General features: G+C 41.6%; 1 protein-coding gene and 1 long non-coding RNA gene across 2 annotated transcripts; one reads left to right on the top strand and one right to left on the bottom strand.

Moving 5' to 3' along the window:
• Nucleotides 1-21,618: 21,618 nt before the first annotated feature.
• Nucleotides 21,619-48,165, top strand: LOC309634776 (formin-2-like; the record flags this gene model as incomplete). Its single annotated transcript, XM_082405185.1, has 4 exons — nt 21,619-26,495; nt 46,799-47,525; nt 47,817-47,878; nt 48,073-48,165. Exons 2-4 carry the CDS (start codon nt 46,811-46,813, stop codon nt 48,163-48,165), a joined length of 870 nt encoding a protein of 289 aa, XP_082261311.1. The 5' UTR covers nt 21,619-26,495; nt 46,799-46,810.
• Nucleotides 48,166-52,673: 4,508 nt separating this feature from the next.
• LOC309634780 lies at nt 52,674-53,309 on the bottom strand. Its single transcript, XR_014248427.1, has 2 exons — nt 53,011-53,309; nt 52,674-52,950 (listed from the first exon to the last, which is right to left on the bottom strand). It is a non-coding gene; the product is annotated as an uncharacterized lncRNA (long non-coding RNA).
• Between the last annotated feature and the right edge of the window lie 18,780 nt (nt 53,310-72,089).

Raw genomic sequence — 72,089 nt, 5'->3', positions numbered from 1 at the left:
ATGTTCAAAATTGGCCTGTCTGTGTGTGTGTGTGTATGTGTGTGATATTTTTGTCCTGTTTTGGCATCAGGGTGATGCTGGCCTTGAGGACTGAGTTTGGAAGCATTCCTTCCTCTTTAATTTTTTGGAGTAGTTTGAAAGGATAGGTGTTAACTCTTCTTTAAATGTTTTGTAGAATCTTCCTTTGAAGCCATCTGTTCTTTTGTTTGTTGGGAGGTTTTTGATTACTGATTCAAGTTCATTACTAGTAATTGGTCTATTCCTATTTTCTATTTCTTCCTGATTCAGTCTTGGGAAATTGTTTGTTTCTGGGAATTTATCCATTTATTCTAGGTTGCCCTTTTCTTTGGGCATATGATTGTAGTAGTCTATTATAATCCTTTGTATTCCTATAGTGCTATTTGTAACTTCTGTTTCATCTCTGATTTTATATTTGGGCCCTCTTTCTCTTTTGCTTGGGGAGTCTGGATAAAGTGTTACCAATATTGCTTATCTTTTCAAAGAAACACTTCTTAGTTTCATTGATCTTTTCTATTGCTTTTTTAAGTTTCTATTTCATTTATTTCTGCTCTGATCCTTATTATTTGTTTCCTTCTGCTATGTTTGGGTGTTGTTTGCTCTTCTTTTTCTAGTTCCTTTAGGTGTAAGGTTAGGTTGTTTATTTGTCATTTTCTTGTTCCCTGAGGTAGGATTGTATCGCTACAAGCTTCTCTCTTAGAACTGCTTTTGCTGCATCTCATAGATTTTGGGTCATTGTGTTTCTGTTTTCATTTGTCCCCAAGAATTTTAAATTTTCTTTTCAATATCTTCACTGACCCATTGGTTGTTTAGTGGCATATTATTTAACCTCTATGTATTTGTGGTTTTTTGCAGTTTTTTTCTTGTAATTTATTTCTAGTCTCATAGTGTTGTGGTTGGAATAGATGCTTGATATGATTTCAATTTTCTTAAATTTACTGAGATTTTTTTGTGGCCCAGCATGTGATCTATCCTGGAGAATGCTCCAGGTCCATTTGAAAGGAATGTGTATTCTGCTGCTTTTGGATGGAATGTGCTACACATACATATTATGTTCGTCTGATCTAACGTGTCATTTAAGAGCAGTGTTTCTATATTGATTTTCTGTCTGGATTACCAATTCACTGATGTAAGTAGGGTGTTAAAGCCCCTACTATCATTGTGTTACTGTGAATTTCTCCCTTAATGTCTGTTAATATTTGCTTTATGTACTTAGGTGTTCCTATGTTGGGTGCATATATATTTAGAATAGACTACCTTGTAAAATTGATCCCTTTATCATTATATAATTCTTTTCTTTGTCCTTCTTACAGTCTTTGTTTTGAAGTCTATTTTGTCTAAGCATTTCTGCCTCAGCTTTCTTTTCCTTTCCATTTCTTTGAATACCATTTTCAATCTCATCACTTTCAGTCTGTGTGTGTCTTTAGTACTGAAGTGAGTCTTTTATAGGCAGCATATATATGGGTCTTGTTTTTGCATCAATTTAGCCACTCTATGTGTTATGATCAGAGCACCTAGTTCATTAATAAAGTAATTATTGATATATACTTGTTGCCAATTTTTTAATGTTTTGGGGGATTTTGTAGTTTTTGTTTGTTTCATTCCTCCTCTTTTGTTATCTTCCTTTTTAACTTGATGACTATATTTACTATATATTTTCCTTCAGTGATGAGATTTTTCGTTTTGGAATTTTCACATTTCTAGTTGTGGTAATTTATTTTCTGCTCAGAGAAATCCCTTTAATATTTCTTGTAAAGCCAGTTTAGTCATGCTGAACTCTAACTTTTTGCTTGTCTGTAAAATTTTGATCTCTTCTTCAAATCTGATTGGTCATTTTTCCAGGTAGAATACTCTTGGTTATAGGTTTTTCCCTTTCATAATTTAAAATATATCATGCCACTCCCTATTCTCTGCAAAGTTTCTGCTGAAAAGTCATCTCATGGTCTAATGGGAGCTCCCTTGTACATAACTTGTTGCTTTTCCCTTGCTAATTTTAATACTCTCTCTTTATCTTTGCTGTAGATAGTTGCTCTGTAAATAGTTTAAATTTTGGTGTACCCATGGGAGAAGGTGAATTCAGGGTTGTCTTACTCCACTAATTTAGCTGGTTAGATTTTCAATTGCTATTGATGTTAGATATCAAATAGCATTTCTATTCAATTTATTAAATATTTAGTTTTGAGAGCCATTTGTTACTCAAGAGGAAGGTACAAAGCTTTGTTGAGGATTAGTTGACCATAGGTGTGTGGGTTTATTTCTGAGCTCCCTATTCTGTTCCATTGATCTATATGCCTGTTTTTGTGCCAATACCATGCTGTTTTGATTGCTGTAGATTTATAATATTGTCTGAAGTCTGGGAGGGTTCTGCCTCTAGCTTTGTTCTTGTTTTTCAGGATTGCTTTGGCAATTTTGGGCCTTTTGTAGTTCCATATAAAGTTTAGGATTATTTGCTCTAGTTCTTTGGAAAATGTCATGGGTAATTTGATAAGGATTGCATTAAATCTGCAGATTGCTTTGGGTAGTATGGCCATTTTAACAATATTAATTTTCCAATCCAAGAGCACAGAATAACTTTCCATTCTTTGAATCATCTTCAGTTTCCTTTATCTACATTTTACATTTCTCAGTGTATGTCTTTCACCTCCTTGGTTCAGTTTATTCCTTAGTTTTTGTTTTGTTTTGGTTTTTTTGATGTGATTTTTAAAGGGATTTATTTTTTTTACTTTCTCTTTCTGATATTTCATTGTTTGTGTAAAGAAATGCTATAGCTTTCTGTATATTGATTGTATATCCTGTCACCTTGCTGAATTCATTTATCAGTTCTAGTATTTTTTGTATGGAGTCTTCAAGGTTTTCTATATGTAGTATCATGTCATCTGCATATAATGACAACTTTACCTCTTCCTTTTCAATTTGAATACGTTTTATTTCTTTTTCTTGTCTGATTGCTGTGACTAGGACTTCCACTACAATGTTGAATAGAAGTGGTGAGAGTGGGCATCCTTGCCTTGTTCCAGATTTTAGCAGGAAGACTTACGGCCTTTCACTGTTGGCTGTGGATTTGTCATAAATGGCTTTTACTATGTTGAGATATGTTCCCTCTATACCCACTTTGGTAAGAAATTTTATCATGAATGGAAGTTGAATTGTATCAATATTTAAATTCTTTTGCTATTCAATTCCCTTTCAGAAAGTTTGCACAAATTCGCAGTCTCAAAAGTAGTATGTCAGTGCTTGTTTTCAACATAGTTAAGAAAACACCCATTTATATTATCATGAAACATTTTCAGAGACCTCGGATTGTCTTTAGATTTAGTCTTCTTGGTGTTACTCTAATTATTTATTTTTATTTTTCATTTTTATGTACTCAGTTGACCCTCAAATAATGTAGGAGATAATCTCGTTGTATTTTATAGTCGGCCCCATATCTGTGGTTCCTGTGCATCTACAGATTCAATCAGCCACAGACCATGGAGCATGGCAGTATTTATAACCCCGTGTAAGTGGACTCTCTCACTTTAAACCCACATTGTTCAAGGGTCAGTGTCCTCTTCCAGGGTTGTAATTTCTTATTTAATTATGAACCAGGGGTGTTTTGGGCAGTCACATTCATGTGTTCTGTCAAGAGCTGATTAAATGGCTACAGTATAATATTAACTGTGCCATGATTGTGACAAAAATATAAATTATCTGTGTGAAAATGATGCAATAGTTTAAAAAAGTCTACAGTATGTTATTATGAAATCATGTGCAGTATGATTACAGCTGTATAATATATTAAAGGAAGGATTAGAAAATATTATACCCAGTGGATGCTGTTGTGTATAGTATTGATTAGTTATTGTTTTTTATCTTTCCTATTTCAAAGCAACTCTATATAGTTGTGCTGCTGTTTTTTAATGATTAAATGATCAATGCAAACTAAAATATCGTGAGCCCAATGCAGTCTACTCTCAGTACATCTACCGTTTATCCTTCCAGTCATAAAAAGTTCAAGGGAGCGAAAGTAGATAAATAAATAGATTTTCCATCATTTCTGTAATATTAATAATGTGTTCATCACCACCTAGTTCCAAATAGTACTTACGATGATTAGTAAGAAAAGTAAAATACTGTAAAATAATAAAATTCAGCCATGAGTGCACCAAAAAAAAAAAAAAAAAGACAAAACTAAACTGCAGGGGGAACATAAATGGAGGTGGGAATGAGGCTAATCAGAAGCATACATTTTGGAACCGGAAAACACCTGGTATGCGGGTCATATGCCTATTTCAGATTTTCCAATAGCCAGAACAAAAAGCACATCACATCCGTGGGATTAACAGAGCACAAATAAACTCAATACCATCCAGGTATTTAATTCTTCAAATGAAGATGTAAAGTTCCAAGATGAGACCTTTGATCCTCAGAACCCTTCTCCGGAGAGTGCTGTGGAAGGGGATGGACACACCCTCCATGTACTCTCTGAGGGCCTGGCTGTCTTGTTCTTAGTGGTCACACCCTGGCTCAGCTCTGCTAGAGCAGTTCTTGAGGTCAGTGTGACCAGGTGTGGGGTGACAGCCGTCTGCTGGCCTGACACAGATTTTTCTCTGTACTCCAGGGATGGATAGCGTGCATGTAAAGAAAAGGTTGCATGCCGTACTTTGTGGCAATTTTTTACTTTTGTTACCCTCGGTCAAACAGTCGATGTTTGTTAGGAGAATGCACTTCCTGGGATGTCTGGAATACAGACTATATTTACCACTTAAATAGAGACCCTTTGGCCTTGAAAGACAGACACTGGAGCTGGGGCAGTGATGAGAGCTGAGGAGGTGAGGAGCCCAGACTAGGATTGTTCCCACAGGCAGGGCAGCCCATGTCCAGGAGTGTCGATGGGAAGGGCAGCCATGCCTGTCAGGGAGTAATTTAGATCCTCCCTCAGGCACAGACTGAAGGGGATGAAATCTCCTGTATACTGCACCATCAACAGAAACGTTACCAAGCATTGTCTTAAGGTGACAACCAAACCCTCATCTTGACTACAGCAGTTTCAACAAAGCACTCTTAGAATGCCTCACTTCAGTTGTTACAATTTTCTAGTGGGCCCTCTAAAATAAACTATTTGTGAATTACAGCTCTGAGTTATTAGGGTGGTTATTATTTATAGTCCAGTTAAAAGATGGGGAAGTATCTGCTAAAAGAAACTGTTTTCTTTTTTGAGATTTCTAGCTTGTGGCCTATTTATGCCACTTTCAGATTGTGATTTTAAATCTTCTGATCTGCCTAAGGTTGAAAGCTTGTATCTGTTTTCTTTAATAGGAAAAAATGATCCATTTCAACAAAAATCAAAACAGACCTTAAGAATTTAAGGCAGTGGAGTAGTGCCGGGGAGAAGTGTTCCTGTTTTAACTCATATAAAACTATGGTGTAATTTGTTAAAAGACAACTTTTTTTTTTTTGACAACTTTTATTGGTATTGACCTTTGTAGTTCCTTAATACTCATTGTGTGTCTGTTACGTATACAGAATAAAACTGGGGGAAAACAAGGGGTATAGGATGTGGTTGGTGACTGGTGGCAGGAAGCTTGCACGTCTTACTTGGGAAAATAATAAATACATTTCAGAAATGTTAAACAGAAATACAACAGGGAAAAAGACATACATGGGTGGTTGAGGAAATGCGACAGGGCAGTTTTTAATTGAATTCAAAACTTAGTGACAATCAGCACAAATGTCAAGGGAACTATGCCTGCTACAGTTTGCTCACCTAGCTTCTCAAAATAAAGCGAATATTTAGTGCTGGTTCTGTGGAGGTGTTCTGTACATATGATGACAATATTTAATTCCCCTAAAAAGGAGTTTTCAAAATAAAGGAAATGTGTGATTATTCTAATCAAACATAGATTAAATAAATCAAAACAAGTAGTAGTCGTGGTGGTTATACTTGAATCACAGTATGTAGTTTTCATAGCTCTTTCCACATAGTGTTTGCCCCGCCTCACTCCAGTCCTGTGAAAAACACAAGAGAAGCCAGTTTTCCTGAATTACCGGTGAGAACACTGAGGCCTCATAAAGTTATGAGATTTGTCTGCGGTAGAGCACTGATTATATCCTAGGAGTTTTGTCTGCTCTATATTTTTCTTTATATGGTATAGTTGTGAATAGGTTTAGATATAATGGATCACTTGATACATTTGTTTTCCATTTGAGGCACAAAAAGTACCCCTCTGGTACCTTGTTAATAAGCAAATGAAGAACACATTAATAGTAGGGGATGTTAACACCCCACTTTCAACAACGGACAGATCATTCAAAATGAAAATAAATAAGGAAACACAAACTTTAAATGATACATTAAACAAGATAGAATTAATTGATATCTATAGGACATTCCATCTAAAAACAACAGAATACACTTTCTTCTCAAGTGCTCATGGAACATTCTCCAGGATATATCATATCCTGGGTCACAAATCAAGCCTTGATAAATTTAAGAAAATTGAAATCATATCAAGTATCTTTTCTGACCACAATGCTATGAGACTAGAAATCAATTACAGGAAAAAATCAGTAAAAACACAAATACATGGAGGCTAAACAATACACTATTTAAATAAAGGAAATGCGTGATCACTGAAGAAATCAAAGAGGAAATCAAAAAATATCTAGAAACAAATGACAATGAAAACATGATGACCCAAAACCTCTGGGATGCAGCAAAAGCAGTTCTAAGAGGGAAGTTTACAGCAATACAACCTTACCTCAAGAAACAAGAAACATCTCAAATAAACAACCTAAGCTTACACCTAAAGTAATTAGAGAAAGAAGAAAAAAACAAACAAACCCAAAGTTAGCCAAAGGAAAGATCATAAAGATCAGATCAGAAATAAATGAAAAAGAAATGAGGGAACTGATAGCAAAGATCAATACAACTAAAAGCTGGTTCTTTGAGAAGATAAACAAAATCGATAAACCATTAGCCAAACTCATCAAGAAAAAAAGGGAGAAGACTCAAATCAATAGAATCAGAAATGAAAAGGAGAAGTAACAACTGATATTGCAGAAATACAAAGGATCATGAGGGATTACTACAAGCAACTATATGCCAATAAAATGGACAACCTGGAAGAAATGGACAAATTCTTAGAAAGGAACAATGTTCTGAGACTGAACCAGGAAGAAATAGAAAATATAAACAGACCAATCACAAGCACTGAAGTTGAAACTGTGATTAAAAATCTTCCAACAAAAAGCCCAGGACCAGAGGGCTTCACAGGTGAATTCTATCAAACATTTAGAGAAGAGCTAACACCTATCCTTCTCAAACTCTTCCAAAATATTGCAGAGGGAGGAACACTCCCCAACTCATTCTATGAGGCCACCATCATCCTGATACCAAAACCAGACAAAGATGTCACAAAGAAAGAAAACAACAGGCCAATATCACTGGTGGACATAGATGCAAAAATCCTCAACAAAATACTAGCAAACAGAATCCAACAGCACGTTAAAAGGATCATACACCATGTTCAAGTGGGGCTTATCCCAGGAAAGCAAGGATTCTTCAATACACACAAATCAATCAATGTGATACACCATATTAACAAATTGAAGAATAAAAATCATATGATCATCTCAATAGATGCAGGAAAAGCTTTTGACAAAATTCAACACCCATTTATGATAAAACCCTCCAGAAAATAGACATAGAAGGAACTTATCTCAACATAATAAAGTCCATATATGGCAAACCCACAGCCATATTGTTCTCAATGGTGAAAAACTGAAACCATTTCCACTAAGATCAGGAACAAGACAAGGTTGCCCACTCTCACCACTATTATTCAACATAGTTTTGGAAGTTTTAGCCACAGCAATCAGAGAAGAAAAAGATATAAAAGGAAACCAAATTGGAAAAGAAGTAAAGCTGTCACTCTTTGCAGATGATATAATATTATACATAGAGAATTCTAAAGATGCTACCAGAAAACTACTAGAGCTAATCAATTTATTTGGTAAAGCAGCAGGATACAAAATTAATGCACAAAAATCTCTTGCATTCCTATACACAAATGATGAAAATTCTGAAAGAGAAATTATGGAAACACTCCCATTGACCACTGCAACAAAAAGAATAAAATACCTAGGAATAAACCTACCTAAGGAGACAAAAGACCTGTATGCAGAAAACTATAAGACACTGATGAAAGAAAGATGATACAAACAGTTGGAGAGATATACCAAGTTCTTGGATTGGAAGAATCAACATTGTGAAAATGACTATACTACCCAAAGTAATCTACAGATTCAATTCAATCCCTATCGAACTACCAATGGCATTTTTCACAGAAGTAGAACAAAAAATTTCACCATTTGTATGGAAACACAAAAGACCCTGAATAGCCAAAGCAATCTTGAGAAAGAAAAACGGAGCTGGAGGAATCAGGCTCCCTGACTTCAGACTATACTACAAAGCTACAGTAATCAAGACAGTATGGTCCTGGCACAAAAACAGAAATATAGATCAATGGAACAGGACAGAAAGCCCAGAGGTAAACCCACGCACATATGGTCACCTTATTTTTGATAAAAGAAGCAAAAATATACAGTGGAGAAAAGACAGCCTTTTCAATAAGTGGTGCTGGGAAAACTGGACAGCTACACATGAAAGAATGAAATTAGAACACTCCCTAACACCATGCACAAAAATACACTCAAAATGAATTAAACACCTAAATATAAGGCCAGACAGGATAAAACTCTAGAGCAAAACATAGGCAGAACACTCTATTACATAAATCACAGCAAGATCCTTTTTGACCCACCTCCTAGAGAAATGGAAATAAAAACAAAAATAACAAATGAGACCTAATGAAGTTTAAAAGCTTTTGCAGAGCAAAGAAACCGTAAACAAGACAAAAAGACAACCCTTGGAATGGGAAAAAATATTTGCAAATGAAGCAACTTACCAACGTTTAATCTTCAAAATTTACAAGCAGCACATCAGCTCAATATCAAAAAACAAGCAACCCAATCCAAAAATGGGCAGAAGACCTAAATAGACATTTGTCCAAAGAAGATATACAGATTGCCAACAAACACATGAAAGGATGCTCAACATCAGTAATCATTAGAGAAATGCTAATCAGAACTACAATGGGGTATCACCTCACACCAGTCAGAATGGCCATCATCAAAAAGTCTACAAGCAATAAATGCTGGAGAGGGTGTGGAGAAAAGGGAACCCTCTTGCACTGTTGGTACGAATGTAAATTGATACAGCCACTATGGAGAACGGTATGGAGGTTCCTTAAAAAACTAAGAAGAACTATCATATGACCCAGTAATCCCACTACTGGACATATACCCCGAGAAAACCATAATTCAAAGAGTCATGTACCACAATGTTCATTGCAGCATTATTTACAATAGGCAGGCCATGGAAGCAACCTAAGTGTCCATCAACAGATGAATGGGTAAAGAAGATGTGGCACATATATACAATGGAATATTACTTAGCCATAAAGAGAAACGAAATTGAGTTATTTGTAGTGAGGTGGATGGACCTAGAGTGTGTCATACAGAGTGAAGTAAGTCAGGAGGAGAAAAACAAATTCCAATATATATGCTAACACATATATATGGAATCTAAAAATTAAAAAAAATGGTTATGAAGAACCTTGGGGCAGGACGGGAATAAAGATTCAGACCTACTAGAGAATGGACTTGATGACACTGGGAGGGGGATGGGTAAGCTGGGACGAAGTGAGAGAGTGGCATGGACTTATATATATTACCAAATTAAAATATATATCTTGTGGGAAGCAGCCACATAGCACAGGCAGATCAGCTCCGTGCTTTGTGAGCACATAGAGGGGTGGGATCGGGAGGGTGGGAGAGAGACGCAAGAGGGAAGAGATATGGGGACATATGTATAGCTGATTCACTTTGTTATAAAGCAAAAACTAACACACCATTGTAAAGCAATTATACTGCAATAAAGATGTTAAAAAAAAAAGCAAGTGTAGAAAATGAGATTCCCCAGCTCCAGCTGCTGTTCATGTTGACAAACCAACTCTTTTGTTTTTTCTTTTTATGTGACAAATGCGTCAGTTCAGTAGATATTAAGTGGCTTTTATGGAGTCTTAACATTGTGAAGTGCTCAGGGAGATTTACAGGACTTGTGTACACACCTCATATCCTGAAGGAGTTCAGGCAGTTGAGGGGTGACAAGCTACACTCAGGACCATGTTCAGCCACTGATTTGGATCACGTGCTGGTAGCTGTCAACATGAGGGGTGGCCAGCCTGTTGGCACTGTGACTTTGGAGTGGGGAGGGGACACCCCAGCTAGACTTAATCATCGGTTAGATTCCATGGGTGGGGAGGTGAAGTGGGGCCTTCTAGTGGAGTGGAGCTTGATTTAGGAAACTCGGGGAGATGAATCTGGGGGGGTGAATGGGAGGAATATAGAAAAACTTAAGCGACAGTTCAAAGAGTTGACATCTGATTCTGTAGATGTTAAAGAGCCATGAAAAAGCTTTGTGGTTGCTTTTCTGCTCATGGAGCCACACGGTGAAGGAGAGGTTTTGTCATCACAGGGCTGTAACGTATTCCAGTCCTGGGGTGGGGCTGATAGACTGCAGGACTGGCCAGGCTGTTCTGGCTTTTGCAGAGTGCTTGTACCAAACTTCGTTTTTCAGTGAGTGATGAAATCCTGAGTGCAACCATTTGTCCCCCTAGCTGCTGGTGCTGCCTCTTTTATATGGAGCAGATGAAGTCCGAGGCTGAATGGGTTTACTATTAGGATGATGACGCTAAGTCAGAGTTCCCCTTTTAGGGAACATACATCTCACTCCCCTGGCAGCGAGTGCTTGACTGCTCCTTACGTGGAAGGTTCAGGTGATGTGCACATGAGGACGGCAGGATTCTGTGCTGAGTGGTTGCTGACAGCCTAGGAGTTGCTTCCTAGACCAGCACTGGATGCAGCACCATCAGGGCATTGAGCGTTGACATCGCCACTTGCTCACGTCTTACCTTGTTCTTTTAAGAATGAGGATATTCTCTGATGTTTTTGCTTGTTCACATTCATTGAATTCCTTTACTTTTATCAACGAGAGCTCATTTCTAATATCATGCCAATTAAACCACTCATTTTGCCAATGAAAAGCTACTTTTTTTTTTACTGAAGTAGATTTGATTTACAATGTTGTGCCACTCTGCTGTACAGCAAAGTGTGTCAGTTATACACATAGAGACTTTTTTTTTAATATTATTTTCCATTATGGTTTATAACAGGATATTCAATATAGTTCCCTGTGCTATACAGTAAGACCTTGTTGTTTATCCATTCTAAGTGTAATAGTTTGCATCTACCAACCCTAAACTCCCAATCCATCCCTCCCCCACTCCCCTCCCCCTTGGCAACCACAAGTCTGTTCTCTATGTCTATGAGTCTGCTTCTGTTTCATAGATAAGTTCATTTGTGTCATATTTTAGATTTTACATATAAGTGATATCATATGATATTTGTCTTTCTCTTTCTGACTTACTTCACTTAGTATGATAATCTCTAGGTCCGTCCATGTTGCTGCAAATGGCATTATTTCATTCCTTTTTATGGTTGAGTAATAGTCCATTGTATATATGTACCACATCTTCTTTATCCATTTATCTGTTGATGGATATTTAGGTTGATCCCATGTTTTGGCTATTGTCAACAGTGCTGGAAAAGCTACTTTTAATATTCAGCAGCACAAATAGCAAAGCCGCTGGTGTCAATCAAGGTATGAATACTTGGGGGCTTCCCTGGTGGCGCAGTAGTTGAGAATTCGCCTGCTAATGCAGGGGACACGGGTTTGCGCCCTGATCTGGGAAGATCCCACATGCCACGGAGCAATTAGGCCCGTGAGTCACAACTACTGAGCCTGCGTGTCTGGAGCCTGTGCTCCGCAACAAGAGGGGTCACGACAGTGAGAGGCCCACGCACCGCCATGAAGAGTGGCCCCCGCTTGCTGCAACTAGAGAAAGTCCTAGCACAGAAACGAAGACCCAACATAGCAATCAATCAATTAAAAAAAAAAAAAAGGTATGAATACTTGAAAGATGTGACTGACTGAAATGCTGGCCAGGTCTGCATTGGGACACTTCCAATTCAATACCACTGACCCAGGAATCTGAGTTCTCAGTTAGGGCCAGTGACTGTCCCTAAAGGTGAAGCTTAAACTAACTGATCTATACATTGTATTTTACTGTTGACACTGAAGAATATTTTATGAAGTTCTTAAATTAACTTGTTAAACAAATTACGGAACTATCAGGGCCTCTCCATCGGTTCAGTCAAGTTCACAATCTCAGCATGGTGGTTACAGCATGTTTTTCTGTTATTCTCTCTACTTTACTTTTTATGTTGGTCAAAAGGTTTAGGGAAATACACCTGTAAGGAGGGAAGACGTCACGAAGAGAACCCAGGGCTTGTGTACATTGAGCACCTGCATCCTGAAGCAACTGCTAACCTGCAGTCCTAGCGGGCAGTTTCCCAAGTTGTTCACAGGCCTCAGTGTGGCCTGCTTTGTGAGGTTCCCTCTTGGCTTCCTGGCACGAGGTGTAGTTACAAGCCTGCTTCTCATTCTGTCTGGATTCTGTTGGTCTGCAGCTTGGAAGAGCTTTCTCTGCCAGATCCCTGCACAGTTCTTTTTTTCTTGGCAGGTTCATTTATTTTATTTTCATAGTTTGTCTCCCAAACAGTCCTCAACCTGGACGCACGATAATCAGTTTCCTGGGCTTTCTGCTGTTGAAGGCGAGGAAGCTTTTATTATCCTGGGTGCCAAGCGCTGCCTGTCCTCTGACTTTGCCACAAGTGTTTAAACAGATTTCAAAGGGACAGCATATTCCAGTGCATTGAAGATGCCTCATCAGGGGGCTCTGTGACTGAGTGGATTTTCTGAACTTGTAATTACCTGCAGGCCCACATGGTCTCCTACCCCCAAAGAAAGAGACTTACATCTTACCATGGAATAGAAGTTGAAACACGTATGGTTATGAAAATGAAAAGACTGTGTGAAGGAATGTTTATGTGATGAATCTACATTGACTAGTATAAAATGCTGTTTAATGTTTTATGCATATTTGCTTGTACATATATGCACACCACATGTATGTTTATGATAGAAATGATGTTGCAAATATCAATCAAGAAGACTCCAGTTTTTTCATGATTGAATTTAAATAGCTTACTTTTTTTTTTTTTTTTTTGGAAATATAGCAAGATCAACTTTACACCTGGGCTGCAGTTAGTCAACCCACACACTCACTGGATTATATAGAAGGTCAGTTCCCCAGGAGAGTCCCAGCTGCTTGGCCACCATCTAAACCTCCTGATGAAGAACACAGGCCCAAGGATACGGACACAGGTAGGCCCCTGGGAAGAGTGAATATTCTGAAAGTAACATCGAATACCTCTGAAACACCTACTGCATATTGAGTCTGGGTTTCTCTTCCAAGTATTTCTTAGATTATAATCTGCATATAACTCAGGCTAAATCACTGTGAAGCTTGTTAAATTGAAAATTCTTATGCCACATCTTCAAGGCTGCTGAGTTCTGGGGAAGAGGGCACTGGGTTGTCCAGTTACTACAGTGTATATGAAGTCCGAGAACCACTGCTTCAGGGTCCAGCTGTGGCCACCACCCGGGCGGAAGCTGCACACCTTGCATGGGCTGAGAGCTCATAAGAAATTTCTGCCTACTGGCTTCAAGGGTGGCAGCCACCATACCTCTTTCCCCTGTCTCTTCCCTCACTGCTTTCTTTGAAATTTTCTTCGTTTTTTCCTTTGCCTTCAGAGATAACTGACAGAGGCAAAATAGAGATACACGTTTTACTAAATTAAAATTTTAAGTAATTAAAAAATTATTCAGTGTTCAGATGTAATATTTTTCTAAAAAATATTTCTTTTTCGTTGCTTTTTCTCTTTGTCCTTGTGTCATACTAAAGTATTTTGTGTTATTTTTGAAGTATTTTGAAGGTAACATGAGATTAATGTCACCTTTATATGGAGCCTGAAACTAGGAAAGCACTTTATATTTACTGTATTGAATTAAGAATCCTATTTCTGTAAAAACATTTTTATGGAATTTGGTTTATTACTTGCTTCTTTTTTCATTTCAGCATAATAAATTCCCAGCTTCTTCTTGGTGGATTGATTAGGAATATTGACATGTGATCCATAAGTGAAGAGTAAATAGAAGGGCATTATTACAATTCAGAAATGTCTCCCTCACCCCATTTTCATAAATGGTAGCATGGGTGTTATGAATTTGATATTTCCCACCCCCCATTGGCTTATTGAAAGAAAGATGCTGGGTAGAAGCCTAATTGGGACTTGTAGTGAAGAGTTTAGCTTAAAAGCAGGGAGCTTGGGCTCTGCCACACTTCAGCTTTGTGACCTTGGGCAAGGTTCCTAACTGCTGTACTTGGTTTCTTCCCCTGTACAGTGTAGTGAGGTTAACACCTACCACACAGGGATACTTTAAGAACTGTCTGAGTGTGTTAAAGTGTAGACTGGCATTCAGAATGCACTCATTATCTAACTCATGAGTTTCCTTTAAAGCCAACAATGACCCACACTGTCAGGGACTTTATTCTAGGCTCCTGCCCAAAGGTCTGCAGAGGGGCCTAGTGCTTATAACCTCTGTTTTTCTCCCAGTCCTGGAGCGATGCATTTACCTGTTTCTTCTCTGCACTGAGGCACTGAATGGGGGCTCACACCCAACCCTGCATGTCCCTCTTTTACTGTCCAATGCTTTTGAAACACTGCTTAGTATTTACTTGGTGGACTATACTCTCTGAAATGAACCACATACAAGAGATACAATGTAGGACACGTGTTCTGTGTAGGGCTCTGAGTTTCCTGTGTTGCAGAGAACAGTTGATCAAGGGCCAAGGTAGACATTCAGAGATGAGGGGGTGCTGACATAATAACACCTGAAAAAAAAAACACATAAAATCATATTTAGTTTTAAAAGGAAAAGCATATAACTAAAAGTATTGATCCCATTAAATACACTATTTTATTGTTTACATTAAAAATTACTTACTGGTTAAGCAATCCCACTACTGGGTATAAACCCTGAGAAAACCATAATTCAAAGAGATCTGTACCACAATGTTTATTGCAGCTCTATTTACAACAGCCAGGACATGGAAGCAACCTAAGTGTCCATTGACAGATGAATGGATAAAGAAGATGTGGCACATATATACAATGGAATATTACTCAGCCATAAAAAGAAACAAAATTGAGTTATTTGTAGTGAGGTGGATGGACCTAGAGTCTGTCATACAGAGTGAAGTAAGTCAGAAAGAGAAAAACAAATACCATATGCTAACACATATATATGAAATCTAAAAAAAAAAAAAAAAAAAAAAAACAGGTTCTGAAGAACCTAAGGGCAGGACAGGAATAAAGATGTAGATGTAGAGCATGGACTTGAGGACACGGAGAGGGGGAAGGGTAAGCTGAGACAAAGTGAGAGAGTGGCATGGACACATATACATCAGCAAATGTAGAATAGATAGCTAGTGGGAAGCAGTCACATAGCACAGGGAGATCAGCTCGGTGCTTTGTGTCCACCTAGAGGGATGGGATAGGGAGGGTGGGAGGGAGACGCAAGTGGGAGGAGATATGGGGATATATGTTTATCTATAGCTGATTCACTTTGTTATACAGCAGAAACTAACACCATTGTAAAGCAATTATACTCCAATAAAGATGTTTTTTTAAAAAAGAAATAAACCCTAGCAAAAAAAAAATTATGTACTGGTTAGGAAATAGCTAGGAGTAGATATAGTAGAATCGATCAATTTCAGTAAGTTATTTTTTTTAAATTTAATTTTATTTTTTTATACAGCAGGTTCTTATTAGTTATCCATTTTACACATATCAGTGTATACATGTCAATCCCAACCTCCCACTTCATCACACTACCTCCACCCCGCCACTTTCCCCCCTTGGTGTCCATATGCTTGTTCTCTACATCTGTGTCTCCATTTCTGCCCTGCAAACCAGTTCATCTGTACCATTTTTCTATGTTCCACATATATGTGTTAATATACAATATTTGTTTTTCTCCTTCTGACTTACTTCAGTCTGTATGACAGTCTCTAGATCCATCCATGTCTCTAAAAGTGACCCAATTTCATTCCTTTTTATGGCTGAGTAATATTCCATTGTATATATGTGCCACATCTTCTTTATCCATTCATCTGTAAGTGGACACTTAGGTTGCTTCCATGTCCTGGCTATTGTAAATAGTGCTGCAGTGAACATTGTGGTACATGACTCTTTTTGAATTATGGTTTTCTCAGGGTATATGCCCAGTAGTGGAATGCTGGGTCGTATGGTAGTTCTATTTTTAACTTTTTAAGGAACCTCCATACTGTTCTCCATAGTGGCTGTATCAATTTACATTCCCACCAAGAGTGCAAGAGGGTTCCCTTTTCTCCACACCCTCTCCAGCATTTATTGTTTGTAGATTTTCTGATGATGCCCATTCTAACTGGTGTGAGGTGATACCTCATTGTAGTTTTGAATTGCATTTCTCTAATAATTAGTGATGTTGAGAAGCTTTTCATGTGCTTCTTGGCCATTTGTATGTCTTCTTTGGAGAAATGTCTATTTAGGTCTTCTGCCCATTTTTGGATTGGGTTGTTTTTTTTTTTAATATTGAGCTGCATGTGCTATTTATATATTTTGGAGATTAATCCTTTGTTCGATGATTCATTTGCAAATATTATCTCCCATTCTGAGGGTTACCTTTTCGTCTTGTTTATGGTTTCCTTTGTTGTGCAAAAGCTTTGAAGTTTCATTAGGTCCCATTTGTTTACTTTTCTTTTTATTTCTATTACTTTAGGAGGTGGATCAAAAAAGATCTTGCTGTGATTTATGTCAAAGAGTGTTCTTCCTATGCTTTCCTCTAAGAGTTTTATAGTGTCCAGTCTTAGATTTAGGTCTCTAAACCATTTTGAGTTTATTTTTGTGTATGGTGTTAGGGAGTGTTCTAATTTCAGTCTTTTTTTTTTTTAACATCTTTATTGGAGTATAATTGCTTTACAATGGTGTGTTAGTTTCTGTTTATAACAAAGTGAATCAGTTATACATATACATATGTTCCCATATCTCTTCCCTCTTGCATCTACCTCCCTCCCACCCTCCTTATCGCACCCCTCTAGGTGCTCACAAAGCACAGAGCTGATCTCCCTGTGCTATGCGGTTTCTTCCCACTAGCTATCTATTTTACGTTTGGTAGTGTATATATGTCCATGCCACTCTCTCACTTTGTCACATCTTACCCTTCCTGCTCCCTATATCCTCAAGTCCATTCTCTAGTAGGTCTGTGTCTTTATTCCCGTCTTGCCACTAGGTTCTTCATGACCCCTTTTATTTTTCCTTAGATTCCATATATATGTGTTAGCATACTGTATTTGTTTTTCTTTCTCTGACTTACTTCACTCTGTATGACAGACTCTAACTCCATCCACCTCACTGCAAATAACTCCATTTCGTTTCTTTTTATGGCTGAGTAATATTCCATTGTATATATGTGCCACACCTTCTTTATCCATTCATCTGATGATGGACACTTAGGTTGCTTCCATGTCCTGGCTATTGTAAATAGAGCTGCAATGAACATTTTGGTACATGACTCTTTTTGAACTATGGTTTTCTCAGGGTATACGCCCGGTAGTGGGATTGCTGGGTCATATGGTAGTTCTATTTTTAGTTTTTAAAGGAACCTCCATAGTTTTCTCCATAGTGGCTGTATCAATTTACATCCCTACCAACAGTGCAAGAGTGTTCCCTTTCCTCCACACCCTCTCCAGCATTTATTGTTTCTAGATTTTTTGATGATGGCCATTCTGACTGGTGTGAGATGATATCTCATTGTAGTTTTGTTTTGCATTTCTCTAACGATTAATGATGTTGAGCATTCTTTCATGTGTTTGTTGGCAATCTGTATATCTTCTTTAGAGAAATGTCTATTTAGGTCTTCTGCCCATTTTTGGATTGGGTTGTTTGTTTTTTAGTTATTGAGCTGAATGAGCTGCTTGTAAATTTTGGAGATTAATCCTTTGTCAGTTCCTTCATTTGCAAATATTTTCTCCTATTCTGAGTGTTGTCTTTTGTTCTTGTTTATGGTTTCCTTTGCTGTGCAAAAGCTTTTAAGTTTCATTAGGTCCCATTTGTTTATTTTTGTTTTTACTTCCATTTCTTTAGGGGCTGGGTCAAAAAGGATCTTGCTGTGATTTATGTCATAGAGTGTTCTGCCTATGTTTTCCTCTAAGAGTTTGACAGTGTTTGGCCTTACATTTAAGTCTTTAATCCATTTTGAGTTTATTTTTGTGTATGGTGTTGGGGAGTGTTCTAATTTCATACTTTTACATGTACCTGTCCAGTTTTCCCAGCACCACTTATTGAAGAGGCTGTCTTTTCTCCACTGTATATGCTTGCCTCCTTTATCAAAGATAAGGTGACCATATGTGCTTTGGTTTATCTCTGGGCTTTCTATCTTGTTACATTGATCTATATTTCTGTTTTTGTGCCAGTACCATATTGTCTTGATTACTGTAGCTTTGTAGTATAGTCTGAAGTCAGGGAGACTGATTCCTCCAGCTCCATTTCTTTCCCTCAAGACTGCTTTGGCTATTCGGGGTCTTTTGTGTCTCCATACATATTTTAATATTTTTTTGTTCTAGTTCCATAAAAAATGCCATTGGTAATTTGATAGGGATTGCATTGAATCTGTAGATTGCTTTGGGTAGTATAGTCATTTTCACAATGTTGATTCTTCCAATCCAAGAACATGGTATATCTCTCCACCTGTTTGTACCATCTTTAATTACTTTCATCAGTGTCTTATAGTTTTCTGCATACAGGTCTTTTGTCTCCTTAGGTAGGTTTGTTCCGAGGTATTTTATTCTTTTTGTTGCAATGGTAAATGGGAGTGTTTCCTTAATTTCTCTTTCAAATATTTCATCATTACTGTATAGGAATGCAAAAGACTTCTGTGCATTAATCTTGTATCCTGATACTTTACCAAATTCATTGATTAGATTTAGTAGTTTTCTGCTGGCATCTTTAGGATTCTCTACGTATAGTATCATGTAATCTGAAAATAGTGACAGTTTTACTTCTTTTCCAATTTGTATTCCTTTTATTTCTTTTTCTTCTCTGATTGCTGTGTCTAGGACTTCCAAAACTATGTTGAATAATAGTGGTGAGAGTGGACATCCTTTTCTTGTTCTTGATCTTATAGGATATGCTTTCAATTTTTCACCATTGAGAATGATGTTTTCTGTAGGTTTGTCGTATATGGCCTTTATTATGTTGAGGTAGGTTCCCTCTATGTCCACTTTCTGCAGAGTTTTTATCATAAATTGGTGTTGAATTTTCTCAAAAGCTTTTTCTGAATCTACTGAGATTATCATATGTTTTTTATCTTTCAATTTGTTAATATGGTGTATCATATTGATTGATTTGCACATATTGAAGAATCTTTGTATCCCTGTGATAAATCCCACTTGATCTTGGTGTATCGTCCTTTTAATGTGCTGTTGGATTCTGTTTGCTAGTATTTTGTTGAGGATTTTTGCATCTATATTCATCAGTGATATTGGTGTGTAATTTTCTTTTTTTGTAGTGTCTTTGTCTGGTTTTGGTATCAGGGTGATGGTGGCCTCATAGAACGAGTTTGGGTGTGTTCCTTCCTCTGCAATTTTTTGGAAGAGTTTGAGAAGGATTGGTGTTAGCTCTTCTCTAAATGTTTGATAGAATTCACCTGTGTAGCCATCTGGTCCTGGACTTTTGTTTGTTGGAAGATTTTTATTCACAGTTTCAATTTCATTACTTGTGATTGGTCTGTTCATATTTTCTGATTCTTCCTGGTTCAGTCTTGGAAGGTTATACCTTTCTAAGAATTTGTCCATTTCTTCCAGGTTGTCTATTTTATTGGCATAGAGTTGCTTGTAGTAGTCTCTTAGGATACTTTGTATTTCTGCGGTGTCTGTTGTAACTTCTACTTTTTCATTTCTAATTTTATTGGTTTGAGTCCTCGCCCTCTTTTTCTTGATGAGTCTGGCTAATGGTTTATCAATTTTGTTTATCTTCTCATAGGACCAGCTTTTAGTTTTATTGATCTTTGCTATTGTTTTCTTTGTTTTTATTTCATTTATTTCTGCTCTGATCTTTATGATTTCTTTCCTTCTGCTAACTTTGGGTTTTGTTTGTTCTTATTTCTCTAGTTCCTTTAGGTGTAAGGTTACATTGTTTATTTGAGATTTTTCTTGTTTCTTGAGGTAGGCTTGTATAGCTACAAACTTCCCTCTTATAACTGCTTTTGCTGTATCCCATAGGTTTTGGATCGTCGTGTTTTCATGGTCACTTGTCCCTGGGTATTTTTTCATTTCCTCTGTGATTTCTTCAGTGATCTCTTGGTTATTTAGTAACATATTGTTTAGCTTCCATGTTTCTGATTTTTACTTTTTTCCCCTGTAATTGATTTCTATTCTCATAGCGTTGTGGTCAGAAAAGATGCTTGATGTGATTTCAATTTTCTTAAATTTACTGAGGCTTGATTTGTGACCCAAGATGAGATCTATCCTGGAAAATGTTCCATGTGCACTTGGGAAGAAATTGTAATCTGCTGTTTTTGGATGGAATGTCCTGTAAAAATCAATTAAATCTATCTGGTATATTTTGTCATTAAAGTTTCTATTTCCTTATTTATTTTCATTTTGGATGATCTGTCCATTGGTGTAAGTGAGGTGTTAAAGTCCCCCACTATTATTGTGTTACTTTTGACTTCCCCGTTTATAGCTGTTAGCAGTTGCCTTATGTATTGAGGTGCTCCTATGTTGGGTGCATATATATTTATAATTTTTATATCTTCTTCTTGGATTGATCCCTTGATCATTATGTAGTGTCCTTCCTTGTCTCTTGTAACATTCTTTATTTTAAAGTCTATTTTATCTGATATGAGTATTGCTACTCTAGCTTTCCTTTGATTTCCATTTGCATGTAATGTCTTTTTCCATCCCCACACTTTCAGTCTGTATGTGTCCCTAGGTCTGAAGTGGGTCTCTTGTAGACAGCATATATATGGGTCTTGTTTTTGTATCCATTCAGCAAGCCTGTGTCTTTTGATTGGAGCATTTAATCCATTCACGTTTAAGGTTATTATTGATATGTATGTTCCTATGACCATTTTCTTAATTATTTTGGGTTTGTTTTTGTAGTTCATTTTCTTCTCTTGTGTTTCCCACTTAGAGAAGTTCCTTTAGCATTTGTTGTAGAGCTGGTTTGGTGGTGCGGAATTCTCTTAGCTTTTGCTTGTCTTTAAAGCTTTTGATTTCTCCATCGAATCTGAAAGAGATCCTTGCTGGGTAGAGTAATCTTGGTTGTCGGTTCTTCCTTTTCATCACTTTAAGTATATCATGCCACTCGCTTCTGGCTTGTAGAGTTTCTGCTGAGAAATCAGCTGTTAACCTTGTGGGAGTTCCCTTGTATGTTATTTGTCATTTTTCCCTTGCTGCTTTCAATAATTTTTCTTTGTCTTTAATTTTTGTCAATTTGATTATGATGTGTCTCGGCGTGTTTCTCCTTGGGTTTGCCCTGTATGGGACTCTCTGCACTTCCTGCACTTGGTGGCTATTTCCTTTCCCTTATTAGGGAATTTTCGACTATAATCTCTTCAAATATTTTCTCCGGTGCTTTCTCTCTCTCTTCTCCTCCTGGGACCCCTATCATGCGAATGTTGTTGCGTTTAATGTTGTCCCAGAGGTCTCTTAGGCTGTCTTCATTTCTTTTCACTCTGTTTTCTTTAGTCTGTTGCACATCAGTGAATTCCACCATTCTGTCTTCCAGGTCACTTATCCGTTCTTCTGCCTCAGTTATTCTGCTATTGATTCCTTCTATGTAGTTTTTATTTCAGTTATTGTATTGTTCATCTCTGTTTGTTTGTTTTTTAATTCTTCTAGGTCTTTGTTAAACATTTCTTGCATCTTCTTGATCCTTGCCTCCATTTTTTTCTGAGGTCCTGGATCACCTTCACTATCATTATTCTGAATTCTTTTACTGGACGTTTGCCTATCTCCACTTCATTTAGTTGTTTTTCTGGGGTTTTATCTTGTTCCTTCATCTGATACATAGCCCTCTGCCTTTTCACCTTGTCTATCTTTCTTTGAATGTGGTTTTTGTTCTACAGGCTGCAGGATTGTAGTTCTTCTTGCTTATGCTGTCTGCCCTCTTGTGGATGAGGTTATCTAAGAGGTCTGTGCAAGTTTCCTGATGGGAGGGACTGGCGTCCTGAATTCTTTACATTCTTTGCTCTTTATTCTGCTCTTCTGTAGTTATTTCCACTATTTTATCTTCCAGGTCACTTATCCGTTCTTCTGCCTCAGTTATTCTGTTATTGATTTGTTCTAGAGAATTTTAAATTTCATTTATTATGTTGTTCATCATTGTTTGGTCTTTAGTTTTTCTAGGTTTTGTTAAACGTTTCTTGTATTTTCTCCATTCTATTTTAAAGATTTTGGATCATCTTTACTATCATTACTCTGAATTATTTTTCAGGTAGACTGCCTATTTCCTCCTCATTTTTTTGGTCTGGTGGATTTTTCCCTTGCTCCTTCATCTGCTGTGTGTTTCTCTGCCTTCTCATTTTGCTTAACTTACTGTGTTTGGGGTCTCCTTTTTGCAGGCTGCAGGTTCGTAGTTCCTGTTGTTTTTGGTATCTGTCCCCAGTGGCTAAGTGTGGTTCAGTGGGTTTTGCAGGCTTCCTGGTGGAGGGCATGGTGACTATGTTCTCATGGATGAGGCTGGATCTTGTCTTGCTGGTGGACAGGTCCACATCTGGTGGTGTGTTTTGGGGTGTCTATGACCTTATTATGATTTTAGGCAGCCTTTCTGCTATTGGGTGGGGTTGTGTTCCTGTCTTGCCAGTTGTCTGGCATAGGGTGTCCAGCACTGTAGCTTGCTTATCATTAAGTGGAGCTGGGTCTTGGTGTTGAGATGGAGGTCTCTGGGAGATTTTCACCGTTTGATATTATGTGCAGCTGGGAAGTCTCTGGTGAACCAATATCCTGAACTCAGCTCTCCCACCTCAGAGGCACAGGCCTGATACCTGGCTGGAGCACCAAGACCCTGTCATCTACATGGCTCAGAATAAAAGGGAGAAAAAAAAAGGAAGGAAAGAAAAATAAAATTAAATTAAAGTTATTAAAAGAAAAATAAAAAATAATTATTAAGAATTAAAAAATAAAAAGTAATAAAAAAAAGAAAGAGGCAAAGAAAGAAGAGAGCAACCATACCAAAAAACAAATCCACCTATGATAACAAGTGCTAAAACTATACTAAAAAAAAAAAAAGGACAGAAAGAACCCTAGGACAAATGGTAAAAGCCAAGCTATACTGACAAAATCACACACAGAAGCACAGACATACACACTCACAAAAAGAGAAAAAGGAAAAATACATATATATATTGTTGCTTCCCAAATCCACTGCCTAATTTAGGATGATTTGTTGTCTATTCAGGTATTCTACAGATGCAGGGTTCAAGTTGATTGTGGAGATTTAATCCGCTGCTCCTGAGGCTGCTGGGAGAAATTTCCCTTTCTCTTCTTTGTTTGCACAGCTCCTGTGTTCATCTTTGGATTTGGCCCCGTCTCTGCATGCAGGTCACCTGAGGGTGTCTGTTCTTCGTTCAGACAGGACGGGGTTAAAGTAACAGCTGATTAGGGGGCTTTGGCTCATTCAGGCCAGGGGGAGGGATGGGTATGGAATGTAGGGTGAGCCTGCGGTGGCAGAGGCCAGCATGACATTGCAACAGCCTGAGGTGCACTGTGTTTTTTCCCGGGGAAGTTGTCCCTGGATCACGGGACCCTGGCAGTGGCGGGCTGCACAGGCTCCCAGGAGGGGAGGTGTGGATAGTGACCTGTGCTTTCACACAGGCTTCTTGGTGGCTGTAGCAGCAGCCTTAGCATCTCATGGGGTCTGCACTGATACCGCAGCTTGCTCCCGTCTCTGGAGCTCGTTTAGGTGGTTCTCTGTATCCCCTCTCCTCGCACACTGTGAAACGAAGAGACAAGAAAAAGTCTCTTGCCTGTTCGGCAGTTCCAGACTTTTTCCCAGACTCCCTCCTGGTTAGCTGTGGTGCACTAGCCCCCTTCAGGCTGTTCACACAGCCAACCCCAGTCCTCTCCCTGAGATCTGACCTCCGAAGCCCGAGCCTTAGCTCGCAGCCCCCACCCTTCCCGGCAGGTGAGCAGACAATCCTCTCGGGCTGGTGAGTGCTGGTCGGCACCCATCCTCTGTGCAGGAATCTCTCCGCTTTGCCCTCTGCACCCCTGTTGCTGCACTCTCCTCTGTGACTCTGAAGCTTCCACCCACCCACCCCCCACCTCCGCCAGTGAAGGGGCTTCCTAGTGTGTGGAAACTTTTCCTCCTTCACAGCTCCCTCCCAGAGGTACAGGTCCCATCCCTATTATTTTGTCTCTGTTTTTTCTTTTTTCTTTTGCCCTACCCTGGTACGTGGGGAGTTTCTTGTCTTTTGGGAAGTCTGAGGTCTTCTTCCAGCATTCAGTAGGTGTTTTGTAGGAGTTGTTCCACAGGTAAATGTATATCTGATGTATTTGTGGGGAGGAAGGTGATCTCCATGTCTTACTCCTCCACCATCTTGAAGGTCTCCACTGTCTTTGCTTTGATGTTAAAGCTCTTTCTTCAAAACTGGCCAACTCTGGTGTTGAGTTCAGAGTAGAAATTTGTCAGGGTAAGAGACAAATGTTTTGATTAACTTAGTGAAATGCAGTATTTGGGAAAATGCCTGCAGTGTTAATATTCTGTTGCCACAGTGACACGTGTTGGTGAGTGATTACGTCATGCTGTTCTCAGTGATTTTGTTCTGAAAGATGCTCTCTGAGCTCAGGTGCAGGCCTAATGACTGCCCAGCGCCCACTTTCCTGGGGTTGCTGCTTCGCTTCCATGGTTTCTTCATTCTTTGATCTCTCCTTTCATCCCCTCCCACAACTACTCAACACATATTTTTAACATCTGTGGTGCGCCAGGCCCTGTTGTGGGTGCTGGGGACTCATTAAGGAAGAATCTACAAACTCTCTCTCTTCACAGCGTTTGACTTAGTCGAGGTGAGAGTGAGGTCAGCAAACAAGTGAGTTCTGCAGCATTTCCTTAGAGGATCCACACTGTGGAGAGAGAGAGGGAACGGGGGGCTCCCAGGAGTGGGTGGGGGCGAGGGCAGACATTCTCCCCCTGACTCCGTGGGAGATCCTGTGGCTGGAGCGGGACTGGCGTGTTACAGGGTGGCAGGAAGGCCAGTGTGGCCAGAGCCCTGTGAGCGGGTGTGGAGCCAGAGAGGTAGGGGTATGGGCAGGTGGAAGGAGGTCCGTGGGCCTAGGTGGAGACGACGCTTTAATCCAAGTGAAATGAGAACTTTCTATGTAGTTTAGCAATATGTTGTACGATTTAAACCACGAATGCCTTTTACTTTTTCTATGCATTGTCACATACATGAACTAAAATGCTGCTGAACTGGGAAGGTCTGAAGTATTCCCCAGAGCGACAGCTGTGTGCTGTCAGTTGTCTGGTCTGCATGCCAGTTGAAGGCAGGGAGCAGAGTGAAGGTCAGGAGACAGATTCGTCTTTGTATCGCCACCAGCCGCTGTGTCAGGGCCTCGGTTCCTCACCGCAGATGCCCAGGATGGGCAAGGGTAGTCGTTCTCAGACTCCCATCCACAGAGTGCTGGGGGTTCCTGGAGGTTCTCTTAGGTTTTTATGTAACTCCCGTGCAAGCTTCACTTAGAAGAAAGTATCCCCTACCTTAAAAAACAAAAGAAAACATGGCCTTGGTTATCCCTTAGGTTTTCCAGCATGAAGAATTTTCAGTCCTGTAGGTTCTCAAATGACAATTACTCATTGCCTCTTGGTGAGCACTCATTACCTCTCACTGAAAGTGGAAGGTCAGTTGTCAATAGTCAGGTAAGGCATCCAAGATCCCACCCTTCCAGACTGGGGAGTTGGCTTCTGTCACTGTACAGACTTAAGTGAATAATATGAACTGTGAATGTCTTGGCAGATACTTCCTGGAAAAAAGTAGAAACTAGCTATTGAGACAAATTATCATGACTGATGTGTAAAGAAGGGGGTAGAGCTAATTTAAAAAATGCCTAATGACATGAGTGTGTCATTTTGTGTGTTACATGTACTCAAAAGCAATCATGTCCTCATAACACGGAGGTATAACTGAAAGGTAGCCTGGGTGTTTGTGTGCTTATTACGGCTGAAGGTATATTATAGTTAGTTTCATTTTGCAATCGAAGAAATGGGAAAATTTTCTCTTTAACATATTGCCTGTCTTCTTCCTTTTCAGCCCAGAGTCTCAATCTGCTGTTTTAGAAACTCTGAAAAAATGTTCAGATACTGCTCAGCAGGTAAGAAGATTTAATTTGGATATCAGATCCCTTTCTCTCTTATTTGCCTCTGCTTTATCTTTCCATCTGCCCAGCCAGCTAGGCGGCCGTGTTTCTCAGCTTGCAGGGGACTCCAGTCAGGTGGGAGGGGGTTTTCTTCCATTCAGACTTTGTGAAGGAAATCAGCCTGGAAGTGGCACTGGGCACAAACTCCTCAGCATCCATATTGTTCCATGTCCTGCTGGAGAGCTGGGCCCACAAGTGCTGGCTTCAGCAGGAAACAGCAGCCACTGTTGCACAGAATGGACCTGGTTGCACTAATAATCACGTGGATATGATTTTTTTAAAGATGTGCCAGGGCTTTTCTAAAACCAAATAATATTCTTAAGTTGCTTTGGTGGGTGAAACATTAGTTAGCGTGTGTTTAATTTCAGCAGAAACTTTCTTATTCTGTTACTAAAGAAGCCACATTAAAGCCTTTGTTTCTTGCACCAAAATGCACTTCCTACAAAAATAGGAAACACTTATATGGAATAGTAATTGTGGTTAGCAATTGCTCTTTGGGGTATAAAACCATTTTTTAAATTTATTTATACATTCCTCAACTCTACCTTTGAAAATACCTTAGTGTTAGAAATTACCACCAAGAAGCGTGTTTTCTGGAGTGGGGTCTGAGTAGAAAATGAGATGGCTGCTTCCTCGGTTCCAGGCCCCCGTCAGTTTCTGGTCAGTTTGTGACAACATACTCAGGCTATCTGGGACACAGTGTTCTTCTCTGAAAAATCAAAGAATATGATGATTTTTGAGAACTTTTCAAAGTATAAAATGACTTCCCTTTTCAAAATAAGCAGCCCTGCATCATGCATGAAAGTTTGCTTCTCTTGGAGGATAAATAAGGAAATAAATTGGTTGAGAACTTCATTTTATAGATTATCTGGTGCTTTTCAGAAATATAGCTAGACTGGCCACTTTCATAAGAGTAAAGTTACTCTTAAGGATAATGTCATAAAACAGGTTTTCCCAGCTTCTTCTTTTTTTGTTGATTTTTTTTGTTTGTTTTTTTTTTTGTTTGTTTTTTGTTTTGTTTTTTAGAGCAGAGACTTCCGTCAGGCTGGGGCACTTGCAGAGCCCTGGTGGACTTAGCTGGTAGTTCATTAACTGTGTCATGATTAGCCAGTAGTGAATACAATGAAGAAAAATAAAAAGAGGTTAAGAGAAATAATTAAGAAAAATAGTGCCCTCAGAATATCTTCTCATTATTTTTGCAACACATTTTTTGGCATGACTAAGTTGTGATATGGGATAATATGTTAGATTTTTCTAGTTCATATTTCCAGGGCGTATATTACTGAATTCTCTGTTATATTGATAACGCCAAAGAAAACCTGGACAAAAAGTATTCTATACTATCAACAGTGACCAAACACCAGCAATATTGCTCTGTGTATTAAGATTCCAGCTGGAATAATTCAAAGTAGATATTCATGTGTGTAAAATTATAATGATTTTCTATGTTTCTTGAGCTCTGAACCAATAATAAGTGGAAAATCTGATGAACTGGGTAATTTTAAAACACCTGAGATTACAGCTTGGAAACTCAAGGGGGAAATAGATTGATTTAAATTTCACACCTTCTCATTTCCTTGTTGCCAGTGAAGTGTCTAGAAGCTAGAAAATATAATAAATTAATTGGGTGGTAACATTATTGGGAAGCAGTTGAAGCCGAGCACTCAGTAATGACATCATGTACTCTTGGAATCAGTGACTCTTTATCAATCATAAGTTTACTTAGGGACTGGTTCGTTTCTGAGATGATGTGTGTCTCTTTCATAAGAGCCTAAAGTAACCACCATAAAAGGGATTCAGGAAACTAGAATTAATTACCTATGTACTGTGCACCTGTTCTTTTACTGCATTATCTTATGCGATTCTTATAATAACCCTTTAAAGTAACTATTATAATTCATATTTAACTGATAAGAAAATGATGTTTATAGGAGTTAACTTGCTTCAGGTCAAAAATTGATAAAGGGTAAGAGCCATGGTATGAACATAGGTCTGTTTGACTTTATACTTCTTGTTATCTCCACTATGACAAAAATTAGACTTTTGCACGTGTAATCACCCTGCGGCTATTTAATACCACCTCATGCCAAAATCATCAAATAGATGAGGTGAGAAGTTTATTTTAAGTTATTCTACTGTATTTATACCATTTATAAGAGACTGATGTCAAGATATGTTTTAGAGGCATAGATTGAAGCTGATTAAATCACAGACACATGTTTAACTTTGTGTTAAATTGTGTCGATTTTACTAAATTTAGCGCTTCACTACTCTTTAAAAAAAAGTACAGTTCTGTTTTTCAGAGTGCCTTGCTTCTTTTTTTTTATTAAACATCTTTATTGGAGTATAATTGCTTTACAATGGTGTGTTACTTTCTGCTTTATAACAAAGTGAATCAGTTATACATATACATATGTTCCCATATCACTTGCTTCTTGCATCTCCCACCCTCCCACCATCCCTATCCCATCCCTGAAGGTGGTCACAAAGCACTGCGCTGATCTCCCTGTGCTATGCGGCTGCTTCCCACTAGCTATCTATTTTATGTTTGGTAGTGTATGTATGTCCATGCCACTCTCTCACTTTGTCACAGCTTAGCCTTCCTCTCCCCATATCCTCAAGTCCATTCTCTAGTAAGTCTGTGTCTTTATTCCCGTCTTGCCCCTAGGTTATTCATGACCTTTTTTTTTTTTTTTATATTCCATATATATGTGTTAGCATACGGTATTTGTTTTTCTCTTTCTGACTTACTTCACTCTGTATGACAGACTCTAGGCCAATCGACCTCAATACAAATAATTTAATTTCGTTTCTTTTTATGGCTGAGTAATATTCCATTGTATATACGTGCCACACCTTCTTTATCCATTCATCTGATGATGGACACAGGTTGCAACCATGTCCTGGCTATTGTAAATAGAGCTTCAATGAACATTTTGGTACATGACTCTTTTTGAATTATGGTTTTCTCAGGGTATATGCCCAGTAGTGGGATTGCTGGGTCATATGGTAGTTCTATTTTTAGTTTTTTAAGGAACCTCCATAGTTTTCTCCATAGTGGCTGTATCAATTTACATTCCCACCAACAGTGCAAGAGCCTTCCCTTTTCTCCACACCCTCTCCAGCTTTCATTGTTTGTAGATTATTTGATGGTGGCCATTCTGACTGGTGTGAGACGATATCTCATTGTAGTTTTGATTTGTATTTCTCTAATGATTAATGATGCTGAGCATTCTTTCATGTGTTTGTTGGCAATCTGTATATCTTCTTTGGAGAAATGTCCATTTAGGTCTTCTGCCCATTTTTGGATTGGGTTGTTTGTTTTTTTGTTATTGAGCTGATTGAGCTGCTTGTAAATTTTGGAGATTAATCCTTTGTTAGTTGCTTCATTTGCAAATATTTTCTCCCATTCTGAGGGTTGTCTTTTGTTCTTGTTTATGGTTTCCTTTGCTGTGCAAAGGATTTTAAGTTTCATTAGGTCCCATTTGTTTATTTTTGTTTTTATTTCCAGTTCTCTAGGAACTGGGTCAAAAAGGATCTTGCTGTGATTTATATCATAGAGTGTTCTGCCTATGTTTTCCTCTAAGAGTTTGATAGTGTCTGGCCTTACATTTAAGTCTTTAATCCATTTTGAGTTTATTTTTGTGTTTGGTGTTAGGGAGTGTTTTAATTTCATACTTTTACATGTACCTGTCCACTTTTCCCAGCACCACTTATTGAAGAGGTTTTCTTTTCTCCACTGTATATTCTTGCCTCCTTTATCAAAGATAAGGTGACCATATATATGTGGGTTTATCTCTGAGCTTTCTATCCTGTTCCATTGATCTATATTTTTGTTTTTGTGCCAGTACCATACTGTCTTGATTACTGTAGCTTTGTAGTATAGTCTGAAGTCAGGGCGCCTGATTCCTCCAGCTCCGTTTTTCTTTCTCAAGATTGCTTTGGCTATTCAGAGTCTTTTGTGTTTCCATACAAATAGTGAAATTTTTTCTTCTAGTTCTGTGAAAAATGCCATTGGTAGTTTGATAGGGATTGCATTGACTCTGTAGATTGCTTTGGGTAGTATAGTCATTTTCACAATGTTGATTCTTCCCATCTAAGAACATCATATATCTCTCCATCTATTTGTATCATCTTTAATTTCTTTCATCAGTGTCTTATAATTTTCGGCATGCAGGACTTTGGTCTCCTTAGGTAGGTTTATTCCTAGATATTTTATTCTTTTTGTTGCAATGGAAAATGGGAGTGTTTTCTTAATTTCACTTTCAGATTTTTCATCATTAGTGTATAAGAATGCTAGAGATTTCTGTGCCTTAATTTTGTATCCTGCTACTTTACCAAATTCATTGATTAGCTCTAGTAGTGTTCTGGTAGCATCTTTAGGATTCTCTGTGAATGTCATGTCATATGCAATTCTCATGTCATCTGCAAGCAGTGACAGTTTTACTTCTTATTTTCCGATTTGGATTCCTTTTATTTCTTTTTCTTCTCTGATTGCTGTGGCTAAAACTTCCAAAACTACGGTGAATAATAGTGGTGAGAGTGGACAACCTTGTCTTCTTCCTGAACTTAGTGTAAATGGTTTCAGTTTTTCACCATTGAGGACGATGTTGGCTGTGGGTTTGTCATATATGGCCTTTACTGTGTTGAGGAAACTTCCCTCTATGCCTACTTTCTGCAGGGTTTTTATCATAAATGGATGTTGAATTTTGTTGAAAGCTTTCTCTGCATCGATTGAAATGATCATATGGTTTTTCTCCTTAATTTGTTAATATGGTGTATCACATTTGTTGATTTGCGTATATTGAAGAATCCTTGCATTCCTGGAATAAACCCCACTTGATCATGGTGTATGATCCTTTTAATGTGCTGTCAGATTCTGATTCTTGGTATTTTGTTGAGGATTTTTGCATCTATGTTCATCAGTGATATTGGCCTGTAGTTTTCTTTCTTTGTGACATCTTTGTCTGGTTTTGGTATCAGGGTGATGGTGGCTTTGTAGAATGAGTTTGGGAGTGTTCCTCCCTCTGCTATATTTTGGAAGAGTTTGAGAAGTATAGGTGTTAGCACATCTCTAAATGTTTGATAGAATTTGCCTGTGAAACCATCTGGTCCTGGGCTTTTTTGTTTGTTGGAAGATTTTTAATCACAGTTTCAATTTCAGTGCTTGTGATTGGTCTGTTCATATTTTCTATTTCTTCCTGGTTCAGTCTAGGAAAGTTGTGCATTTCTAAGAATTTGTCCATTTCTTCCAGGTTGTCCATTTTATTGGCATAGAGTTGCTTGTAATAATCTCTCATGATCCTTTGTATTTCTGCAGTGTCAATTGTTCTCCTTTTTCATTTCTAATTCTATTGATTTGAGTCTTTTCCCTTTTTTTCTTGATGAGTCTGGCTAATGGTTTATCAATTTTGTTTATCTTCGCAAAGAACCAGGTTTTAATTTTATTGATCTTTGCTATCATTTCCCTCATTTCTTTTTCATTTATTTCTGATCTGATCTTTTTGATTTATTTCCTTCTACTAACTTTGGCGTTTCTTTGTTCTTCTTTCTCTAATTGCTTTAGGTGTAAGGTTAGGTTGTTTATTTGAGATGTTTCTTATTTCTTAAGGTAGGATTGTATTGTTATAAACTTCCCTCTTAGAACTGCTTTTGCTGCATCCCACACCTTTTGGGTCTTCGTGTTTTCATTGTCATTTGTTTCTAAGTATTTTTTTATTTCCTCTTTGATATCTTCAGTGATCTCTTGGTTATTAAGTAGTGTATTGTTTAGTGTCTGTATGCTTGTATTTTTTACAGGTTTTTTCCTGTAATTGATATCTAGTTTCATAGCGTTGTGGTCAGAAAGGATACTTGATACAATTTCAATTTTCTTAAATTTACGAAAGCTTGATTTGTGACCCAAGATAAAATCTATTCTGGAGAATGTTCAATGAGCATGTGAGAAGAATATGTATTCTGTTGTTTTTGGATGGAATGTCCTATAAATATCAATTAAGTCCATCTATTTTAATGTAACGTTTAAAGCTTGTGTTTCCTTATTTATTTTCATTTTGGATGATCTGTCCATTGGTGAAAGTAGGGTGTTAAAGTCCCCTACAATGATTGTGATACTGTCCATTTCCCCTTTTATGGCTGTTAGTATTTGCCTTATGTATTGAGGTGCTCCTATATTGGGTGCATAAATATTTACAATTGTTATACCTTCTTCTGGGATCAATCCCTTGATCATTATATAGTATCCTTCTTTGTCTCTTGTAATAGTCTTTATTTTAAAGTCTATTTTGTCTGATATGAGAATTGCTACTCCAGCTTTCTTTTGATTTCCATTTGCATGGAATATCTTTTTCCATCCCCTCACTTTCAGTCTGTATGTGTCCCTAGGTCTGAAGTGGGTCTCTTGTAGACAGCATATATACAGGTCTTGTTTTTGTATCCATTCAGCCAGTCTATATCTTTTGGTTGGAGCATTTAATCCATTTACATTTAGGTGATTATCGATATGTATGTTCCTATTCCCATTTTCTTAAATGTTTTGGGTTTGTTATTTTAGGTCTTTTCCTTCTCTTGTGTTTCCTGCCTAGAGAAGTTCCTTGAGCATTTGTTGTAAAGCTGGTTTGGTGGTGCTGAATTTTCTTAGCTCTTGCTTGTCAGTAAAGGTTCTAATTTCTCCATCAAATCTGAATGAGATCCTTGCTGGGTAGAGTAATCTTGGTTGTAGGTTTTTCTCCTTCATCACTTTAAATATGTCCTGCCACTCCCTTCTGGCTTGCAGAGTTTCTGCTGAAAGATCAGCTGTTAACCTTATGGGGATTCCCTTGTGTGTTATTTGTGGTTTTTCCCTTGCTGCTTTTAATATTTTTTCTTTGTATTTAATTTTTGATAGTTTGATTAATATGTGTCTTGACGTGTTGCTCCTTGGATTAATCCTGTATGGGACTCTCTGTGCTTCTTGGACTTCATTGACTATTTCCTCTCCCATATTAGGGACGTTTTCAACTGTAATCTCTTCAAGTATTTTCTCAGTCCCTTTCTTTTTGTCTTTTTCTTCTGGGATTCCTATAATTCAAATGTTGGTGCATTTAATGTTGTCCCAGAGGTCTCTGAGACTGTTCTCAGTTCTTTTCATTCTTTTTTCTTGATTCTGCTCTGCAGTAGTTTCTTCCACTATTTTATCTTCCAGGTCACCTATCCGTTCTTCTGCCTCAGTTATTCTGCTATTGATCCCTTGTAGAGAATTTCTAATTTCATTTATTGTGTTGTTCATCACTGTTTGTTTGCTCTTTAGTTCTTCTAGGTCCTTGTTATACATTTCTTGTATTTTCTCTATTCTATTTCCAAGATTTTGGATCAGCTTTACTATCATTATTCTGAATTCTTTTTCAGGTAGACTGCCTATTTCCTCTTCATTTGTTAGGTCTGGTGGGTTTTTACCTTTCTCCTTCATCTGCTGTGTGTTTTTCTGTCTTCTCATTTTGCTTAACTTACTGTGTTTGGGGTCTCCTTTTTGCAGGCTGCAGGTTCGTAGTTCCCTTTGTTTTTGGTGTCTGTCCCAAGTGGCTAAGGTTGGTTCAGTAGGTTGTGTAGGCTTCCTGGTGGAGGGGACTAATGCCTGTGTTCTGCTGGATGAGGCTGGATCTTGTCTTTCTGGTGCATAGGTCCACATCTGGTGGTGTGTTCTGGGGTGCCTGTGGCCTTATTATGATTTTAGGCTGCCTCTCTGCTAATGGATGGGGTTATGTTCCTGTCTTGCTAGTTGTTTGGCATAGGGTGTCCAGCACTGTAGCTTGCTGGTCATTGAGTGAAGCTGGGTCTTGTTGTTGAGATATAGATCTCTGGGAGATTTTCATCATTTGATATTATGTGGAGCTGGGAGGTCTCTTGTGGACCAGTTGGCTCTCCCACCTCAGAGACACGGCCCTGACGCCTGGCTTGAGCACCAAGAGCCTTTCATCCACATGGCTCAGCATAAAAGGGAGAAAAAATAGAAAGAATGAAAGAAATAAGATAAAATAAAACAGAAAAATAAAGTAAAATAAAATAGAATAAATTTATTAAAATAAAAAGTAAAAAAATAATTATTAAGAAAAAAAAATTTTTAAGTAAAAAAAAAAAAAACAAAACAAAAAACGGACGGATAGAACCCTAAGACAAATGGTAAAAGCAAAACTATACAGACAAAATCACACACAGAAGCACGCACATACACACTCACAAATAGAGAAAAAGGGAAAAAAATATATATCTTTGCTCCCAAAGTCCACCTCCTCAATTTGGGATGATTCGTTGTTTATTCTGGTATTCCACAGATGCAGGGTACATCAAGTTGACTGTGGAGATTTAATCTGCTGCTCCTGAGGCTGCTGCGAGAAATTTCCCTTTCTCTTCTTTGTTCACACAGCTCCTGGGATTCAGCTTTGGATTTGGACCCGCCTCTGTGTGTAGGTGACCTGAGGGCGTCTCTTTGCTCAGACAGGACAGGGTTAAAGGAGCAGCTGATTCCGGGGCTCTGGCTCACTCAGGCCGGGGGAAGGGAGGGGCACAGATTTGGGGTGAGTCTGTGGCAGCAGAGACCAGTGTGACATTGCACCAGCCTGAGGTGCACGGTGCGTTCTCCTGGGGAAGTTGTCCCTGGATCACGGGACCCTGGCAGTGGCGGGCTGCACAGGCTCCCAGGAGGGGCGGTGTGGAGAGTGACCTGTGCTCGTACACAAGCTTCTTGGTGGTGGCAGCAGCGGCCTTAGCGTCTCATGCTCGTCTCTGGGGTCCGCACTGATTGCTGTGGCTCGCGCCTGTCTCTGGAGCTCATTTAGGCGGTGCTCTGAATCCCCTCTCCTCACGCACCCCGAAACAATGGTCTCTTGCCTCTTCAGCAGCTCCAGACCTTTTCCTGGACTCCCTCCTGGCTAGCCGTGGTGCGCTAGCCCCTTCAGGCTGTGTTCACGCAGCCACCCCCAGTCCTCTCCCTGGGATCCGACCGAAGCCCGAGCCTCAGCTCCCAGCCCCCACCCGCCCCGGCAGGTGAGCAGACAAGCCTCTCGGGCTGGTGAGTGCTGCTTGGCACTGATCCCCTGTGCAGGAACCTCTCCACTTTGTCCTCCGCACCCCTGTGGCTGCACTCTCCTCCATGGGTACAAAGCTCCCCCCCTCCGCCACCCACAGCCTCCGCCCGTGAAGGGACTTCCTAGTGTGTGGACACCTTTCCTCCTTCACAGCTCCCTCCCACTGGTGCAGGTCCCATCCTTATTCTTTTGTCTCTGTTTTTTCTTTTTTCTTTTGCCCTACCCAGGTACGTGTGGAGTTTCTTGCCTTTTGTGAGGTCTGAGGTCTTCTGCCAGTGTTCAGTGGGTGTTCTATAGGAGCTGTTCCACATGTAGATGTATTTCTGATGTATCTGTGGGGAGGAAGGTGATCTCCACGTCTTACTCTTCCGCCATCTTGAAGCTCCTCTGAATGCCTTGCTTCTTAGTTACTAGACAGCAGTCTCTCTGTCTGTAAGCTGCCCCTGCAGAGGAAGTGGGGGGGCTTCCGGGGGGTTTGCTGTGTGACTGATGAACGTGAGGCACCCAGAGGGTGGGGCCCTCCGCAGAGGTGAAGCACATCCTGCACTCTCTGTTTTCTTTAGGTACGCGTCCAGGCACCTGTTCTCTCCATCCGAGCACGCTGGAATTTATGGAATTGGTTTTGTCTTTTGTTCTCTCCCTGTAGTGAATAATTCTGAGAGCTCCATATCCCTAGACAAAACACATGATTCCTAAAGCCTTTTCTCAGCTGGGAGGAGTGGAAGGTGCGGAGATACTCTTCGCCTGTGGAGTGAGACACTTGGCCGCCCCCGAGCACTGTCACCCATGGTCCCGTGGGATCAGGAAGTTGTAAAACAAAACTGCTTTCTTTAGATCTCACTTACTGATTAATTTCAAATAATATGCTCTAAAATCTGCTCTATCTAAAGAGTTATTTCATAAAACGGAAACAGGACTGTCTCAAGTCTGTTTTTTATTCTTTGGCATTTGAAATACTATTTAAACTGTAAATCCTTTTGCATTCTACAATATATAAATAGCCAAATATCAATTACATTCTCTAGAAACGTTTACTTCTACGTTAAAGATTAATATATGGTAGCTAAACTGGTTACCACCCAGTTTTTAACTTATTTTAAAATTATATAAATTATTTTAAATTAATAATAATTAATAATTTTGAAATTGTATATAAAATGTGTGCTTCGAAGTATTTTCCTAAAGCTCTCAACACCCTTCTGATGTAAATGTACTAGTTGAAAGGTAAATAGAATAGAGTTTGATCTTTGAAAACTCTAGCTTTGGGTAGGAATTGGTACATCAAGCAATTGAAAGTTGGGTCTTCCTACACATTCCGGTATGGATTAATTGAGAACAGCCACGTCTATTACAGAGTGTTGGATAATGAAAAGAAATTAATCAAGATCAACACTCTCTTACCACATATGTTGTATGCAAATAAATTCTCAAATGTCAGAAAAAAGTGTATGATTTTAGGTAAGTGGCAAAATCTTATCTCAGTCCAGTTTTAACCTCCTTCGAAATTGGCTTAAAACTCTTCCCCCAGGATCCTGCTCTGATCAGTCCTCCTGGGTCCTCTCAATGCCTAATAGGGTTACAAACTTAATTGAGGAATTGAGTATTCTTTTCTATTGGTCCTCCTTTCAGAGTATCTTTTCTAGTGCTCTTTATACAATGGCCACTCACTACAATTTATTGTTAGTTTCAGAAACATGTTTATTTAGGAGCGAATGAAAGGAATGCGTATAAACGAAGTGGGGTGGCCTGGTTGACGGCACTTGAGGGTTACTCACCTGTGTCTTGGCAGAGGCAAGTTCAGAGAGTAAAACAGAATTGGTCAGATCAAAAGAGAGTTGTGAGGAACATAGTTCTGAAGGAATAGTGATGGAGACACAGAAACAAACCACTCGAATTGCATGAGAATGTATTAGACATATCAAAGGTTGGGGTAAACGTATGTTTCTTCTGAACTCTAAGACAAAATGTGATATGAATTCACATGTGAATTATAAACCCAGCACACAACAATTTCCAAGGTGAGTAAACAACTAAATTACAGACCAGAGTAAGAAAAAGAGGGATTAAAGGGTAGGGAAAAGACTTGATTGCAGTCCAAAATTACAGGTTAGTCTTCCTTGAAGTTTGCCTCAGACTGTGAACGTTCTTAGGTACCACGACAAACACTTTGGCACAGTGACGGAGGAGTAGTCGGGAAGCGGGGAGACACAATGAAACCCCCATGGAGGCACCGACTTGGGAAATGGTGACATTTTTGGAAGGTGTTCACCGTGATGCATTACGGGGAAGACAGGGTTTTTCTGAAAAATACATTCTCATTTTATGGAAACTCCACCTAGCTCAGAGGAAAAATATTAGACATTTTAATTTTAGAAGTAAAGAAAAAAGAGAAATTGGTTTGTCAGTTTTAAGAGTGAAAACCAGCAGGCATCTGGAAAGCAGTTACAATTTGAGGTGAGAATGTCAGAAAAGCATTAGAGGTCACACATTGTTTTTGCTTTTCTCTGGGGCAGTAGGACTTGCAGGTGAAATGAAGTTGTGTCTTTGTTCTACTGAGCTTTAACGGGTGTAAAATCCCTTTGTGCTGGGCAACATTGTTGATGACCTGTGGAGAAGGGCAAACAGTTCAAGCAGCTGCTTTAAAGCAGCGGTACCCAACCTTTTTGGTACCAGGGACCGGTTTCGTGGAAGACAAATTTTCCATGGACGGGGTCGGGGGTTTAGGCAGTAATGTGAGTGATGGGGAGCGATGGGGAGAGGAAGATGAAGCTTCGCTCGCTCGCCCACCACTCACCCCCTGCTGTGCGACCCGGTTCCTAACAGGCCGCAGACTGGTACTGGTCTGCAGCCTGGGGGTTGGGGACTCCTGCTCTAAAGGGATAGCTGAGCTGATAAAAGTTCATAGCTTATAAAGGATGCTTCTTGGACATGTGCTGACATGCCGTGTGCAAGGTATTTGTGGTAGGTATTGAAGGAAATACAAAGAATTGTACGGTCTGGGGCTCTTCTGTATACATGAAATGATCTGCAAGCTGTAATGTAATTCGGCCAAGGTATTTAGTGTATGTTGTATTACAGAATTTAAAAAATGGGAACATTGTTGAGAACTTGTAATTAAGGACAGCTTCTTAGGAAAGGGGAAACTTAGAGCAAGTCCTCAAAGTGATCATTTTTGGACAGAAGAGGGGAGGAGAGAGAGCATTTCAGATGGAGGAGAGATTGAAGATCCAGATGTAGAAATGAGCATGCATCGCGGTGGGAGGACATAGCAAATGTGGGAGTCCTGGTGACGTGAGGGGCCGCACCCCCCCATCCCTCCAGGCTCGCTGCAGCCCTGTTGGGTCCCTGCAGTGGTCTCCCAGCAGGTCTGGTCACTCCAGTCTCAGTCCCTTCTAATCTGCCCTCCACAGCCTTCCAGAGCTGTCCTTCTAGGAGCCAAATGTACTCATGCCTGCTCTCTGCTCATGGTGTTTGAGAGAAGAGTCAGACCCCCGGGTGACATGCAAGGCTTTCCCTTGCCATCCTCTGCCTTTAGCCTCATCACCCACTATTTCCTACGTGTTTGGCTTCTTACAGCCTTAAAATGACACCCTTGTTTTCTAGGCGTTAGCATCCTTCATAACTGTCTTTGGTATCTTTTCCTTCTCACTCCTACTGCCACCTTTTAATTCACTGAATTCCTATTTCTTAATCTAAACTCATGTCAAACTTCACTCCCTCTTCAGCACGTCCCCAGAGAGGCCTCCATCTAGAGACCCCTTTTGATGCCTCTGCTCTGGGACCCTATACTTACCTTGCTTTTCCATAATTGTTGTGTTACGCATGTCTCATAGACAGTTGACCTCCTTAAAGCTAAGACTCTCCTTATTCTACTTGTCCCTCCAATATCTAACATAGCACCTGACATTTTTGGGCAGATCAGAAAATGTTTGATGAGTGAAGAAATATATGGGGACCACACTGTCTATAGCAGAGGTGCTCGTTGGGGAGTCATAGAAATCCTTCTTCTGTTCACCCCATAGTGACTGAGGATTGGGCTTTGGACCAGTTTTCCTGGGCACAAATCCCAGTTACCCCACTGTTACCTGAGGAACCTCAGCAACGTATTCTATTCTCCGTGCCTTAATTTCCTCTTCTACAAAATGGGGATAATGATAACTCTGGTCTCATAGGGTTTTGTGAGATTTAAATGCACTAATTTTTATAAAGTGCTTAGAAGAGCTCCTGGCCCATAGTAGGGCACTTCAAATGTTAGCTGTTGCCTTGTCATTATTATCATATGTCTGGACAATACTCTGGCTTCCAAAGTTGCTGTCTTGATGTAGTGTTGATCCTCATTATTTATAGATTCTGTATTTGCAAACCTGACAACCAGCTAGAATTTATTTACAGCTCCCAGATCACTGCTTGCAGGGCTTTCCCTTCATTTGCAGACACGTGCATACACCCCTGAGCCACTCCACCAGACTTGCTGTGAGCTCTGTTCTTTAGAAGTTTAATGACCTTAGAGGCTAGTTGTGTGTTGGTGCAGAGGGTGGTGAGAAGGTGAGATGTTTATCCACAGATCATCACTGAAGGAAAATTGTGATAAGACTGTTTTTCTTCCTTGCACTAATTGGGAGAGTTGAGGAATATTTTGCTTTAGAGTTAGTGCAGGACCTTGCTGCAATTCAAGTAGTGAGAGAGAGCATTCAGAAGATGTGAGGGAACCAAAAAGGTTGTTTATTTCCATTTTTTCTGACCCCTTTCCCAGACATGTTGTTTATTACTTCCACTTTGGTTATTCACTAATGATGGTAACTGTACCTTCCCATCAATCAGATTATCAATCAGTGCCATAGATGTCAAAAGTTACACCATCAATGATGATTTCTAACTGAACACTCACCCCGCACCCCATATTTCTCATCTATGCAATGAAGGGGTTGGAAGACACTTGTCGTTTCCATTCAGAAATATTCCATTTTCAGTAATTCCTTATCTTTTTCATTGTAAGGATTGCAGAGATGCTATTTTAGCTCTCTGTGTGATACTCTTCTTTTCCATAATATGTTCTACTTTAAGGAGCCTGAGGTGAGTTATTTACCAGTCACCATATATTCTGATAGTTCCTTCTTTCTTGAAATTCGTTTTCAAACTTGAAATTCCGTTTTGAACTTGAAATCGATTGCACTTTATTTCTGTGCATAATATTATCGATTTAAAATCTGGGTTTCTTTTCCTATAGGATTATGTACAGCATGTGTTGCCTTATTGTAAATCTGGAATCTCATTGGCTTTCTCCAAAGCTGTAGAATGTTTTAGAACTCAGAGCATGAGACATAGAGAATTTGTAGGCTTCTGTGAAGAGTAGAATTCAAATATTAGAGATGTCTACAATAACGTGACCTTAGAATTTAGCAGAACTTGAAAATCTGAATATTGTAGAAAATGAATTGCATATCTCATATTAACATTTATAGAATAAACTATCACAGTGTTAGCTTACCTATAAGTGGTTTTATATTCTAGGCTCTGAAAGTATCTTGCTTACACAGTAAACATAATAACGTTTCAAAGATGAGCAAATTAAGTTTTCAGCAAAAGCTTTCCTTGAATGTATCTTGGCTTTCTTTTTGACAGTTTTAGCCTTAATACAGTGATGTTTCTTTTTCTGGGAATAAGATAATCTTGTATTTTGAAAAATACTTTGGCGAACATACTATTTTTAATGACAACTTGTCTTTTGTGATATGTAAGTATTCAAACAATTTATAAGAACTAACCAACACCACCCACATATAAAATTATACAGAAATGGAAGAATTTTGGCTGACTTATTGTATACAATTGTTCGTCCAAAGTGGATGGCAGACTCTACCACTTTTAACAATTTAGAGGTTTGAAGCAATATTTTAAAATATAAATAATCTCAAAATTAGTGATATATAAGATATATTACTGTGTTGACTAAAATAGATTTGTTATCTTTCCTCCATTTATAAGGATTCACTCGTATAGATTCTGTACAGAATTGCAAAGATCACTTTTTTCCTTTTCTCTTTTAATTTTCTTTCTTTTTTTCTTTTTTTCTTTTTGGCCGTGCCATGCAGCATGTGAGATCACAGTTCCCTGACCAGGGATTGAACCCTTGACCCCTACAGTGGAAGTGCAGAGTCTTAACCACTGGAATTCCCCCCTTTTCTCCCTTTAAAACTAAATTTTAGTGAGAACCTGATTTAGGATCAGTCTCTTCTCCTTTTCTTCTTCCCCCTCTTCTTCTTCATGGCTTTTAAGTTTTATACATTCTTTTATTATACTTAAACCTATGATGAAAAATAGCTGGCTGTGGTAATAACGTTTAAGAATTAAGTTTGGCAGACTCACAGACATAGAGAACAGACCTGGGGTTACCAAGGCGGGGGTGGGGGAGAGATGGAGTGGGAGGTTGGGGTGAGCATATGTAAACTATTATATAGAGAATGGATAAACAACAAAGACCAACTGTACAGCACAGGGAACTATATTCAATATCCTGTGATAAACTATAATGGAAAAGAACATAAAAAAGAATGTATATATATGTATAACTGAGTCACTTTTCTCTAAAGCAGAAATTAACACAACACTATAAATCAACTATACTTCAATTAAAAAAAAAAGAAGTTTGGGAGAAAATGTGTAAGATGGTAGAGTAGAAAGGCCCTAAGCTCACCTCCTCTCCCTGCAGTTCACCCTGCAGACATAGACACTGGTGGCAGCTGTTTGGGGAGCTTGTTCTATCATGTGGACATGGACACTGGTGCTGGCAAGGGCCATTTTGGCTCCAGTGCTGGGACACCTCAGGCTAAGTAACTAACTGGGCATGAACACAGCCTCATCCATCAGCAGACAGGCTGCCTTAAAACCCCTTGAGCCCATAGTTGTCTCTGGACCCAGTTCCACCCACCAGGGTGCAAACACTAGCTGTAAGAAAACCACAGCACTGCAGTCTGCGGACCAGCCATCCCACTAGAGAGCAGGCTCTGCCCAGTAGCAGGCCAACACAAGTTTCAAGAAAACTCGGGACCCACAGAAATCTTTGTTAGGAACTGGCCTCCTTCACCAGTGATCCGACACCTGCTCTAGGACCCCTGGGGCCCAGCAACCAGACCTCAGGGCCTGGTTCTGCTCACCAGTAGGCTGGTACTTGCCCTAGAACCTGACTTCACCCACCAGTGGGCAGGCAACAGCCCTGGCATCACCTGAAGCATGAGTCTGCCCACCAGATAGCCAGCACTAGCCCTGGGATTCCCTGAGGTTCTGCAGTCAACTGCCTCGTGACCCATTTCTGCCAACCAGTGGCCAGCAGCCTCTGCACAATGCACACCAGGTAACTAAATAGACTGGGAGCCACCAAGCCTACTGGACCATAATCAGCCTGCCACAACAGAAAGACCCAAACAGACGTCATAGGGGGGACTCCTAGAGCATATGGCTCTGGTGATGATAGGGGAGCGTGCTGCTGGAACTCTGTCTCCCACAAAAGGCCCCTTCTCTAAGGTCAGGAAATGCACCTACCAGACCCATAAAAATAAAAACAGCAAGTTGGGGAAAATGAGGTGACAGGGAAAAATGTTCCAGATGAAGGTTCAAGAAAAAAACCTCAGAAGAAGAACTGAGTGAAGTGGATATAGGAAATCTACCTAGGAAAGAGTTCTGGGTAATGATTGTAAAGATGATCAAAGAACTTCGGAGAAGAATAGATGCACAGAGTGGGAAGTTAGAAGTTTTTAATGAAGAGTCAGAAAATATAAAAAACAACTAAACAGATGCAGAATACAATAACTGAAATGTAAAATATACTAGAAGGAATCAATAGTAAAGTAAATGATACAGAGGAATGGATCAGCAAGATGGAAGACAGCAGTGGAAATTGCTGATGCTGAGTAGAAAAAAGAAAAAGAATGAAAAGAAATGAGGGCAGTTTAAGAGACCCCTGGGACAACATCAAGCATACTAATATTTGCATTGTAGGTGTCCCAAAAGGAGAAGAGAGAAGAGAAAGGGGCTGAGAACATAATTGAAGACATAATAGCTGAAAACTTCCCCAACCTGGGAAAAGGAAACAGTTGCCAAGTGCAGGAAGTGCAGAGTCCTATAGAGGACAAAGCCAAAGAGGAACACACCAAGACATATTGTAATTGGCAAAAACAAAAGGCAACGAGAGAATATTAAACGCAACAAAGGGGAGTGAATCCTGACAGAGCAGCCAAGATGGTGGAGTAGAAGAACCCTAAGCTCACCTCCTCTCAGGAGGACACCAATATCAGAAAAATATGCAGAACAACCATTGTTGAAAATGTCTGAAACCTACCAGAAAATATCTCTACATTAAAGACATAAAGAAGGAAGCACAAAAAACTGGTAGGAGGGGTGGAGTTGTGATATAATAAAATCTGACACTCTCTGGGTGGATGACCCACAGACTGGGGAATAATTATCTTACAGAGGTTTTCCCACAGGAGTGAGAGTTCTGAGCCCCACGTCAGGCCCCCCAGTGTGGGGGTCTGACACTGGGAAGAGGAGACCCCAGAGCATTTGGCTTAAGCCCAGTGGGGCTTGGTTGCAGGAGCTACACGGGATTGGGGAAAACAGAGGTTTCACTCTTATAGGGTGCACACAAAATCTCATGCACACCAGAAACAAGGGCAAAACCACAATTTCATAGGACCCTGGGACAGACTTACCTGCTGGTCTTGGAGGGTCTCCTGGGGAGGCCATGGAACAGAATAGAGAGTCCAGAAACAAACCTGAGCTTATATTGTCAAATTCTTCTACAGCAGAGGAGGTAAGAGTATACAATGGAGAAGACAGTCTCTTCAATAAGTGGTGCTGGGAAAACTGGACAGCTACATGTAATAGAATGAAATTAGAACATTCTCTATCACCCTACACAAAAACAAACTCAAAATGGATTAAAGACCTAAATATCAATGTAAGACCAGAAACCATAAAATTCCTAGAAAAAAGATATGCAGAACACTCTTTAACACAAATGATAGCAATGTTTTTTTGGATCTGTCTTCTAAAGCAAAAGAAATAAAAACATAAACAGATGGGACCTAATTAATCTTAAAACTTTTGCATGGCAAAGGAAACCATTGACAAAATGAAAAGGCAACCTACTGAATGGGAGAAAATATTTGCAAATTATGTGACTGATAAGTGTTTAATATCCAGAATATATAAACAGCTCATACAACTGAACATCAAAAAACAAAAACCCTGAGACTTCCCTGGTGGTCTAGTGACTAAGACACTGTGCTCCCAATGCAGGGGGCCTGGGTTTGATCCCTGGTCAGGGAACTAGATCCCACATACATGCTGCAACTAAAGATCCCACATGCCAAAACGAAGTTCTTGCATGCCACAACTAAGACCCAGTGCAGCCTAAATAAATAAATAAATATTAAAAACAAAAACCAAAAACCCCAATTTAAAAATAGGCAAAAGACCTGAATAGGCTGTTTTCTAAAGATGACATACAGATGGCCAACAGGCAGATGAAAAGATATTCAACATCATTAGTCCTCAGAGAAATGAAAATCAAAACCACAATGAGATATCACCTCACACATGTCAGAATGGCTGTCATCAAAAAGAACACAATAACTATTTATATATATATATATATATATATATATATATATATATATATATATATACACATACATACACACACAAAACTGAGTCACTTTGCTGTACAGAAGAAATTAACATGTTGTAAATCAACTATACTTCAATAAAATTTTCAAAACAATAATAAAAAAGAAAATGTAAAAAAAGAGAACACAATAACAAACGTTGGCGAGAATGTGGAGAAAACAGACCCCACATACACTGTTGGTGGGAATGTAAATTGGTGCAGGCACTACAGATAACAGTATGGAAGTTTCTCAAAAAAACTAAAACCTACCATGTGACCCAGCAATTTCACTCCTGTGTATTTATCTGAAAAAATAAAAATGAAAACAATAATTCGAAAAGATACATGCAGCCCAATGTTCGTAGCAACATTATTTATAATTGCCAAGTTATGGAAACAACCTAGGTTTCCATCAAGAGATGAAAAAACCTGAATGAACTTTTTGGCCAACCCAGTAGTTTTTGTCATCTTTGTATTAACCTCTTAATTATTCCTTCACTGTAGATGAAAAAAGGGGAAGGTAGTAGGTGTCTGTGCCATGGATGGTGGCTCCTCTTGGTGACATCTGTTGGAGTCATCTATGAAAAGCCCTGGATGCTCTGGAGAAGCAGTTCTGAACATGGGGACCTCCCCCCTCCCCTCTCATTCCAGCATTAAGGGAGCAGTTGAGCCTGTGTGAGCAAGTGTGTGAGCCTGAGCTTCAGTCAGCTGGAGTCTGTCCCCGCTTCTCTCCTACCTCCTGTCCCTGCTTTCCTCCTTTTTCTTTACCCATTCCTCTTTCTTGTCTTTTCTTCTTACTCATCTGTTATTGGTAATCAGTTTACCCAGAGGGCTCCCCCCTTTTCTCTACCCAAAGCACTTTTTCCTGAAAGTGTCCCTTTGGGAGAGGAAGACACCGTGTGCGTGTGAGGGTGACCCATACGGGGTCACAGTTGCTCTCAGCCATCTTCATAAATTGTGGTGACCAAAGGCATCCCTTTCTGAAATGCCTTGGATAAAATATTTGAATTGTAGTAAACGTGATGTAAGTTGTATACATGCACATAAGACATATGCATATGCCAGTATGGATATCAGAAATATTTTCCATGATCTTATTGGAGACTCTTTTAGAGATTACCTTTTAAAGGTTGTGATTACCTTTAAAACTCAGGATTTAAAATGTCTTTAGGGAACGTCCTAATATCAGATGTTACTGGGCAGGAAGAGAATAGCCTATCATGGCATTAAGTGGGTCTGTCACTCAGCCTCTTCTTCCCTCTTCTCAGCGGTCTGCCGGTCTTCCATGATTTCATTCGAAGATTAGACAAAGACCTTAGGACTTCATGGTCACGTGTGTAAACCAGTTTGAAATCTGAGGCTGGAAAAGAAGGGACACGTGGAAGTAGCAATAGTGTCTTTCCGTGGAGGGAGCGTTTAGAAGTATTATAACAAACAAATACATTTTGCTTAATTTTGTAAAACTAGTTTTTGGTATTTTGAGTATTCCTTATTTTATATTTAACTGTGAAGTCTCTGTTGCCCCTCAGGAAGTTTGTGACATGAAATCTGAGTGTCAGGCCACTGTCATTCAGCAGCTGGAGCAGACCATTGAGGATCTGAGGACCAAAATAGCTGAGCTAGAGAAGCAGTACCCGGCCGCAGACCTGGAGGCGGCCACCTCCGGAGACATGTGTTTGCAAGCTCTCAGGTTGGGAGAAAAGGACTTAGGGCATCAAAGGATTTTACAGGCAAAGTCCATCCAGGCGTCCCCAACAGAGGAGGGTGGGACGCTGACTCGTCCTCCCATGGGCGCCCTGCCTGAGGCCACGAATGGAGACTCAGCCGGGCCGTCCTCACCTCCCGGACCTCAGACCAAATTCTGCGCAGATATTTCTTTGGTGGTGTCTCCAAGGCGAATATCAGTTCAGCTCGACGCACATCTGTCCCTCCAGACTCCACCACCTGCGTCGCAGCCCTGGTCTGACGGTCAAGGACAGGCGAGCTCACAGACTTCCCATCTTTCTCTTCACACGGAGTTTGAAACCAGCCATGAGCACTCTGCTTTCCCCTCCTCTGAAAACAGCCATGACATCCCCCCCGCGCTGCCTCTGTCTCCGAAGTCCTCCCGCCAGATGCCTGATCTGAGCACCACGGCTCCCCAACCGCCCCCGCCCGGTGCCGCGCCCTGGTCTGCGCTGCCCAGCCCACCGTGCCCCTCACCTCCTCCTCCGCCTGGTCCAGAGATGCTGCCATCCCCTCCCCTACCTTTGCCTGGTGAGGGAATTCTTGCTGCCCTACCTCCTACCGGCGTGGGAATTCCTGCTGAGCCCCCATTCCCGGAGTGGGAATTCCTCCTGCCCCACCTCTTCCCAGAGTGGGAATTCCTCCTGCCCCCTCTTCCCACAGTGGGAATTCCTCCTACCCCCCTCTTCCTGCAGTGGGAATTTCTCCTGCCCCCTCTTCTCGCAGTGGGAATTCCTCCTGCCCCCCTCTTCCTGGAGTGGGAATTCCTCCTGCCCCCTCTTCCCGGAGTGGGAATTCCTAATGTGCCCCCTCTTCCCGCAGTGGGAATTCCTCCTACCCGCCTCTTCCTGCAGTGGGAATTTCTCCTGCCCCCTCTTCTCGCAGTGGGAATTCCTCCTGCCCCTCCTCTTCCCAGAGTGGGAATTGCTCCTGCCCCCCTCTTCCCGCAGTGAGAATTGCTCCTGCCCCCCTCTTCCCGCAGTGGGAATCGCTCCTTCCCCCCTCTTCCCGCAGTGGGAATCCCTCCTGCCCCCCTCTTCCCGCAGTGGGAATCCCTCCTGCCCCCCTCTTCCCGCAGTGGGAATTCCTCCTGACCCACCTCTTCCTGGAGTGGGAATTCCTCCTGCCCCACCTCCTCTTTTGCCAGGTGTGGGGATTCGGCCTCCTCTAGCTCCTCCCCCTCCTCCCCCTCCTTGAACAGGTGCCGCCCCACTTCCCCACCCCCTCTGCTTCCTGGATCAGGTTTTCCTCTCCCACCACAAGCTGGGAGTAGCACTTCACCAACACCGCAGACGTGTGGATTTCTTCCTCCACCATTGCCAACTGGCTTGTTTGGATTCGGGTTGAACCAGGACAAAGGCAGCAGGAAGCAGCCAATAGAGACTTGTTGGCTGATGAAGCCTCTGTATTGGACGAGAATTCAGCTGCACAGTAAAAGATAACATGAACGGGGGCTCATCTCTGCACAATTTGTCAATATGAGGGAAGCGTTTTCCTTTAAAACTCTGGGGGGAAATTATTAAAAATAAAATAAATAAAAATAAAACTTGCCTGTAGATGATTACATCAGTATTTAGTGAAGCAATTTTAGACTTTTCTCCAGAAGTATCAAATGGATAAAACAAATGACATGAATCAATGTACAGATTTCTGTCTATGTAGTTTTTGACTGACATTTTACAGATAGAGGGATATATTTTTCTTAGCATACATGCTCTGTTGCCTCATTGCAGAACTTCACTCTGACAAATATCTTATAAAATTAAATCAAATACTTAGACAGACTGACTCTTGAGGATGTTTTCTGCATCCTTTGGAAGGCACAGTCTTGTTTTACTATTCAGAAATGTGCTACACAAAAATACACACATCCACACCCCATGTGTGAAATGATTTAGTTCTGAGCATTTCATGGCACTTCTGTAGATTATTTGCAACACTGTGAGGTCATAAAATCACAAACTTATATGATTTTTATAAAAGATATGATATTTGTAAAAGAATGCCTCCCAGCAGGTACGCTGCTGGTGTATTACTTATCCATGCATGTTCCATAACCTAGTTCCCCGACCCCTGGGACAGTGCTGGGACATGGCTGTGGAATGTGCCAGTGCAAGAAAAAGCATGCCCTTTAAATTTCACTGGACTTCCTTGTCCCAAGTTCTCATGACTCTTTGAATATGTGTGTGTGTGTGTGTGTGTGTGTGTGTGTGTGTGTGTGTGATGTGGCACAGATTTAGAAATAGGATATTTACCAGTTTCATTTTCATTTCTTATATTAAATTTCTCTTCACTGAATCATAATGGGGGAGGAATCTATCTATTTTGACTACTTCTGATTTTGCAGCTCATTCTCTGAGTAATTTGCCAGGTCACTTCTGTGTGTCAAGGCATCATTTCCAACTGTGCCCCAAACACATTTTATCCATATGCAGTATAAGAAGTTCTTTTGTTCTGCTTTTTTTTAAATGGATCTCCCCTTTTTAGGTGGTACTACATGACTCCACAGTCACTGAAGAGTCAGGTGACATGCAGTGATGGGCAGCGGTGGGGAGACAAAGGTGCCTCTGTGGGCATGAAGTGAATCATTTTCAACCCACAAATAACCCACAAAGCTGATGGGTCATGTTGGATTTGTGAGATATCAGACATTTCCTGCCTTGAGAGCCATACCGAGAGGGGTTGTTCTTTTATGTTTTTATATGGCGACTTGATGACTGAGAATTCCTGGAAACGACTCTTTCCAGGCAAAGGTCTCATTCTGTATTGATGCTGTTTCTCATCACGTTGATTAAACAAATGGTGATAGTACAGAAAAGAGTATCTTCTCCTCGATCTCCATCCATCCTCCACTGCCTGCTGTCCTCTCCCTGCTCCTCTGCCGCCTCTGTCCTCCCCATCCCCATCTGTTCCCACTCACCATAATGTCCTGCAGTTTGGTCTGATGGCTCTCTCATGGGTCTTTTGCTTAACTTTACAGACTGCAGTGTTTCACTTATTGGGAAAAAATTGAAGAGCCATCCATAGATTGTCATGAGTTTGAGGAATTATTTTCTAAAACTGTAAAGGAAAGGAAGAAACAGATTTCTGACACCATCACAAAGACCTAGGCTAAAAAAGTGAGTACTCATGTGTTTTCTGAAATTGGACAGTGTTTTGGGCATAAGTGTGAACTTTCATTAGAGAAAAACATTGACATTGTTTTCTGGGCTGTGTACCCTCCACAGTCTGTAAGCAGGTAGCAGAGGTTAACATTTTAGAACATGAGGTTAAGTAAGACTTTCCCAGATAGAACAACAAATAATCATCTCCACCAAGTGATCATGTTCTGACTACTTTATTTGTAGCCTCATGATACATATTTCCAAAATTTCAGCAATTGCTTGTTTCCAGAATTAATTGTCTAGAAACAAACTGTCACTTGATTGAAATCCAACTTAGTACTAGTATGGATGGAAAGAAAGGCAAGAGTGAGCAAAGGAAAGCAAGAAAAAATCCAGTCCTTAGTAACCAATCATGTGTTTGGTATTTTGTTGCTATTGTAATACCTGAGTGGATGTCCTGTAGAACACAGCTAAACAGTCACCTTGTACTTGACACAGGGAAGAGACTATTGCATCCAGTTCCAACATCTCCATTCTGTGTCAGATCCTTTGATCTATCCTGTGACACCTGAGTCCTAAAGAGAAGGAAGAGTGCAACTGGAGGAAAACATTTTCATGCAATGTTTTTCCATTGATCCACCAAGTGGCCTTGATCGTGAAATGATTTTGTAAATTTCTCAAGGCGGCCATTCAGGAAAGTGTAGTAGTCTTAGAACAATGAGCCCAGAAGGAAGGTATTGCAGTTGGTGCCCATCCTTCACCCTGAAGCGGGGGTGGGGGTGGGGGTGGTTGTGGTGGGCAACTCCGTCTTTTTGGGTGAAAGAAAGAGAGAGAAATGAGGCCTGAAGCTGGCACAGCTTCCCCAGGCGAGTGACAACTAAGGGGTGATGTGATTCTGTGAACTTTTGCTACTGACCTGGAAGTTGAGGCTAGACATCTGACCCAGAGTTATTTTCATCCATATTTATTTCCAAACAGACAGCTGCCCCCAGATGGGCGCTGCGGAATCCAGCCTGGAGGGGTGGGTGTGAACAGAACCTCTAGCTGAGCTGGGGGCAGCCTCACCACAGGCATCTCTATTAATCTGACGATGACGCAAACCCAAATGTGATGCAGATGCATTTTCAGAACCATTTATTATGATACAGCTGGTTGCTGGTGACTTTAGATCAGAAAAGGCACTGAATAAATATTTGTTTAACAAATAAACCAGCTGGCTGGAGGAGGAGGGCTTTATACATATCAGTGGCTATACCCAGTAATGATTAAAAGCCAGAAAATAACTCATCTCATAATAAGCAATACTGCCAAGGTGGCTTTGTCAGTGGAATAAAGGTAAATGGAAAACCAAGTTTTTCTGGCAGAGGTAAATGTTCTAAAAATCTTTCCCAAGGCATATTTGCATATAGTACATGTAGGCTGAGTCATCACACCTCTTCCCATGGAACGTATCAGAGATGCAAAAGCTGTCTGGGTGGGGATTACGGGCCGGGAGCACAAAGGCCAGGTAGAGTGAAGCAGCAGGGCCATCACCTGATGAAGGGCAGGAGTGATGTGGGATGTCACTAGTCTAGGGATGAAATTCTCCAAAAGGCCAAGCACAACCTCCCCATCTCCTGTCACCACGTTTTTTCTGTTAAATGAACAGAGATGAGGAAGCTGCTTCATGTTACATACAAGTATAGGATTTCATGATTTTTTTTGACATAACGTTCAGTTTTTAAGCCTACTGAAATGAGATTTCTGTACAAGTCATGAAGACTTCAGACTCAGCTAGCTGGCATGAGATGGCCCCCTTGCACACGAACATCATGTGGAGTATCGTGTCTGCACAGTGGCCTCACCCTGTCATGAGCCCATTGGTAAACTGCGGGTACGAGCCTTTGCCAGTGCTGTCGTTTGAACCCTTTGGTGGTGACACACCTGTTGACCATCAGCTTAAAGAGTGTTTGTGGACCAGTCTCCATCCTGACTCCTGATGAGCTTGTCAGCATATCGTTGGCCAGGGTCTTGTACTCGGCTCTGCTATTCAGGTTTGTTTTTGGAGGGATAAGGTAATTTTTCCAGTATGTTGGTAAGAAAAAACCTGCTGCAAAGTGTTTGATGGCTGAAGAAAGCCAGTTTTATTTAACTCTGTTGTATTGGGAAGAAAAATTTACCCATTCCAAGTACTTGAGACATGTAAATTTTCATTTAAGGAAAATGTATTTTCCAAAGGCTTACAAACACTTTCAGTCCTGAGCAACATGGGCTTAGGGTGCCAACCTCCAGGCAGTCCAAGATTTCTGTATAAATTATAATCAGCCTATTGTATTTGGGGTTCCCCCCCCCATATCTGAGATTCCACATCCGTGGACACAACAACCCTCAGCTTGTGTAGTGCTACAATATTTACTACTGAAAAGACTCTGTGTGTCACGGGATGTGCACGGCTCAAACCGTAGACCTATGGTTGCTCTTGTTATATGTGGACACTGATTTCCAGTGAGACAGAGAACCTTTGACCTGTGGCTGCCCTTGTTATATGTGGACCCTAATTCCCAGTGAAACTGATAGCCCTTGATGCCGTGGTAGACCTTGTTATATGTGGACAGTGATTTCAAGTGAGAATGATAGCCATTGACCTGTGGTTGCCTGTGTTATACGTGGACACTGATTTCCAGTGGGACTGATAGCTGTTGATGCTGTGGTGGCCCTTGTTATATGTGGACAGTGATTTCCAGTGAGACATAGCTGTTGACCTGTATTTGCATTTGATATATCTGGACACTGATTTCCACTGAGAATGATAGCCATTGATTATCTATTTTCCTTGTTATATGTGGACACTGAGTTCCAGTGAGGATGATAGCCTTGGATGCTGTGGTTGGACTATTTATAAGTGGACACTGATTTCCAGTGAGACTGATAGCCTTTGACATCTGGTTGCACTTATTATACGTGGACACTTATTTCCAGGGGGACTGATAGCTGTTGATGCCGTGGTTGTCCTTGTTATAAGAGGACACAAATTTCCAGTGAGAAGGATCGCCATTGATGCTGTGGTTGCCCATGTTATATGTGGGCAATTATTTCCATTGTGACTGATAGCCGTGGATGCTGTGGTTGCACTTTTTATATGTGGACACTGAGTTCCAGTGAGACTGACAGCCCTTGAGGCTGTGGTCGCCCTTGTTATAGGTGGACAGTGATTTCAAGTGAGACTGATAGCCGTTGTTGCAGTTGCTGCCTTTGTTATATGTGCGCAATGATTTACAGTGAGACAGATAGCCTTAGATGTTGTTGCTGGACTTTTAATATGTGGACACATTTCCAGTGAGACTGATTGCGATTGATGCTGTGGTTGCCCTTTTTATATATGGACACTGATTTTCAGGTGTCTTGACAGGTTTTGATGCTGTGGTTGCCCTTTATATATGTGCACAATGATTTCTAGTGAGACTGATTGCCCTTGATGCTGTTGGTAACCCTTGTTATATATGAACAGTGATTACAAGTGGGACTGATAGCCATTGTCCTGTAGTTGCCCGTTTTATAAGTGCACACTGATTTCCAGGCAGACTGATAGTTGTTGATGCTGTGCCTGCACTTTTTATATATGGACACTGATTTCCATTCAGACTAAGAGCCGTTGATGCTGTGGATTCCCTTTTTATATGTGGACAGTGATTTCCATTGAGACTGATAGCTTTTGATGTTGTGGTTGCCCTTGTTATATCTGCACACTGATTTCCAGTGAGAATGATAACCATTGATGCTGTTGGTGCCCTTGTTATCTGTGGACACTAATTTCCAGTGAGACTGATTGCTGTTATTTCTCTGGTTGCCCTTGTTAGATGTGAACACTGCTTGCCAGTAAGACTGATAGCCGTTGACTTCTGGTTGCCCTTGTTATACTTAGACACTGATTTCCAGTGGGACTGATATCCTTTGATGCTGTGGCTGCCCTTTTTATATGTGGGAAATGATTTCCAGTGAGACTGATAGCCTTTGATGCTGTGGTTGGACTTTTTATAAGTGGACACTGATTTCCAGTGAGACTGATTGCCATTGATGCTCTGGTTGCCCTTGTTATATGCGGGCACTTATTTCCAGTGAGACTGACAGCCGTTGATGCTATGGTGCCCTTGTAATATGTGGACACTGATTTCCAGCGAGAGTCATATCCGTTGATGCAGTGGCTGAACTTGTTATATGTGGGCAAGGATTTTCAGTGAGACTGACAGCCATTGATGCTGTGGTTGCCCTTTTTATATGTGCACACGTATTTCCAGTAAGACTGATAGCCCTTGTTGCTGCGGTAGCCCTTGTTATATGTGGACAGTGATTTCAAGAGAGACTGATAGCTGTTGTCCTGTAGTTGTGTGTGTTATATGTGGACACTGTTTTCCAGTAGGACTGATAGCTCTTGATGCTGTGCCTGCCTTTTTTACGTGTGGACACTGATTACCATTCAGAATAATAGCCATTGAAGCTGTGGTTACCCTTGTTACATCTGGACACTGATTTCCATTCAGACAGATAGCCGATGACCTGTGGCAGCCCTCGTTATGTGTGTACCCTAATTTCCAGTGAGACAGATAGTTGTTGATACTGTGGCTGCCCTTGTTATATGTGGACACTGATATCCAGTGAGACTGATAGCCGTTGATGCTGTGGAACCAGCAACCAAAAGTCTATGTACCTAATCCTGGGCTACGAAGAGAACTCATCATAGCAGGCGCTGAATGGAGAACTGTGCCAAGCTTCCTACCAAGTTACGTGCAGGACCCGGAGCACACCAATGCAGAACACAAATGTGAGCAGGCCGGGACTGAATGCTGGGCCCCACAGGATAAGCCCACAGAGGCTGGTATTACGTCTGAACCAAAGGTTGGCTTCAAACCTCCATCAGTGTGACTGCAACTTGCAACACATAACAAACAGATGATTGGTGTCAAAGGGGGGAAAGGACTGAAGGAACCCCCATCCCCTCAATCCCTCACTCCCAGCCAGAGCACGGTCACAGATAGTAGAGCAAATTACGGCCAGGATGGAGGGGCAGACAAACAGTGGTCCAGCTCAGCGAGCTGAGCCCTATTGGCCCTGGCCTAGTCCTGCCCTTCCTGGAGGACTCAGAGAGATGGAGAGGGAGGACGGAGAAGAGGGCAGTTATTGCATACACCTAACCCTATCCCTGGCATGCTGGCTGCTTACATTCACCAAGCTGGAGTCAGTCCTCACCATAATAATGGCATGGAAAGAAGAAAGAGGAATTACCCTCGGCAGAGGAAAAACTCCAATTGACCTGATTCTTTGCATAGAAAATACTGACGGCGACACCCCCTATAAAACAAAACAAAACAAAACAGAACAGAACTCATGAAACTCAGTTAGATTGCAGGGTACAAACTTCATTGATGCTACAGAAATAGGTTGCCTTTCTGTACACACAATACAAAGTATCCAAATGAGAAAGGAAGAAGACAACCCGGAGGACAACACAAAGAAAATATCTAGGAGTCCAAATAACCCATGACCTACAAGAACCGTAACTCAGAAAACGGGACAAGAGACATATCGATGAAAGAAAATGAAGATGACACACACCCAACATGGAAAGATATGTGGTGCTCATGGATCGGAAGAGTCTGTCTTGTGCAAATGATTCCACACCCTCGAGGATATCCAGAGATTCAATGTCACTCCTCTAAAAATACCCACGGATTTTCTCAGACAAGTACAACCAAGAATTCCCAAATGTGTCTGGAAACCCAAAAGAACCTCGAGATTGTCCATACACTCTTCAGAAAGAAGTGCAGACTTCGGACGTCCCAAGCTGCCTGCAACTTTCCAACTAGACTGCAAACCTAACATCATCAAGACCGCATGGTATTGGCACACAAGACTTCCTCATAGACCCAAGGAAGAAAAGGCGAGCTCCGAAAGAAAGCCAAGCTTGTTCAGTCAAAGGAAGTGAGAAGGGGACAAGTCCGATGGGGACAAGATAGCCTGTGCAATGAATGGTGCTGGGGTAACTGGACCGCTCCATGCACAAGCATCACACTGGTTTGCTTTCTCGTGCCACATACAACAAGAACCTCACACTAAATCGACTACCGCAATGTCAAACCTGAAGTCAGGCCAGGCCTAGAAGAAACACATAGGCTTTACCTTCTTGGGCCTCTGCCTTAGAAGCATGTCTGTAGATCAGACTCCTCAGGCAAGGGAAACAGAAGCACAATAAAGGCAGTTGGGGCTCCAGGCGACTGAATAGCGTTTTGGAAGGCACAGGAAAATTGTCCATATGACAAAAAGGCAGTGGAGCGAACTAGAGAAAACATTGATTTTCCAGTGATGGAACTGACGAGGGGGATCATCTGGAAAACAAACCGAGAAGTCACACAATGTAAGCCTTCGAGACACAAAAACCCTAACCCGAAGCTGAACCCTAACAATGTGTCTGTGTTTACGTATGTGCACCTGTAGGTATTCTATACATATTATACCCAGATTATATATAATAAACGTATTCTATATCATGAATTTATTATATAGAATAAGATTAGGATACATAAAATATATATTATAGGCAATATGTATAATATATATATTATGTATCATAAATTTTTCTACATAATATATATCTAGTACATACATATTATGTATCACACTTAGGGATACAAATACATGTGCGCTCACGTGTGCATGCACGCACAAGTCACACAATCACAGGGGAGAGGAATTGAGTAGAAGTCATAGAATTTTCCTAACTCCATCTATAGACGAGGACCAAATCAACAATGTCCATCCATTTTGGAGGGGTGGGCATTTCCTCAAAGATATGTGATCTGGAGGCAAGACTGCCGGGAGCCAATGCAGGGGCAACCTACACCAGAGGCCAAGATGAGACACGTGAACGTGAATCAACTGCAACTGGGGGACCTCGAAGGTTGTAAGCCACAGGGGGTGATGTCTGAAATTTCTTAACTTTTAGCCCTCCCTTAGTGGGAGTGGGATGTAGGCTGTAGGATGAGTGACTCTCCTGAGATCCCAGAGTAGACCCAAGCCTGTTTCAGCTGGATTCTGCACTAGGCCAACCCTGAGGCAATCCTTCCTTTGTGCAGTGTGTACCTGTGCTCCATGTGATACCAGCCCTCCATGTGATACCAGCCTAATGGTTTGACAGGCACTGTAGGTGCTTTTAGGTCTATCTGCCTAATGGTTTCCTTAGGAAGTCGATGCCAGAATGAGTGCCACCCTGAAGATGGGGAGACTCGGGAGGAGAGTCCCATGGTTTGTACATGGCAACATCCCAGATGACACGGAGGAGAGCCACCATATCTGAAAGCAGTTATGTCAACAGAGCCTGGGCCCTGGCTCTGCCCAGGCCGTGTTGGTGTCACTGGTCTGGGCCAGGGAACCCCAGGAGGTGACCTCACTTCCCTGGCAATAGAGCCCAACAGAATCTGGAACCTGGGGAACGAGGCATCCACATCCTAGAGGAGCCCCCTCCCCAGCTCACGTGGCTCTAAACATGGCTGTGCTGTGTTCCCATGTGCTGGGGCTGTGGCCTCAGGAAATGTCACAGTCAGGGTGTTCCTCCAAGGCTGTCGACATTGGATCAAGGCTCACGTGAGTGGCCTTGGGCCATTGTGTGAGAGGACCCCAAAGGCAAGCCTGAGAGCCCCAAGCCAGGCCACCACCCTGATGCCAGCTGGGTAGCACTCTGTCCCTTCCCTGGATGTGTGGAGTGGTGTTGGGGGTGGGTGTTCCTGTCCTGTGGGGTGGGTCTGCCTCCAGCATTGGCAGGCTGATGAGGGGTGAGAAGCCCGGTAGGCCAGAAACATCCACAGTGCTGTCCCAAGCTGGCTGGTCAGGATGGAACGCACCCAGGCAGTGCTCTTCAACTCGAAGTTTATATCAAACCCTCTAGGTGGATCTCTTTTGTCCCGGGTGGTTATGTGATCTGGCCTAGGTCTGTGCCTGATCTGGGAGCAGAAGGTCGATTGCAGAAGAAGCAGTGATAATGGCCCGGCAGTGCCCTGATCCCTCTGGGCTGAGCGGTCCCATCTGCTGGTCACTGTCATGGCAGAGCTCCAAGTTGGAGATCGGCGAGGAGCTCATTGATCTGGACATCCAATGCATCTCCCCAAGTGTGGGGCCGGGTCCTCCCACCCCACCCCCAGCCCCCACTGCCCACGAGGGCCACAGCAGGTTCTGGGTTAGTGTGACCATGGAGGTTTCTCTGGGACCATGGCCCAGGAGTCTACAGGGCCCAATCCAGGGATACAAAGAGAGCTCAGCACAGGTGGATCTGAGCTGGGGCATCATGCCAAGCTTCCCCCTGAGTCAGCTACAGGACCCAGAGCACACCAAGGTAAAGCACAAGGGTGAGCAGGCTGGAGATGAATGCTGGGCCCCACAGGGTGAGCCCCCAGAGCCTGGTCTTGGGCCTGGACCAAAGGCTGGCCTTAGACCACCCATATGGTGGACTGTAATCTGCCAAACCAGAACGAACAGAGGATTGGTCTCAAAGGAGGGAAAGGTCTGAAGGCTCCCCCACACCCTCAAACCCCACCACCAGCCACAGAAGAGTCACAGATGGTAGAGCAAATTATGCCTGGGACAGAGGGGCAGACGAACAGCAGTCCAGCTGACCAAGCTGAGCCCTATGGGTCCCTGGCCTAGTCCTGAGCTTCCTGGAGACCTCAGAGAGATGGAAAGGGTGGAAGGAGAAGAGGGCCAGTTATTGCATATGCATAACTCTAACCGTGGCATGCTGGCTGATTTCATTCACCCAGGTGGAGGAAGTCCTCGCCATAATAACGGCATGGAAAGAAAAAAGAAGAATTATCCGACGGCAGAGGAAAGACTCCAATGGACCTAATTCTCTGCACAGGAAATCCTGAAGGCGCTCCCCCACCCACCCAAAAAAAAGAAAACAAAACAGAACAGAACTCAGGAAATTCAGTTCGATTGTAGGGTACAAACTTCATCGACTGTACGGAAATCGGTTGCCTTTATGTACACTTACAACAAACTAACCAAATGAGAAAGGAAGGAGACAACCCCATGGAAAATGACGGTAACAACAGAAAGAAAATACCTAGGAGTTCATCCTACCTACGACCTACAAGACCCATAACTCAGAAAACCGGATGAGATACATATTGATGAAAGAAAATGAACACGTCACACACCCAACTTGGAAAAATAGGCTGTGCTCATGGATCGGAACAGTCCATCTTGCGCAAATGATTCCACACCCCCAAGGCAATCTAGAGAGTCGATGCCATTCCTCTCAATATACCCACGGATTTTCTCAGACAAATATAACCCAGAAATCCAAAATGTGTCTGGAAACCCAAAAGAGCATAGAGAGTGTCCATACGCTCTTCAGAAAGAAGTGCAGACTTCGGACGTCCCACGCTGCCTGATTTCCACCTAGACTGCAAACCTACCATCATCAAGACAGCATGATATTGGCACACAAGACACAATAGATCCAAGGAAGAGAACAAAGAGCTCCAAAAGAAAGCCAGACTTGTGCCTTCAAAGGAGGTGAGAAGGTCCCATGGGGACAAGATAGCCTTTGCAATGAATGGTGCTGGGGAAGCTGGACCACTCCATGCACAAGTATTAAATCCCCAGCCATCAGTGCAAGAAACAAAACATAACGTCTTGTCTCTGTCCGTTCCCCCTACTCTGGTCAAATTACATGCCGTGGGTTGGAAGGGGAGTTCAGTTCCGTCCAGCTGGTGTGCAGGTCACTGAAAAAATTTTTAAAAATTTGTCATATTCCTTCTGCAGTGATTTGACTCTTTTTAAATGAAGTCGTTTCTGCTATTTTTGAAGAATCAGGAACACACCTTGTTAAGCTGTGTAACCTTGAGTATTTCGTATAATACTTTTGACACATTGTTCCATGTCATTAAACCTTTTTAATAGCGTGATTGAAGATATTAATTGTTAAAGTTTGGTCATACATAAAAGCAGAGATGTGATGAAGTCCATGGGACCACCACCCACCTCCCATAATTATCAGCATTACTATTACCCTGTAATAGCTTCATCACCTCCACCCCTCACCACCATTTTTTTAATGGACTAATATGGAGAAATTCCTGGCATCCTGTTATATGTATCTCAAATACTTAAGTCTGCATCTCAAAAATGTACTAATTTTTAATATGCTGCAATGGCATCATTATATTGAAGTCACATAGAATTCATTGTTTAAGGGTTAGTGTTAGGGTAGCCCTAACCCCAACAGACAACACTCTTCTGTTAACTAGGCATTCACAGACTGTCAGAAACCCTGGGCGAGAATAGGTCCAGGCTGACATGGTGTGTCCCATGCTTGGGCCTCTTCTCTCTCTTCCTGGAGGGACAGCTTGGGTGCTTGTTGGACAGTGCTGTAGACTTTACAATCCCCCCCATCGAGGGGCTTACCAGGTTTACCTGTCTCCTTGTGTTGACTCTGAATGACTTGTGGGTTTGGGGATGACAAATTGATGTCTTCTTTGCACATTTTTCAGTTGACCGTTTTATAATGGGTTTCCCATCTATTCATTATGTGAACCATTAGGGATTGCTATTTTCTAATTTTGTCATCTCTTTGCATTTTTGGCTGGAATTTTCCTGTACTGAAAACTTTAATCACTAGGTATGATTATTAACCTAAAATCCAATTCGTACTGGAAAGGCAGATTAATTTATTTCCCATTAATTCTCTGTTATCAGTGGCGATTGGTGCACTAGCATTCTCCAGTGACATCTATTTAGTTTTACTTTTATTCTTTTTCATATATTCAATGTGTTGAAATTAATTGAGTCATTATTCTTTCTATACTAACATGACTTCTGACAGCTGTATAGTAAGCTGTCATCTATATAAAGCTATCGTTTTTTAAATATGTCTTTACAGCTAGACATTTTAGTTTCTTTCATTTTTTTCATTTTAGTAGCAACGGTCCATTTATTATTGTACCAGGAACTGGGCTCAGCACTTCACATGTGTTATCTCATCTAATTTTCACAGTAATCCTGTGATGCATCACTCTGGGATAGTTTCCTATGACATGTTTTCCAAAGTGGAATTTTTGTGTAAAGGGGTGAATTTTTAAAGATTACTGACACAAATGTCCAAATTGTTCCTGAGAGCTTCCCCAGTCAATTCTGATACCCACTTCTGGGTTTCAGGCTTCCTTGAATCCAGGTTGAGAGACCCTGGAGGAAAAACTCTCAGTGCCTGGTTCGAGGTTCTTTGATTTCTCATCTTCTTCCCGAGGGGGATGCCGCTTCTCCCATCCTCTGCTGGCTGATGCAGTCACAGAGACCTGCCTGGTTTTAAGGGGAGGAGTATTTGCTGGGGTGAGTCCGTAGGAGAGAAAATGGGAAGAGTTGAGAGGAGGTCGTAGAATGAGCCTGAACACACTGAGCAGAAAACCAGGAAAGGGGCCTGGGGAGACCATAGCTGCGAGGTGGAGAGAACAGAGGGAGCATCAGGGGGTGAGAAGAAAGTGTTTTAAGGAGTCACAGTGAGTCGACAGTGAGAATTTCTGGAGGGATTAAGCACAGAGTGGGCTGAGCCAGGAGGGAGGGTTCAGAGGTGGCAGGTGTAGGTAATTCTGGCTAGTAGGTTCCTTCTAATTGAAGTAGAGTTAATTTACAATGTTGTGTTAGTTTCAGGTACAGCAAAGTATTCTTGAGGTTGTATTCCATTATAGGTTTTAACAAGATATTGGGTATAATTCCCTATGCTATACAGTAAATCCTTGTTGTTTATCTATTTTATATATAGTAGTTTGTGTCCTTAATCCCATACTCCTAATTTGCCCCTGCCCCTTCCTTGGTAACCATGAGTTTTTCTATGTCTGTGAGTCTGTTTCTGTTTTGTAAATAAGTTCATTTGTATCATATTTTAGATTCTACATATAAGTGATATCATATGGTATTTGTCTTTTTCTTTCTGACATACTTCACTTAGTATGATAATCTCTGTGTCCATCCATGTAGCTGCAAATGACATTATTTCATTCTTTATGGCAAATTAATATTCCATTGTATATATGTACCACATCATCTTTATCTATTCATCTATTGATGGACATTTAGGTTGCTTTCATATCTTCACTATTGTAACTAGTGCTGTTCTGAACATTGGGGTGCATGTATCTTTTTGAATGTTTTTGGATATATGCCCAGCAGTGGAATTGCTAAGTCATATGGTAGTTCTATTTTTAGTTTTTGAGAGACCTCCATAGTGTTTTAAGTTGTTACTGCACCAGTTTACATTCTCACCGACAGAGTGTGAAAGTGCCCTATTCTCCACATCCTCTTCAACATTTGTTATTTGTATACTTTGTGATGATATAGCTAGCAGTTTTGATGTGAAAGGAAACCAAGAAATGGGACAGTAGCTGGTGGTGGGTAATGATGTGGGCTCAGGGAGATTTTCTTACAGTTAAGCATGTATTTGTGATTCTGGTAATGTCCAGTCAAGAAGGGTGTGTTCATGATTCAGAGAGAGAAGGAACAGTTAAAGAGTGAAGTTCCATGCATGCAACAAGGAATTAGATCCAGGACACAGAGAGAAGAACTTGCTTTTGTCTGGAGCAGGGTGTCCACCGTGAAGCGTAGGCAGAGGAGGGTGCAGGTGTGGGTGTTTTGCATATACAGTTTGTCCCGGATTCTTGCATCTTCTCAGTAAATTATTTGAGAGGGTCATCAGCTCCTCATTGGAAAGAGTGGGATGAGGGAGGCGACTGGAAGCTGAGTTGAGAATGCAGAGCAGGTTTGGGCCTCATTGAGGTTTATAGTCAAGATAGTAAAGTGAGGACAGGCAGCGAGTGTGTCTTTCTTCTGGGGTGTTAAGGTGCTCAGCTGCAGGCAGAGGGAAGCGTGGGCCAGGCTGGAGTGTGTGTGGGTTCCCAGGCTGACGTGACAGAGGGAGAGGGGGATGGGGGCCTGGTTGTGGTGTGGTGCTGGAGCCTGGGATCGACCGGCGAGGGTGGCAGTAACCGTGTAACCGTGACTGATTCAAGGCCCATGTGGAGGATGGAGGTTTAGCGGGGATTCTAGAGCCAGAGCTGAAAGAGTCATATCGGGGATTAGATGTCCATACACTGGTTTACTGGGGACCTGCTCTGGGCCAGGCCTCCCTTGTGGTTCTGGGTGAAAGTGGTGAACAGACACCGGCATCTGCTGAAATGGAGCTGACACTCCGAGAGGAGTGGTCCATGGGCTCGCAAGAGCTCAGGGCCCGGCTCTGGAGGCCGAAGGGAATAATGGGAAAGGGCGGTAGGTGCTGTTTTAGGGAGGGTGGGGGAAGGGACAGTTGAGCAGAGATGTGGGTGAGTGAGATAGGCTGGGTCATGCAGGCCCAGGGCAGAGTGCTCTGGTGCGGGAGCACCGGCTGGTGCCCAGGGAGCTGGAAGAGGTAGTGGGAGGTGGGGCTTCACTCACGGCCTCAGCCTGAGGGGGTCAGGGAGCCCCGAGGGCTGACTGAAATTGGACGCGGGCCTGGCACAGGCGGCACAGCCGGGGGTTGGTCGGGCCGGGTCCCGCGGGGTGAAGGCAGGACTCAAGGTCACGGGTGGGTTACCTTCAGGAGTGTCGGTGACGATGATGATGGGGTCGAGTGGAGACCAGGGTGGTGAGTGAGGAGGTGGAGGGCTTTGTGAGAGACGGAAGGACCAGAAAGTGTGGACCCTGCAGGATGAGGGCTGGCGGGAGTGTCAAGGGCGCTGAGGGTTTGGAGGAGTCACATCATTTAAAAGTGCTTGTGGGATCAAAATGTCACCCCCACTCCCTGTCCCTAAGCGTGTGGGATTGGACGTAACATCTCCATCGGAGAGGCCTGTGAGAGGAAGTCCCTGGGCACCCGGGCTCTTGTGAAGGCAGGGAGGTGAGGGCAGGGCTCCCAGCCCAGGGCGAGTTAGCCACCAGGGAGACACTCAGGGCTGTTAGAGCTGGAAGTGGGGCCCAGGGGGGCGGTGGCGGGCCGGCCCCCAGCACAGGGTCGGGGCTGTAGCTGAGGTCCTCGGGGTGAAGGTTGTTCGCACCTCAGGGCACGAAGCTCTGGGGCTGTGCTTCCCTCTTTTCCACGCCGCTCCTCAACCACTGCTCATAAGGTTTTGGCTTGATGAACACATATACATTCATTCACTCTGGGAAACACACACACGAGATCCTGTCTCCCTTGTTTTATGTCGTATGCAAGATTGAGTTGTAGGAAAGAACTAATTAGCTTTCTGGCCGTTAGCAGAGCTACTGTAAGATGGTCTGCATAAGAATTGTTTAGTGTAATGATAATTAATCACTTGAGAACCAAGAGATGTGGTTTCTTAGGTGTGTGGGTCCAGTTAGGTGCAGGCAAACTTAGTTATGTAGGGAAAAAGAGTTCATTTTCCCCTCAGAAAATGTCCTGGGAGACCTGCAAATTCTCTCTAGTGACCTACAGGAATGGAGAAAACAGAGAGCCTCTTTGGCCCTGCTTTGTCATTCTACATATGAGAGGTAGATTTTGAATTTAGTTTTCTTTTACAAACAAACATAGGAAGAGGCACTAAAATTGCATGGAAACCATCCTGCAGAACTGAATGTTTATACGTTTGAAATTTAGATGTGACTGATGTGTAGAGTGAGGCCTGGCCCTGCACAGCCCCAAGCGGAGAGTGCTTTTTACATTCTTAAATTTGTTCAAAACCAAACCAAACCAAACCAAGGAAGAATGTGCAGCAGAGACCTTACTTGCCCTTAAAGCCTAAAATATTTTCTATTTGGTCCTTTGCAGGGAAAGTTTGCTGACCCCTGGTCTAGACGGATATTTCATTTTCAGTTCTGACCATGATGTGAATGAGTCTTTGTCACAGAATCATAGCATTGTATTCAATCAGAATTCCAGAAAGTGTTCATTGGTGCTTCTTCTGTGTGAGTGGCCAGGTCTGCAGGATGTCTGCTGACTGTCAGAGAGTTTATGTTTTAGTAAGCAGAGTAGACATTAAATAAATAATTAACTAAAGTAATTAATGACACAGAGGAGCTCTGAAGGGAGCCAGAAGAGTGCAGAAAGGGGTCACTGGGAGCTTTTCTGGATATGGGACTTTAATCTAAATTTGAAGACTGAACCTGCTGATAGAGGGAGGGCCGGAGCAGCAGGAACTGAGTGACCCTGGAGACCTCCTGTTTCCTCCACCGTAGATGATTAGTGCGGAAGCCAGCAAAACCACTCTCTGAAGAATAGTAAGTTGAGAATCAGACGGATGAGGGTCTGGCCTGCAGCTCTTGGCTCTGGCTGACCAGTGAGAGCAGACGCCTGTGTTCCTCCATCATCACCCTGCTCTCGCCGCGTGTGGGACCCAGAGCCACAGGACAATGTGGGTCTGGCCCACAGCAGGCACTCTCCTCTCCATGTGCCTCTCTTCTCTTGTCTCTCTTAGGGAAGTAATAAAAACCTCAATGTAGACCTACCCTAGAGTGATGTTTCTGAGGCTTATATGAGAATATATTGAGTTTCTGTTACTCTCCTCTTCATGGTGGTATTTTCTGTGGACCCACCCTGTCCCCTTCCAGTGGCTGGTGCCTGCCTCCCCATCACCCCCCTCCCTGCCCCCCACCAGTCACCCCTGAGAATATGAGTCAGCCTCTGACATTTCTTAGCCCACTTGGTGGCTACCCGCTGCCTCTTCAGAGAGCTTCCGGCTGGTTGACAAGGAGTGGAAGGAGGATTTCCAGTGAAACCCAAAAGGCTGGGTCTTCTTCAGATGGAAGAGGATGTAGGGCCGATCACGTGGCCCATTCTGTTTGAGGGCAGGAGATATTCTGGAGGATGGGAGAGTGACCCAGGTCTGCCCTTTCCCGTGTGGCCCACCTGCAGAATCTTCCCTGTACATGACAAAGACTTGGCAACGGTGCTACCCCAGCTGTGTTTGTTGGCCTCTCCTCCGGGAGTCTGAGCCAGGGGACCCGCCAGTGCTCCCGCTTAATGACCGTGTCTCCCTTGCAGGGCGAACTCTGCTGGAGAAGCTATTCAGCCAGCAGGAGAATGGGCTTCCAGAAGAAGCAGAGAAGTTCTGCTCATGGATCATTGCCATGGGTCTCCTTCTTCCTTTCAGTGACTGCTTCAGGGAGCCATGTGGTCAGGATGCTGAGTCCAGCTCAGCTCCCTTTGATGTAAGTAGGAGAATTCACAGAACTCAATGGCTGTGAGGCAGATTGCAGTGGGAACAGCAGCTCTGATGTGTGTCTACTCATGGCCCTGTAATTTAAAGACCCACATGGGATGCAGGCTATCCTGCCCATGCCACTCAAAAACTTAGCACATTTGTTTCCTTTCTGACTAGGGTATTCTTAAGTATACTTGCCAAACCTCCTCTTCTAAACAGATGGCCACTCTTGGCAGTTTTCTAGCCTGCTCTAATCATTGATGGTTTTTACGTGGCTCTGAGTCAGTATTTCTGACCTTGCTGGTCATGGGCATACCTTTAGAAGCAGTTCTGAGGGCAGGAGCTTTGTTCCCAGAAGGCTGGAGGTTTCTGCGGGCCCTGAAGCACTCTTCCTGTGTGTTCATGTCTCATCCAGGTACTAACTGTTGACACGAAACAGTACCATCTGGTTCCTCCCCAGCTACCACTCACCAAGAGGGTTAATACTGCAGAACCGTCATTCCAAAGCCATTTGATAACTCATAACAAATGACAACATAGCTGGGTTATCACTTCTAAACCAGAGTATTGTTCATCTTTCTCAGGTATGTGGTACAGGTGTGACCCTGGGGGTTGTGGTGAGCGGACTTTCTCGTGAGGAAACTGGAGTCTGCTTGGCTCCCCGTGTGTAGCTCGGTGTTTATGAGGCAGGGTAAAGGTCTCATCCTTGTGGGTTGGTTACATCTGTGCCCTGCTTCTGACCACACCCCTTCTCCTCTGTGTGTGCGCGACTGAGAGAGGGGTTTGGAGACGATGGAAATGAGCCCTGGCTGAGATCAAGAGATGATAGTAAATAACAAAACATCCATATGTGCCTGTTTTTCTTCTTCCTGTTCTTTACCCATCACAACTGTGGTCTCCCTTCAGTATTAGGAAAATAAACCATATAAAATATTGTGATATCTTCTTATTACTTCCCATGTGAAAGAAGATTCCCTGGGATGTACTGTGACTTGTGAAGGTTCCTTCTTAAGATCAACCAATCTGGGCTTCCCTGGTGGCGCAGTGGTTGGGAGTCTGCCTGCCAGTGCGGGGAACACGGGTTCGAGCCCTGGTTTGGGAGGATCCCACATGCCGCGGAGCAACTGGGCCCGTGGGCCACAATTACTGAGCCTGCGCGTCTGGAGCCTGTGCTCCGCAGCGGGAGAGGCTGCGATGTGAGAGGCCCGCGCACCGCAATGAAGAGTGGCCCCTGCTTGCCACAACTAGAGAAAGGCCCTCGCACAGAAACGAAGACCCAACACAGCCATAAATAAAAATAAATAAATAAATAAAAATTAAAAAAAAAAAAAGATCAACCAATCTATCTATCTATGTATCTATGTATCTATCTATGTATCTATGTATCTATCTATCATCGACCTATCCATCCATCGATCATCTATCTATCCATCCATCAATCATCTATCTATCCAACCATCTATCAGTCATCTATCCATCCATCAATCATCTATCTATCAGCCTGTCTGTCTTGATCACCTTAACCAGGGGGAATCTGGCTTCATTTTGAATCACGGCCACACAGGTGCTGTTCCTGAGGTTCATGCCAGTCTTCTGTTTTATAGTATGTCTGCACCTTTTATATTGATGATAGCCCATGCGATTTTGACTGAAGTGTTTTGAATTTAGACACACTGGATTTGAATCCTAGCTTGTTTACCCTGTAACTGTATGTATGATATGTGGCAAGTTATTTATTTGAGGTTCAGTTTTTTCATCCATAAAATGAGGAAAGTAAAAGGAATTTTGATGAGGATCAGATCAACTATCGGGTACTTAGGTAAGTGAAGTAATGTTTGGAGCTTATGGTTGGATTCCCACCTGGGCTTGAGTCTTGGCTTTGCTGGCACTTAACCTGTGGCATTGGTCAGCTCCTGTGTCCTCCATGGGCCTTTGTACTAGTTGGTTAGATGGGGAGATTGTTGACCACGTGCCAGCACAGAGTGGGTGCCAGGGCCTTTTTATCTTTGTTATTGTTGATGCATATATTCATACCCGGAAGTTTCCTGGCAGTGTTCATGCATTTTCTCATTTAATCTTCCTTAGTTCTCCCTCCCTCCCCCCCCCACCCCCCCGCCATGAGCTGGTTGTGATACTAGTTTACAGGTGAGGAAGCGCAAAGCTCCACAGCTAAGTTTCTAGAAGAAGAAGGTGCTAGGATTTATGATTTAAACCCAGGAGTTTCCTGGCTTTAATTTCATGTACTTTGTGTTAGATCGTGATGAAGCTAACATGCAGTAGAGGATTCAGTCAATGTTAGCATTCATACTAGCCTCGGAATTGTACGTGGTTCATGTCTTAGGGGAGATCATGATATCGCTGGGGAGAGGGCAGCACACAGTAAATACTCACACAGAGGAAATGCTGATAGAGATGCTAAACGTGCTACAGGAACACAGACGATGATGCACTCAACTGCCAGGGGAAGGAAAGGGGGAGTAGCCCACTATAGAGAGGGGACATTCAAAGCGGCACTGGAAGGTTAAATAGGAGTTTGCCAGGGGGAAAGCTGAGCTGTCTTTGAGAGAAAAACTCATTCTTCCCCAGAGGCTCTGATGGATCCTGGCACATCCAGGAAACGGGGAGGTATCTAGGTTGGCAGGAACAAAGGGGGACTTGAGAAGGATGAGAGGAGATGTGTGGGCAGATGGCTATCCATGAGGGCACCGTCACAGGCCAGACCAGGACCCGGAATTCCATCTCAGAATCACTGGAGATCTACAAGGATTTTCCTGGCAAGAGAAGGGAGTGCTTGTCTTTGCTTTTAGTGAGGTCTCACTGCATGGTGAGAGGTGGATGCAGGAGACTGGCAATCAAGGTAGAGAGTACTGAAATCGTTCAAACTAGGTCCAAGAGCGAAAGCAATTGTGGTGAATGATAGTATAATTCTAGAGGACTGTCTGAGTTAGAGATGATTAGTTTTGGCGACTGACTGGATTTAGGAAGTGCAGGTTTGTCAAAAACCAAGGTTTCTAGTTTGGGAGACTGGACGGAAGAGGTAATTTTTGACTAATTTTTAATAATTCATACTCTCAAAAATTTTGAACAATTCACAGTTTGTTAGTTTACCAAAGGACTCCTTAGTTACATCATTTAACTGAATGCTGGCACATCAAAGCTAATTAGATGCTTTTTAAAAATAGTGGATAGAACTTGGGATTGTTATGAATGTGCATCACTGGGAAGAAGGCCCATGCAGAGGGAAGCATTCAGCCTGGTTTGAGGCAGATCAAAAGCATTTGTTTAAATCTCAACCCAGTCAGTGCTTATGAAATTTAATTTTAGGATACTTCAGATTTATTGATTACTTGTTCAAAAGATTTAAGTCTCTGCAGACGTGTTTCTATTTAATTCATCTGTGTTGTGCATGCTTTGTTTTCAGAGGCATTCTGAGGAGGCCACACTGCATCAGGAACCTGGCTCCCTCCATGGTGATGGGGTGGGATGTGGAGCCCGGCAGGCTTATCTCTGATACTGGCCATGAACTTGCCTCAGAGGAAGGTTTTGTTTTTTCTTTAAACTCTTCCAACATCTGAATTAGAGCAGGCCACATCTGACAGGCTGTTTGACCCTGGAATTGTAAGAGGAATCCACTTTTGTGGTGGAAAGGCCTCATGCAAAATAGAAAAGCTGTGTAGGGACCTGTCTCCCAAAAAGATAAAGCAAAATGTTCTGACCACGAAGATGGAATTTCAGCATCTGCATGCTGGTAATGGTCACCGAGGATGAACAGACACAGTTGTTAATCATCTGAGCAATAATACATGGGAAAGATGAGAAGAAAGAAAGAAAAATAAGGTCTAGAAACAAACAAAAATTTATTTTGCTACTTGAGTAGGCTTTTGAAAGCTTTAAGAAGAGTGGAAGAACAGAATTTTCAATTTGAAGTTCATTTACCCTTAATTGTACTTCGGAAATCCGGAAAATGAAAGTTAAAGCTTTTTTTGTTTTGATCATAGAAAGTGTGTAACTATGGACTTTATAAAACTATGGATTTACCTAACAGTTTGCTTTGTTCACTCTGACAGGTCTTTGTTCCCCCTGCAGTGCTCTGCTGTTAGCTAATACTTTACGGGGAGACCATTTTCTGAAGCTGTAGAAATGTAGATCAGTTTACAGCATTTACAGTATATCTGGAATAAAGTAGTTGTTCACAGTTAATTATTTCTGAGAAGTGAAGTGTGTGGGTAGTGGTGGGAGATGTGTGGGCATGTGTGGGTTCACTAAAATGGTCTTCTTTTAGTCATTGTTATATCAGGTTAGTGCTTTCCTTGAGGTATCAGTCACTGAGAGAAATAATAGCTTTATTGTCTGGGTCATCTGAAGGTGAGAGTAGTAAATGATTAAAATATTAACTATTATTAATAAATACAGTTGGTGCTATTTATCGAGCATTTACCAGATCTTGAGGCACTGTGATTTGCATAAATTATCTCATACTATCCTCATTGTACCCAGGAAAATGTGAAGTTCAGGGAGATTAAGTAACTTTTTCAAAATTAAGACTATGAACCAAGGTTTAAATTAATGTTTGTAAACTCTAAAAGTATCTTTCTTGTTGTCAGATCATCCTACCATTTCCGTCTTTTAAAATTTCTTTCCTCTGGGTAATACTAGAAGCTCTGTTACATATTTAATCCAGCCAGAATGTCAAGTTGTATTCAGTTTGGATTTTTTTAGAAAACATCTTTTTTCAGGGTCTCAGAGTATAGGCTCTGTGTACTGCAGGAAAGCTTATCTGCTTAGTTGGACGTAGGAAACCTTAATTTCTTTTTGTGGATTTGCAGTGACCTTAGGTAAGTTAGCTGCCTTCCGTGGTGATGTTCACAGAATTATTGCTGTTATATCATAAATGTATTCTTATCAGTACCACAAGTAAGGTCCGTGAGACATGTTTCCTTCCTAACATATGGTTAGGAAAGAGACATTTACACTTGAGTGAATTTTTTTTTCTTCATAGTCAAACAAAATTTCAGGTATTAAGTTAAATAACAATGAATTTCTAAATATAGGTCAAATACTTCTAAAAAAATCAGAGAACTCCATCTGCTTTCCCTTCCCCAAATTTGATCCTCCTACTATAATAAAAGGATCTTCCAAGGTCCCACATACATGCCTTGTCCCTCTTGTCAGTGCGCTGCTGACCAGCTCACCTGTCCAGTAACTGTGCATGATTCATCATTAAGCAACATTCTTTTGAACCTCAAATGTAGCCCCTGTTTTATCCAGATTCTCTTAAGATCTCTATTTGAGAAAATGACAGGTTGAAGATTTGTAATTTAAGTGTTTAAATTCAGATGTGACATCTCTGAAGAACGGACCATAACACCATATTTGTATGTTCTATATCATATTTGTTATTCATTCTTTGGAATTTCAAGTCTTACTCTCATCATCATGTGAATACTCTCTACTCCCCAGACACACACCGTGTTACTGTGCCAACAAGTAGAACTCATCTGATGTTTTCTTTCCAACTGATTTCTTAAGTATTTGGACTAACTGAGTCTGACCACCCACAACCCCTGTAAATTAAATCAGAAACAGGAGTTACACTATTTCCAGTTCCCTGACAATACATTCTGTGGGAATAGCTCAAGTGCTACAAAAGATATGTGGACAGTGATATACAGTGAGGCTGAGAGCCGTGCTGATAGAAATCACAGCAACTGATGCTGTGCTTGCCCATTTATATGTGGACACTGATTGCCGATGGGACTGATAGATGTTGATGCAGTGGTTGCACTTGTTATATGTGGATACGATTTTACAGTAAGACTGATAGCCGTTGATCTGTGGCT

Source organism: Balaenoptera borealis (assembly GCF_965194805.1).
Source record: "Balaenoptera borealis genome assembly, chromosome: 9".
Lineage (NCBI taxonomy): Eukaryota > Metazoa > Chordata > Mammalia > Artiodactyla > Balaenopteridae > Balaenoptera > Balaenoptera borealis.
Note: the sequence above shows the minus strand (reverse complement) of the source record. Positions and strands in the feature narration are given on the sequence as shown.